This window comes from Pleurodeles waltl, chromosome 7 (assembly GCF_031143425.1).
Source record: "Pleurodeles waltl isolate 20211129_DDA chromosome 7, aPleWal1.hap1.20221129, whole genome shotgun sequence".
Lineage (NCBI taxonomy): Eukaryota > Metazoa > Chordata > Amphibia > Caudata > Salamandridae > Pleurodeles > Pleurodeles waltl.
The window spans coordinates 1,491,979,589-1,492,051,677 of NC_090446.1; the positions used below are offsets into that span (position 1 = coordinate 1,491,979,589).

General features: G+C 45.5%; 1 pseudogene; it reads right to left on the bottom strand.

The window, feature by feature from the left end:
- Positions 1-22,849: 22,849 nt before the first annotated feature.
- LOC138247445 (chemerin-like receptor 1) lies at positions 22,850-50,954 on the bottom strand (annotated as a pseudogene).
- Positions 50,955-72,089: the final 21,135 nt, after the last annotated feature.

The following is a 72,089-nucleotide window of genomic DNA, read 5'->3' on the forward strand; positions in this document are numbered from 1 at the left end:
AGTTATTGCAATTCATGCCATATTATCTAAGATGCAGTTAATTAAATAAACTTATTGAACCATTATTTGCCTCTGTTTGTCTGTGCGTATGTGAGACCAATGTAACTGAGAGATAAGAATAAGATCTGATCGACCACGATTTCCCTGAGGAGTCATTTCTGTCATGCACCCGGTTGCCACAATCATCCCTGCACTTGGGATGAGATGAGGAGCTGCTAGCTAGCCGGAAAACCTGGATTAGGCTGAATGTTGTCACATGGTGTGGTATTGGACCCAGTTCCCCTCAATTTAGGTAATTCTGATGCCCAGTAGCCTCATTAGGATAAGGAGAGCCTATGCGACATGGCGCTGCCAACGCCTGGTCAGGCACTAATTTTCTGATCCTTCTGAGTATCTCTGTCCCGCTATGTGCTAAAGGCACCTCAATACTATACATGGAGATGTTTGTGGTATTGAGGATTTCCTCCTCAACCAGGTAGGCAGTGCCTATCCAATGCTGTAGGCTGTTAAAAGGATCAATCCCCATTTGGTGTCCTTATTTCTGAACAAATATCTTTACCATTACCATGGCAAAACTCACAACATGTAGCAATTGCAGTAAACATGCGACAAGCACTCACCGCTCATTTATTAGCAAATGGCCTCACAGGCCAGAGGGTCCAGTAACATTTGTAGTCGAGGCTCATCCAGCCTACAGAACAGAAATATTTTATTCTTGGGTCACTTTTCCAGTAGTTGATGGGAACACTAATACATTTCATCACTACACACCTGCTACAGAGTTTATGCATACCTAGAGATACTCAATCTTATCAAGACCTTAATATCTTGCTTGATGACGTCCTACTTCATGCAATATTACATGTTAGGTTAGGTCCTTTGAGCAATGATGCTCCTACCTGGCCTTTATTGGCCACATATAAAATGCATCCTGATGCAGCAACCTTGGCAGTAGCTGAGGTTTGCGTCTTATAAGCAGCTTATGGCAATATACAGACTGTCAGTACAGATTGCAATGAAGACATTAAGTACTAACCCAGCAGGTGCTGCCGCAGTGCAACCACATGCAGTCACACCAGGCATTAACCCTGCAATTGTACATTCGATCATGGGTAAGGTACCCGCCAAACGGGAGGAGATGCTGTTTTGATTAGCTCAAAATATAAGGGACAGATTTAATGGAAATTGACGGTGCACTACGCTGTGCCAAATTTGGCAGTGTTGTGCACTGTCATTTTCAAAACGCAGGGATGTGCCGTATTTACTTGAATAGGACACACCCCTGTGTTTTCCCCTGCGCTATATTTGCTGCTGTGCGCCAATGCCACCACCATTGCACCATAGTGCAAGGATGGCTGCATTGAGGGGGAATTGTTTTTGTGCAGGAAAGAACACTTTTCTGTGCAAAAACAATCTTAAATGGCAATTTGCTCTTTCAATGTGTGTTTCAAAATGCAGCACACGTACACAAAGCAAAAAACAAGGAGAAATGAAAGCATTTCTCCTTGTTGTGCCGCTCTAACGTCACACCTGGGATGGCATTAGATTTTGTCGCTTCCTCATGTGTACGAAAACTCGTAAATCTGAGGCAGCGTCAAAATGCAATGGGTGTTGCTGTGGCATGCCCACAGCAACACCCATTGCACACTCCTTCCATACAAAGTGTTGCATGTGAAGTGCCCGTATTTACAAGGTGGCTCTAAGCCACAAAATGTTGCTTAACGCCACCTTGTAAATACGAAGCAGGGCATAATGCCACCGGAGTGTCACAAAAAGTCACATTCCAGTAATGCGAGGGGCTCTTAAATATGCCCCTAAATGCGCTGGAAGCAGTTTTTCCCACATGGGACCTCAGGGTAAACATAGAATTCTCACTATGTGCTTGCAATTTGGGATGCTTCCCACAGTAGATAACTTCAATACTTGGGGCATGGTATTTGCCACATTCTATACTACCACACACGGTACACTGACACTTGCCAATCTTCCAAAAGTGTTAAAACAAATTCAAGATGAATACTGGGATGCCCCGACCCTGGACTTGGGGATGAAATTAATAGGCAATTTTGCCACTGTATCATCAATTATCTTAAACGGGAAGCAGGTGCACTAGCAGTGCGTATGTGGCTCGGAGACGTTCCTGTACAGGATCACGAACGCAAGCTGCCAAAGTTTATCGCTGATATCTACTTTAGTATTGGTTGAGATGTGTGGGGGCTAAACCTATTAATCCACAATTACAGGGTAAATTGAATAAAGATTCTACCAAGCAAGTACCTGAAAGCTCTAAAAAACGCTAGGATAAACAAAAACAAAAATCTAGAAAAGAAAGTGGAGAATCTCTTCATTTGGAGACCTCTCGAAATCGCTAAAATCTTTGAAATATAGATAGTATAAAAATGACTGATATCAATATACTGATACACGTCAATCTCGTTCCTTTCAGGACTCATCGAATAAATGCAGTGAGAGAGGTGCGCGGTCAGAGCAGTGAACTGAGTATGTGAAATCAAGAAAGGACTCATAACGCTCGTCAGAAGTTTCTGTTAAGAAAGGAGAGACACTTCCTCAACAAAAACCACAATTGAAAAAGTAAAAAGTGGCAGCAATTGCTATACGACAATCCACTCAGGTAGTGATCTTTACTGAAGAACAGGAAGTGGGCAGTGACACTGCTAGACAGCATGGCAGAGGTCACAATAGTTCACCGGAATCTTCAAGAGCATCTGGAGGTGAAAGCAACTGATGACTTCTTACAAGTTGAGACTGTGGACACGTGCATTTCCACATCCGGCAGGGTGTATAAAGTAACTATCCAATTAAAAGGAGACATTGAAAACGTATTAGACTCCATCATTGGGATCACGTTGTTACCATTTATGATATTTTGGTGGCTGAAAAGGATTGGCCACCAGAATTTGTCTGTAATCTCTCTTATGTAGAAGAGGTAATTGAAATCTCTTTCTCACCCCTTGTTCCCAGACAGCATAGGGAGGCTTACATCATTGATAGGGCATTGACACAGGCACCCACATTATATCAGAACCACATAGGGTGGGATAAAGATTCCCCCTATCATGTAATACCAATTAGATCCCAAACCCAACCTCAACCCTAATATCCAATAAAGCATAAAGCTAAAGCACTTGTGAGGGAAATGCTCACACAGCTAGAGTACCAGGGCGTAATTAAACCCTGTGTATCACCAATGAACAATCCATTGTTCCCCGTAGCTAAACTGGACCAGTCATATAGAATAGCCTTAGACTACAGACATTTAAACAGTCATACACGCACATTTGCCATACAAAATGCACACAGCACAGCACTTATAAACAATTAAGGGCCAGATGTAGGAAGGCGTATGCGAGTCGCACACGGTGAAAAACGCCGTTTACGAGGCGCAAAAGCCTCACCGGAATGCAGAAATGCATTTTGCGAGTCGGATCCGACTCGCAAAATGCATTTCCGACTCGCAAATAGGAAGGGGTGTTCCCTTCCTATTTGCGACTCGCAATGCAATTCAATCCCATTTGCGACCGCGAAAGCGGTTGCAAATGGAATCGCAGTTACCATCCACTTGAAGTGGATGGTAACCCAGTCGCAAACGGGAAGGGGTCCCCATGGGACCCCTTCCCCTTTGTGACTGGAAAAAAATATATTTTTTCAGAGCAGGCAGTGGTCCAATGGACCACTACCTGCCCTGAAAAAATCAGAAACTAAAGGTTTCGTTTTTTTTTCTTCAAAGTGCAGCTCTTTTTCCTTTAAGGAAAACGGGCTGTACTTAGAAAAAAAAAAACTGCTTTATTAAAAAGCAGTCACGGACATGGTGGTCTGCTGTCTCCAGCAGGCCACCATCCCCGTGAGTGCCCATACTCACAATGGGGTTGCAAACTGCGACCCACCTCATTAATCTTAATGAGGTGGGTCTTTGCGACCCCATTGCGAGTTGCAGAAGGTGTCTGAGACACCTTTCTGCATACCAAATTGCGACTTGCCATTTGCGAGTCGCAGGGACTTGCAAATTGCAAGTCGCAGTTTGGATTTTTGCTACATCTGGCCCATAGTGCACAAAAAATACAAAACAACCTTAGATATTTCCCCTAAAAACTTTCGGCCAAAATATAGCGCCTGAAAGTAGGGAGCATTTTAGGCTCTCAAAAAAAAATTGTTGTTTCCCACAAGGGTACAAGAACAGTCTAGGACTGTTTTCAGTTCGTATTACTTCTATTTTACACTACATTGACCCTGAGGCGTTGTCCTACATAGAAGACATCTACCTTACGGATGATAACCTCATACAACTTATGAGATAGGTTGCCCGCATTGCTGTGGGATTTGCCAAATTAGGCTACAAATTCAATTTAAAAAAAGAAAAATAGCCTTCCTCAGTGTCCTGTTTTTGGGATACGAATTATCAGATGAAGGCAAGAGCCTAACCCCCAATTTTTGGAAAAGTGCACACCACTGCAACATCTAAACACTATCAAAAAGCTCCAGTCTTCGTTGGGCTTTTTAAACTTTGGCATAACATAAATTCCAGATTATGCAAAACGCAAGAAACCATTATATGACTTAATACGTCTATACGTTTCAAGCAAATATTGGACAGTCAAACACACACACATTCTCAATCTTTGCAACAAGAGATGCTTGCAGCTAAACATTTACACACACAGGACAACAAAACACACTTGGTCATCAGAGTAATTGCCGGTGCCATTGGCTTCACCTGTGTAGCATTAAATGAGGGTGAGACCCACCAGACTGCATACAAATTGCATTTATATACCACAGCAGAACAACCCTTTGCTCACACACAGAAAATTCTCATTGCTGTTCAGATGGCTTTCATTAAAGATAGACCTCTGGCCCAGGGGAAATGCATCATTGTCGTATTTGCAATCCAAGCCCCTGAGGCTGTCAACAAAGCCAGCATTCCTAATGCTAAAGCACTACATTAATGCTGGATTCAATGGGCAACGTCTTTGACGGCCACTGATGTTGACTATGCTATAGTATATGACAAGACTCTTGCCAGCACTATTGAGAACATTGGTTGTGACATTCCTGCTGCCAAGCCCACTGTCACTTGGAAAGAACCAGTTGCCAGTTGCCAGGAGATGGAGCACTAAACTTGCACAAGAGGGGGAATCCCAGTCGGATGACGGATAGCTGATATCAGGTCAGGCTCCAACTGGGCACACAGCTCTGTGATTGTGGCCCTGTCCAGTCAATAGGTGAGAATTATGTGCCTGTCCTCCAGTGTAGCTAAGTCCACCAGGAGTCTGTACACGGGGGTATGTCTCCATCTCCTATTCATCCGAAGCGGTTGGTATCTAAGGGACACAAGAGTGAGTAATCTGTCAAAGTTCGAACAACTATACCACAACAGCAGTCCACATCATGCAATCATGTTTTGGGACAGTGGAATTTAAAAGTATGTGCTTTTTATCCTGTGATGCAGCAATTATCGATAGGCCTGTTCCTCCCACCCTGAAATGGCGACCGCCTGTCCTGTGTAAAGGGACAGGTAGAGGGGAGGTAATTCCGCCAATGTTGTGCGCCGTGGCGGTAGGCGGTCGTGAACTGCTGTGCAATTCTTCATTGGATAATATTGGGCACTATGGGGTACAGTGGTTAATGGGGATGTACGCCGGCTGTGACGATATACACTGCTGTGACTGTGACCGCCATTTTATTTCACATTCCTCACTTGTTTCCTTACCTTCCACAGGAGAAGACCTACACTGCATGTGCTGCTGTGACTTGCGTCTGGAACATGCCATGGCCAGTGTGACGGAGGAAAGAGCCCCAGCCTTAACTTCGGAGGAGTTGGAGCAACTGGTGGTTAGGGTCATACCCCAGTACAGACAGCTGTATGGGCCTCTAGACCGACAGGTGAGTACACTGTGGGCACGATGCATGTGGCAGGAATGCATGGAGTTGTGTGTGAAGGCATTGTGTAAGGGTGTGTGGGGGGGGTGGGTGTATTTACTCTTAATGGTGTACATGTTGTGAGCTGGCCTATGTGTTTTGCCATGTTGATGTGATTGGGTATGGAGGGCCATGTGTGTAACAGGCTGGACTGTTCGTTTAATGGAGTTCTTCTGTATGTATTACCTCTGCAGGTCAGTGCCCATCAAAAGAAGACATTATGGCGTGCCATCGCCAAGGAGGCGCGGACCCTGTGGGTCTATGACAGGCGGACTACCCACTGCCGCAACCGGTGGGAGGACCTGAGACGCTGGGCACGGAAGACCGCGGAGGCCCAGCTGGGGATGGCCTCTCAACGAGGAAGGGGTGCCGGTCAGACCCTGACACCCCTGATGGACCGTATACTGGCAGTGGCCTACCCTGAGCTGGATGGACACTTGAGGGCCTCAGAGCAGTCACAAGGGGGTGAGTACGGTGGGTATCATTAAAACTTTTGCCTGGTGGGGTGGTATCCGGGTGGTGGTTGTGTGTTAGTGGGTGCCCTCAAGGCCAGGACAGACATGGCAGCATAGGTCATCTGAAGGGTAAGGGTTGCATGGCTAATAGAGGTATCCTAGCTTGTTAGTATTCACTTCTAGGCAGGGCTGCATGGGTCCCAGGTGTGCTGCAGTTGGCGGTGTGTGCCCCTCCTCATGCCTTGGTGACTAGCCATATCACTGGTAGTGCACTGCATATTGCGTAGGCCTGTTCTCTGTGTGTGAGGGGGCTGTGTACGCCACCGGTGGTGTTGGTGCAGTCATTGACCCAGTGTAACCTTTGTCTCTCTCCCCCCTTTCTTGTTTTGTCACCCTTTCCTTATGTGCATTAGCATCATCTGGCGGAGGAGCAGAGGCACCGGCGACAGAGGGAGCTGCATCCCACAGGTCCCTGGAGTCCTCCGACGCCATGGGAACCAGTGGGATGGAGGGCAAGGGGAGCACCACGGCAGATACTGGAGGGTACAACACAGACTCTGATACCTCCTTCGATGGGAGCTCCCTGGTGGTGTCGGACATCTCTGTGACCACCCCAGCTGCAGGTACAGCCCCCAACTCCCATACCAGCACCACCCTCCCAGTGGCCCCTCAGTGAGTTGCCCGTGCCCACTCACCCAGGAGGGTGGGCATCTCCTTTGCCCCAGGCACCTCAGGCCCTGCCCCAGTGAGCCCTGCTGCCCTGAGTGAGGAGGCTATTGACCTCCTGAAATCCATCTCTGTAGGGCCGTCAACCATTGTGAATGCCATCCAGGGTCTGGCATCCCAGATGCAGCCATGCAATGCATTCCTGGAGGGCATTCATAGTGGATTGGCGGCCCAACAGAGATCGATTCAGGCTCTGGCCTCCTCTCTGATGGAAGCCATTGTCCCTGTTTCTATCGTACCCCCTCCAACTTCCACTTCCCAGTCCCATTCTCCTCAACCCTAACCCATCGCAAGCACACAGACAGACGAGCATGCACACAAGACAACACCCAAGAGTGTCACAGGCAAACACAAGCACCACACTTCATCCCACAGGCACTCACACAAACACCATACAGTAGCAGACATGACAACATCCACTGCCACCACTGTCTCCCCCTCCTCCTCCACCTCCCTCCCAGTTACGTCCACACCCTCACCTGCATGCACTACATCAAAATCCATTACCAGCATCATCACCACACCAAGCAGAACACACACCTCACTGGCAGACACCTCCACAACATCCATGCACGTGTCCCCTGTGTCCTCTCCCACCGTGTCTGTCCCCCCCTCCTAAAGGACACAAACTCAAGCACTCAGACACCCAACAGCCATCCACCTCACAACAGCATACAGCCCATGCACCTGCACCCAAATCCAGCAGACATACACCTCCAATAACCACTCCCTCATCCTCCACTCCCATTACTCTTCCCTCCTCCCACCCCAACGTCCCTAAAAAGCTTTTCCTTTCCCAACTTGACCTCTTCCATACCCCTCGCCCCCTCCCGCACGTATGGGCAGGGTACCAAGGACACAGCCCAGCACCTCAGCCAAACAGTCCACAGGGACAGTGGTAGCACCACCTACTCGTAGTGATAAGGACACAAGACCTACATCACTGAATGGGAAGGATCCAGCACCACCTGGGATGAAAGGGAAGAGTCCTGCACCAGCTGTAAGGAAGGGGAGGGAGCCTGCACCAGCTGTGAAGAATGGGAAGGAGCCTGCACCAGCTGTGAGGAAGATGAAGGAGCCTGCACCAGCTGTGAGGAAGGGGAAGGAGCCTGCACCAGATGTGAGGAAGGGGAAGAAGACTGCACCACCAGGCAGATAGGGGAGAAGAGCCCATCCACCCCTGCCAGGAAGGGTAAGGATCCCCGACCCTTGAACAGGAGGACAAGAGGCACTCTACACCAGTAGCTGTCAGGCTAACACCGCCACCACCACCAGCTGTCACGGGCCCCTACTGCCAGCTGTGGATGTACAGCCATGGAGCCTCCCCCAACCACCACTACCATGCAGCCATCAGTGAGTGCAGGGGCTGCCCAGGAGCCTCCCCCAACCACCAACACCATGCAGCCATCAGTGAGTGCAGGGGTTGCCCAGGAGCCTCTCGCAACCACCACCACAATGCAGTCATCACCGTCGGCAGATGCCATGTAGTCCACACTCCAGGGGCTACTGTGTGGGCTGCCCCCTCCAGAACCAGTGGTCAAGACACCCCTCGAGAGACTGTGCCTTGCACTCCCCAGGACAAAGCAATGGGCATTTTTCCCCCTCCAGAACCAGTGGGCAAGACACCCACTAGAGAGACTGCTGCCTTGCACTCCCCAGGACAAAGCAATAGGCATCTTGCCCCCTCCAGAACCAGTGGGGAAGACACCCACTCGAGAGACTGTGGCCTTGCACTCCCCAGGACAAAGCAATGGGCATGTTGGCCCCTCTAGAATCAGTGGGCTTGTTCCTGCATCCGGCTGAGGTGGTCCCTCTCCCCCTGAGGTGCCTGCCTATTTGCAAACTGATGCCCCTCCAGTGTTCTATCCGGATGTGCTCAGGATTCGAGTTGGGCCTTAGACTATGCCCCTTGGCCATGTGGGCCCTTTGAACTTTGGACTGGGCAATGTCCCTTTTTTCTACATGTGTACATAACTGTTTTGTTGCCAAATCAACTTAATAATGTTGATGTTGATCTGATTATCACCTTCAAACTCCTCACCCATGCTCACAAAGCACTGCACAACACCGGACCAGAATACCTCAACACACGGCTCTCCTTCTACACCCGACCCTTCATTTCCGCTCTGACCTCAACCTTGCAACCGTCCCACGCATTCGCAGAACTACAACCGGCAGTAGATCATTTTCGCACCTCACCACGAAAACGTGGAAAACTCTTCCCACCCACCTGCGCCAGACCAAAGCCCTCCTTACCTTCAGGAAACTTCTCAAAACCTGGCTGTTCGAGCAGTAGCAGCAGCTCCCCCTCTTCTCCCCCAACTCCTCAGTGCCTTGAGACCCTCACAGTAGTGCACTTTACAAATTCCTGATTGATTGATTACAATCACTTTCATCAATTCCTGTTCTCCCTGCATTATTCTGCCGATTTTCGGGGACAAATTATTTTTGTAGTGCAGCTGCTTGTGTGTATGGTGTGTGTGTGTCGTATGTGCATGTATGTGTCACTCTCTTTTTCCTCCCACCCTCCCTTGTGTGCTAGGTGGCTGTACTCACCGTCATTGTCTTTGTCGGCGTTGGTGTTCCAGGTGGAGCATCACATAGAAGGTCATCTGGAAAACTTGCACTTCGGGTTCCATGGCGGCGTGGTTCTTCCCTGTGTTTCCAATGGTGAGTCCTTCCACTTCTAAGCTCTGTTTCCGCCAGGCTTTTGTTGGCATTGGTACCGCCCTGGAAAAGGTGGCTGTTTCCTGTGTCAAAATATGATGGGCAGAACTTTGTCTTCCACCCTGGCGGTTGGTGTGGTACATTGGTTGTCTATGGGAGATATCACCGCCATGGTCATAATTTGGCAGTACTTACTGCCAGCCTGTTGGAGGTATTACCGACACTTTATCACCCACCGCCAGGGTCGTAATGAGGGCCTACGTCCTCTGAAAACAGTGAGAATGCTGGTGTTACACAAAGCACCTGGTTTGCATTAAAAATAAAGCTGCCCTGTTGAGCGTGCGTCGGAACAGTCAGCGATGCGTCGATTCCTTACGCGGAAGTGAGTTCGTGCGTTGTTTCCTTCTCCAGTCGGGTCAGCGATGCATCATTTTTTTCCCTTGCAAGAGAACGATACGTCGATTTCCGGATGGGACACCTCGGATCAGCGCATAGTCGGGTTCACTTTGACTCCTAGGGACGATGCATGGAAAATCCGGTTGCACGGTGTTAGAAAACTGTGCTGCGTGGTTTTGCGTCATTATCAGCTTCCGTAAGCGGCTGTTGCGCATCGTTTCTCCAGCTGCGATGTGTTGATCTCCTAGCCGTGATGCGGGTGGAGTGTCGATTTCAGCTGTAAAGCCGGCGGCGCGTTGTTTATCAGCTGCGTTTCAGAAGGTGTGTCGAAAATGTCCCAACACGGCATTCTGTGCGTGGATTTTCAGCTCTTGTTTGCCAACTTTACCTTTCAAGGGCCCAGGGACTGGATAGGACACCACTTGGCAGGGCAGGAGTCTCAGCAGAGAGTCCAGGTGCTGGCATGGGAAGTCTTTGATGGCCCTGAGACTTCAACAACAAAAGTCAAGCTCAGTTCAAGCCCTTGGAGATTCTTCTCAAGCAGGAATGCACAACCGGCATTTGTCTTTGTGCCCTTTCACAGGCAGAAGCAGCAACTGCAGGATAGTCCAACAAAGCAGAGTTACAGGCAGGGGCAGAAGTTCTCCTCAGCACTTCAAATCTTCTCCTTGGCAGAGGTTCCTCTTGAATCCAGAAGTGATCTAATTTTCAGGGGTTTTGGGTCCACTACTTATACCCCTTTCTGCCTTTGAAGTAGGTAAACTTCAAAGGAAAGTATCTCTTGTTTGTAAGATCCTGCTTTGTCCAGGCCAGGCCCAAGATACACACCAGGGGGCTGGAGACTGCATTGTGAGAGGGCAGGCACAGCCCATTCAGGTGTAAGTGACCCCTCCACTCTAGCACAGAAGGCTCAACAGGATGTGCAGGCTACACCCCAGATTCCTTTGTGTCACTGTCTAGAGGAGAGGTGCAAATAGCCCAACTGTCAAACTGACCCAGACAGTTAATCCACGAACAGGCAGACTCACAGAATGGTTTAAGCAAGAAAATGCCTACTTTCTAAAAGTGGCATTTTCACACATAGGCGGTCAATCTGACCGCGGCGGGTGGCGGCAGCCACCCGCCATGCGGTCACCGCCATTTGGCTGCTCCGCGGTCAAAAGACCGCGGAGGCCATTCTGGCTTTCCCGCTGGGCCGGCGGGCGCCCGCCAAGGGAACACCCGCCGGCCCAGCGGGAAAGGCCCTGCAACATAGAAGCCGGCTCCGAATGGCAGTTGCACCCGCCGCGATTTAAATCATGCAGGGGCCCTGTTAGGGGGCCCCTGCACTGCCCATGCCAGTGGCATGGGCAGTGCAGGGGCCCCCAGGGGCCCCACGACACCCGTTCCCGCCATCCTGTTCCTGGCGGTAAAAACCGCCAGAAACAGGGTGGCGGGAAGGTGGTCGGAATCTCCATGGCGGCGCTGCTTGCAGAGCCGCCTTGGAGATTCAGCCCAGACAGGGGAAATCCGTCGGGAAACCGCCGGATCCCCTTTTCTGACCGCGGCTTTACCGCCGTGGTCAGAATGGGCAGGGAAGCACCGCCAGCCTGTTGGCGGTGCTTCTGTGGTCATTCACCCTGGCGGTCGATGACCGCCAGGGTTGGAATGACCCCCATAGTCTAAAAACAACCGTTCCCAAAAGATGTATTTTTAAATTGTGAGTTCAGAGACCCTAAACTCCACATTTCTATCTGCTTCCAAAGGGAAACTGCACTTTAAGAATATTTAAAGGCAGCCCCATGTTAACCTATAAGAGAGATAGGCCTTGCAACAGTGAAAAACGATTTTGGCAGTAGTTCACTGTCAGGACATATCAAATACACTAGTATATGTCATACCTTACACATACACTGCACCCTGCCCATGGGGCTACCTAGGGCCTACCTTAGGGGTGCCTTACATGTAGAAAAAGGGAAGATTTAGGCATGGCAAGAGGGCACACTTGCCAAGTCGAATTGGCAGTTTAAAACTGCACACACAGACATTGCAGTGGCAGGTCTGAGCCATGTTTACAGGACTACTCGTGGGTGGCACAACCAGTGCTGCAAGCACACTAGTAGCATTTTATTTACAGGCCCTTGGTACCTCTAGTGCACTGTATCAGGGACTTACTAGTACATCAAACATGCCAATTATGGAAAGCCAATTACACATACATTTTACATAGGAACCCTTGCTCTTTAGCACTGGTTAGCAGTGGTAAAGTGCCCAGAGTATCAAAAACAGCAAAAGCATAGATCAGCACACATCAACAACCTGGGAAACAGAGGCAAAAGGCTAGGGGAGACTCTGCCAAGGATGCTACGTCTAACAGCCTGGAACTAGGATTCATAGTAATTGGTAATTTGACTGATAAGGCGTCTTTATTATATCACTTATGCCTGGAAAGTTCTTGCTGCTGCATGATGCTTGGATGGTTGTGAGATGAATGTAGCAGAGATAAAAGGCCTAACCAGGAGTTTGGCTTTCAGACGAGCTGACTGCCAAACTCAGGGGGAGGATGCCACCACCATGGCAGTGGCGTCTCCCCCAAGTGTATTACCATGTTCCTTCAAGTGCCCTGGGCATAGGCAGAGCAGGGTCCGCCCTGGGGCCCCCAGCACTGGCTTTCTGCCAGCCATTCCATGGCAGGGTGACTGCCGTGGAAAGGCTGGCAGAATGCTGAGTTGTACTCAGCATGACGGTACTGAGTTCAGCACCAACGTGGCTGAGTAAAACTCAGACCACTGGCAGCCCTTTGGGAATGATGTTCCTGACAGTGACTGTGAGAAAAGCCCTTTTTTTTACATGGTTAGCCCCCACTTTTTGCCTGGTATGTGATGTAGCTTAGAAGCTGTTAGTATATTACAAAACCGCAGAGGGTAACCCAAACATTAACCCAAGAGACTGGGTAAGAATTATGTTACATAAACTACAACGTCCCCATAGGAGACCACATTATTAACACAAGGGTTTACTCACAATGAAGAACAGAATGGGTATAAATCCATTGGATTAATATGTACAGAATAAAAACTTTCTTACATATCAAAAGGAGTCCCTAACACAACACCCAAACAGTAGAAGGACAGAAAAAGTGCAAAGATCAAGTGCTCGTGTTTGAAGAAAGAAAACAGAGAAGATAAATCTCATCACCATGTAATTTAACAATTACTGAAAAACTATACACAGCCTGTTGGTTAATTTTTATCTGCATTCAACCAGTCCTTAATTTGACAAGGCCTTAAATTGCAATTTTAGTCCTCCTCATAAAAAACTCCAACAGGCTAGAGCATCATCGCTGACGTTTTGACCCCCTTTACGCTCTTACTACCATAATAAGAAAAACACTCTGGTTACAAATGCATGTTTTTGGTTCACTGATATTGACTTACCATCACCACTCATGCACAGTTTGAAGACCAAGCTATAAATTGCTGTAATCCATATTTTTCATCCACAGAATGTCTCTTCAGATACCTTCTCCTACCCTCAGGCCTGCTTGAAAAATAATTGCATATACCTTGATTACAGAAAGTTGGATATTGTTGCTGGGTACTCTCAGTTTCTCTTGCATCTTTGACAAACTGTGTAGCAAGGTATCATGTTATACAGAGTCCACACCAAAAATTTTACATTCACCATCTCTCTGAGATGTATCTTCAATAAACGGTTAACTTTAGCAGTGCAGGTGGGGGGCATGGCCAAGATGGACGCTTGAAAATAGGTTCCGCTCCAAGCCCTAAGACCATCCTGATTGTATTGCCCCACTTGGACCTCTAAAACACCTGAAATGGGACCCTCCAATACCAGGTGCCACCCGATTGCCTCTAACGCGGGTGGAATACAATAGGCCAGCATTAAAAGCGGAGGAGTGCCGCTGCAACCTACGGTTGGAGCGCAGCTGTGGCATCAGATCGAATGGAACTCCTGTTTCGGATCTGGGGACGGGAGCTCCCAGCCTGCCTGTGCCGCAGACGTAGACACTAGCTGGCAGTTGGGATGGTGCCCCGTCCTGGGGGCAGCTGCCTCCGGGGAATGTGACGTGGAGCTGCAATGAGGTGGCGGATCTGCCGGGACCCAGAGGAGGGTGCACCAAGAGTACAGGAGAACTGCAACAGCCTGCAGCAGACGAAACAACATGGCGCCGGACCGGGGGCGCACCGGAGACCCCCATCACCAGTCCTCCTGCTGGGGACCTGGCCACAGGAGCGCCTGGCCTGCCGACTGTGGGCCGAGGCATGGGCTGACAACAGTCAGCGGCCCCAGAGGTACAAGTGCAGAGACAACCAGGGGGGAAAAGGCACCAGCGTTTGATGCGCTCCATGAGTGTGGCACTAATGCATTCCCTCCCCACTGCCCTGAAAAGCAGTGTGAGAGATAGTGTCACAGGGTACGGAGCAAGGAGCGGTGCACAGACAGCACATTGCAGGCTGGAGAGGACTAGGCGAGGCGGAGTGCGATGACAACAAGCAGCAACCAAAAGTAAGGAGGACACAAGGGGAGGGTGGGCACCCAACGATAGCGGCACGAGGGCGCAGGGACTACACTGACATAGAGCTGAAAGCCTGGGAGGATATCCACTAATAACCTGGAACCCCCCTATCAGCTGCCCAGTTGGCCCCCCCTTCATCCCTTGTGCAATGTGCAGAGCACAACAGGAGCGCCCCAGTGGGAGGATGCGGGCTGAAAGCTCCATGACATACACACACCAAGAAGAAATACCTGTCAGTACACCCTCCCACCCTGGGAGTGGGGGGACAACATGAACCACTGAGGCATCATTGACTCAGTACGATTTCAGTACACAAGACTAACCAGGCCTAATGTGTGGCGCTGAGCAGTCAATTATTCTACTGCTAGCATTAACGGCAGAACAGGGATGGGACGCACTAAGCATTACAGACCGACGATGGGTGCACCCGGATGCAGAGCTGCGGCGTGATTGGAGAAAATATGCGCTCCCCACCAGAACCCCCGGCGGCGACTTTAGCGGAGGTTTGATGAGATCCTAAATGCTGTACTAGATATTAAAGTGACATTGAAACCTAAGATCGATGCACGACGAATAGATATGGGCCAGGAAGCAAAGCAAAACACAAATGATGGACAGAATGCGGAACCAATCAAACATTCACCCCCAGTCACAGATCTGGGTTTAATCCATCGTTCTTTTGCTCACCATGCCACCCCAGTTTAGACTCATCCATATGCAAATCAGTCTTGACCCTGTTCCTCATGGGAACAGTCAAGCCCGAACTGCCAGGCCAGGTCCTCCCTGGACCGGAAACAAGCATCCTAGGAACGCAGGAAGATCAGAAGAAACTGAAGAAACATGTCGAGGCTACAGAATCTACAGCGGCCTCCCTTAGACCTACGATCTCAGACGCCACCACCCACATCAGGGCCTTACAGAGGAAGGTGGCTCAACTACAACAACGAGCAGAGGATCAAGAAGGCAGATCCCACTGCAATAATATACACATAGTGGGTCTCCCGGAACGAGTGGAGGGCCCCAGCATGGACACATACATTGAAGAATGTCTTTCAGAAACAGTACTTCAGGGTAAACATTCAACATTCTTCTCAGTGGAGAGAGCTCACAGGGTCCAAGGCAGACCTCCCCCCTCTGGGGGTCCCGTGGCACCCTGTGGTGGCCCGCCTATTCAAGAGATCATAAATCACAGGTATCCCGTGCAAAGAGTCCGTGGATGGTACAGCACTCACAGATGCACATCTACCCAGATTACATCTTGGAGGTGAAGCGCAAGCGATCCTCTTTCCTATTAGTCAAACACACCCTAAGAGAACACAATATTAAGTATGCATTGCAGTTCACTGCAACGCTTCGAATCCTGGATGATGGAGTTACCACATTCTGCAACACACCAGAGGAGGCATGGGCATGGATGGAAAACATAGGCATATCTAACGGGACAGCAGAGGCATCAGCTCGGTGCCAGGGGGCATGAGACATGGGAATTGGGGTGCCGGCGGAGGGTGCCAACGGGCCCGACTAGGAAGCAGGCAGCCAGGGAGAGGACGCAGGCGGTGGCAGAGGAGGAGCAGTGGGCTTCATCGCCATCCCCGCCCACCAGGCGCACTCAGACAATGAAGATCTAGGGACTGACTGGGTCCTGGTGGACACACTTCTGGGCGGCCCTGTAGTGACCCTGCAGACAGCGGACGAGATGATTTAAAAAATGACTGAATTAGCAGATGAGTTGGTGTAAGTACTGCCTGAAATAGAGACAAATAGGACTCAGTCAGGGGAGCTCCACCTAAATATGCACATAATACGAGGTGGGGCATGTGTCGGCATTATAAGGGTTGGATCCTGTAAAGCAAGAGATTTGAGGATACTCATATAGCCTTCTGACTGTGTTCCCCCCAAATACATGAAAGGTGTATCCAACGTTGATCAGTTGTTAACTGTATTACTTGTGTGCATCATAGTGCTACTAGCTGATTGCCCATTGGCGCAGCAGCCTGGGACTGGAGAGTTTGCTGCCACACTTGGCTGTTCTAATGGTTTAATGTATTTACAGTTGTTTGCACATATATGGGTGTGTGATTGAAGGGGAACGGACTGGAGATGAGCGAGAAGCTGGTGGGTAGCACCATGGGTAACGCTTGAAGTGCTACACACTCGGATTGACCCTGAAGGAAGATACGCAATCCTGGAAGGGAGTTTAAACGATGCACCAATCTCAACAGTCTCCCTCTATGCACCCAGCTCCAGCCAAACCACGTTTTTACAAACAATTACTACAGCACTCTTACGTAATATATTGGTGCCATGCTACTGGGGAGGGGACTATAACTGCATCCTGGAAATAGATCTAGGCCGGTCACGCCCACCAGTATCCGGGGCCCAGTCCACGACTATCACACAACACTTACAACGATGGGCGACACATAACAAGCTTACAGATGCATGGAGGGGTCTATATTCCACTGCCTGTGAACATTCCTATTGCTGTGGCTTGCACAACTTACACACTAGAATAGACCTCTTTTTACTGTAACTCAGAGGCACTAATGAAGATTGGTAATGCACAATACCTCGGGCGCACACTATCAGACCACTCTCCCCTGCCGTTATGGTTGACGTGTTACTGAAAGCCCCAGTGCATTGCTAAGTGGAGACTTCCTACGCCATCCCTACAAGATGGTCATTCAGGGACTCCATTAGGGACCACATTGTGGCTTACTTTGAAACAAACACAGGCTCAGCTACGGACGCAGGGTTTGATTGGGATGCGTTCAAGGTAGTACTTAGAGGACACATGATAAAAACAGCGTATGGCCTCAGGCTAACATTACGCAGGGAACTTCGAGAGTTAGAATCGGAACTGCCGAACTACAAAAAACCCTTACCAACAAACGGGTTGGCGGCAGCTCCCCTAGCGAGAGCCCACATTGCATATAAGGAGGCCTTCATGGGCTTAGTAATGTAGACTACAAGGAATACCAAGCACAGGAACACTTGGAGGGTGATAAAGCTAGCAAACTGTTAGCTTGGCTCCTGAGATCTGATGCTGTCCGTGTCCCAATCACTGCCATTCAAGATGGGGGTGGACAGCTACTTAACACACAGGTGTCTGTTAGCTCAGCCTTCTGCTTATATTATTCCAAACTATATTCCGTCCTGGAGGAAGCCGAGGGTGCCCACATTGGATCATTCTTGAACAGTATTAACATACCACGCATAGCATCAGAAGCCCTAGAGACCCTGGAAACTACTTTGCAGATCTCAGAAATAGAAGAGGCAATCAAACACATGGCACAAGGTAACACCTTGAACCAACTGGTGGCCGATCAAATTCTATGCCACATACCAAACGTTATTGTGCCCCCAATTATTGGCAACATACAACACTACATATACCAAGGGAATCGTGCCTGTATCCATGCACGAGGCGACATTGGTAGTGATACCCAAGCTGAGTAGTGACCCATTACTGATGGGGTCCTACCGCCCTCTATCCTTGCTCAATACAGATTATAAAATACTTGGCCGAGTACTGCCAAATAGATTGACACCCATAATTAGAGGAATGATTCACCCTGATCAGAATGGATTTATTCCAGGAAAGAACACGCTTATGAATCTTCGTCAACTGAGTACACTGCGCTGGGAATATCTGAAGATGGTATTAAGAAAAATGGGCATTGGACCCTGCTTCCTTAAATGGATCGCCCTCCTGCACACACTCCACTGGGGAGAGTGAAGACAGATAACCTGATATCAGAACCGTTCAACATCGAACACGGGATCCGTCAGGGATGCCCCCTGTTGCCAGTGCTCTTCGTATTGGCGATGGAACCCCTGGCTAACGCTCTCCGGGTGCATGCATCTGATTGGGGCCTACAGGTGGGAGATAGTTGGCCTATCATATCATTATACGCTGACAACATACCAGTATATCTACACAACGAGGTCAGGGCATGAGACCAATTGATGGCTCTCCTACAACAGTTTGGCAGGGCGTCCGATTTATGGGTAAACTGAGAGAAATCTTGCTTATTTCCCCTAGCACCACTATCTGAATAGCAACGGGAAAGACTTCCGTCCACTGCCTTGACGTGGGCCTGTGATACCATTAAGTACTTGGGGGTTAGAATATATCACTCGGAAAGGGACCTTATAGATGCATACATGGGCAAGGCTTTAATGGATGTGAGGTCTTCACTGCAGTTTTGGATGTCCCTACCCCTCTCCCCAATGGGCAGAATCGCCATTTCCAAAATGCTAGTGCTTCCTAGGCTACTATATTTTTTCTCAGCCATTCCAGCCTTGCTACCACACAAAATGTTCAGTAAAAAGCCCTCTATGCTGATAACGTTGATATGGCGTAAGGGCAGGAGAAGGGTGGCAATAGACAAACTATATATACCATTGTCAAGGGGGGGACTAGGTGCACCAAACTACGAGCACTACTACGCAGCTGCCCAACTTCAATGGCTTATGCACTGACTGGTATCGCATAACCAGAATGAATTAGGAGATAGCTCTTGAGACTACCCCATCCACTAAGATATTGAGGTGGATCATGAAAACTTACTCAGACACCTCAGGGAAGGACACCAGCGTCTTAATGGGAACTGCCAAGAAATGTTGGAATACATATACTCGCACCAAACACCACAGATTCCCTTATGCACCGGGGCTGCCGCTATGGGTACTACCAGGATGCACAGACATGTACTCTGGGCCGGACGCAGTTGCCTGGGAGGGAGTGGGCATAACAGAATGGGGAGACTTCTTTGTGGATTGGATTTTGGCAATGTTTGATAGTTTGATGGAGGACAACGGCATATCACCAGGCACCTTCCCAACATATGGCGCAATTATGCGATACCTCAAGCACTACTGGCACAAAACACAAGGGGAACCAACTCCATCTGCACTACTCCAGACATTGTTAACTCAGGGGGGCCACAACGAGCTGTCACCAACATATATAGTGCTATACGTATGGACAAGGAACAATCCCTTCAGGCGCTCAGTTTACTGGGATTCAGCCTTCCATATACCGCTTACAGACAAACAATGGTCGCAAGGCCTCTCAGTACCGAAGATCATATCTACAAACACCAGGCTTGAATATACACCATTCAATTACCTGCATCACACTTACCTCGCCCTCAAAAGACTGGCTAGTATGTACCTGTGAGCAGAGGATACATGGCCAAGGTATCAATCAAACAAAGCCGATTTTTTGAGCATTGTATGGACATGTGCCCCTGTGATCACCTGCTGGGAGTCCATAACCGGGATTTTCAATACAATAACAGGGAGCAAATACATAGGGATGGGGTGCATTACATAATAGGCATCATGACCTGCATAGCACAACACAAATCTATTAACAAATTAATGGATCTGGCACTGATCCTGGCAAAATGCAGACTTGCAATCTGCTGGAAACCAAGTACAGCACCACATATCACACTGTGGCTATCAGACCTGTGGACAGAGATACTCGTGGAACAGCAAGTGGCACTCACAGCTAGCCCGCACAGCAACCCCCCAACCAGGCTACCAAACTGACAGCAACATTGAGAGGAGTTTGAAAGACAATTGATCATGCAGGGGTCCCGGGCGAGTACATCACACCAAAAACCGAACACAACATGAGGCTACTCCCTGTACACCACCCCTGCGCCACCACAATGTACATAAAATACTGTTCAATCATAATTTCTGATACACCCCCCAGAGTTTAAGGTTGTAAGCAATTGTTGTACAGGTTGCTAGTGGTACTGCACATACATAGGTATGACTGTAGGAATCAGCACAACAGCAAGCGCAAATAGGAGAGGAGGTCACATCATATGTATCACAAGTAAAATGTATATAGTTAATGGACCAATTACCAACAATGTGACTGTAAATCTCTTGACGTATGCTTCTGTGACAACTGTAACAGGTATTTCTTACTATACTGTGCACCCTTTTTGTTTCTTAAATAAATAAAGATTTATTTAAAAAAAAACTTTAGCAGTGCTGGTCTTTGACTTAAGTCATGTGGAAAATGGAGATATGACCACTGCAATTGAATTTTTTTAAGTTATTGTTCATATTCTAATCAATGTTGTCCCAGATCAAACACTATCCAGTCAAATATTCCTGGAGAAAGGAATGGTCTAGTACTGTGGTTTTTTACCTTTTGTCATCTGTGGACCAGTGGTGTAACAAAGGTCCGCGCAGTCCCCACACTCCAGGGGGCCTGCTCAGCACAGTACACTGTACACAAGCGGTAGGCTCCTGACTGGGTCAAGGGGGGAGGTGGCCCCATACAGACACTTTGAAGAGGAGCCCTCTTAAATTATGTTACGCCACTGCTGAGGAGCCCCACTTTCTCTTTACTGGATTCCAAGCAATCCCACTGAATCACTGGAATCCGTATACTCACTCATAGTTGCAGACACAAGCATTCATCAAACAAATACACAAATGATGAAATGATGAAGATCTGGTGGTCGAACCTTCACCAACATAGCTCCTGAAGCATGGACCGACCTTCTACTGAAATAAGAGCTTCCCCCTCACCTCTTCCATTCTGCCAAAGGATGAAGACCTGGCTCTTCGAGTAGTCCCACTAGGCACTAGGTGTGCTAGACTCACACCTGCCCAGTGCCAGGAGTTCTCCTCCCACCTTGATAGTGCACTCTACAAATCTGCATGCCGTAACATAAAATTAAGGGACATATTTAAGAAAAGTGGTGCTGCACACAGTGCAGCACCACTTTTTGTACGCCCCTTTGCGCCCCCTAACGCCACCATATGTGAGCTGTATTTAACATATGGCGCACCATGGCGGTAGTTAGGGGACTGGCATCATAATTGAAGCAATGGTCTGCCTCCTTTTAACGCCTGCTCTTAGCAGGCATTAAAAGTGCTGAAAAAATGATGCAAAAAAATCTCTTAGATTACTTTGTTCCGTTTTTTCAGCCCCCCTAACAGGGGAACGCTCCCTTTCCATACATTATGCCTAGTGCAGGCATAATGTAGTGCAAAGGGTTACAAAGAGGTGTGATGCATGTAATGTGCCACTTTGTAAATATGGCATGGGTATTTTGGCCTTGTTGGGCCACGCTAGCGTAAAAAAACGAAGCTAATGTGGCACAAGGAGGCGCTAGGAGCTCTTAAATATGCCCCTAAATAGTTCATATGATTCTCAAACAGATATTAAAAAATATAACTTTTAACTTTAATGGAAAGGTTGGAGCTCTTATAAATTCATTTGAATCGTCTATATTATAGTTTGATGCATTTACACTAATCCTCCAAATCAATCTGACGATATCAACTTAATTTTTAGCCTCCAATTTCTAATTCCAGAACATTTTAAATGTTTTAATTTTATATATTGCTCTTTATTTTTATACACTTAGTTAATTTGTTAATATTATTTCATTTTCTAAGCAGTCACAGTCCACCAGAGTAGGCGTTGTGGACAAACAGTTGTCCCTAGATCACAGGTTAAGAATCACTGGTCTAGTGGAGAACTTCATAGGCCATATTATCTACATGCATTTAGGAACCTAAGAAAATAAAAGAGACAATATATTCTCATGGGCATCATTCATGGGCAACCAGAGGTGGCATCTGCTAGCCGTAGCTTGCCCTTTTTGCACCCATGGCACTATCCTTGCTACTCTTAATCCCAACGATCATGAAGGCCGGAGCAGGGTTAACATGCAAACCGGACTCTTACTAATACAATTAATATTTATATTTCCCCTATTTTGTCTAGCCCTTACCACGATGAGCATTTAGGAACCTGTTGTGTTGCTTCAACATTTTCAGCGGCTGAGCATGTGTACTGTGCTATTCAGGCTTGATATTTACAAATATTAGTAAGTAATTTTATCCCTCAGCACATCAGATCCTCCTCCTCACATCTTGAGTTCTGCAATAAACTGAAGACCTGGCTCTTTGTATAAGTACCTTGGGGAACACACACTTATACAGCTGCCTAAGCACCTGGATGCCCTCTTGGATGATTAGTACACTATACAATTCAACTTAACATAACATTACATAACATAACATAAAAGCAATGATCATAGTTTGCTCTTTATATCATCCCAGATGGATCTCAGAACTAATTCAGTGATCATACTTTTAACTTTTCCAAACTTTTTATTGACACCATACAAATTTCCGTTAGTAAGTTTAAAAGACGCAGAATATTCACCTTCAATAGAGTTTAAGTGGTTTTGACAGATTAATGATTTATCTGACTTCACCTGACAACTCAACAGGTGGCTAAGCCAACTAGGATATGGGCAACAGAAACATTGCCTCACACAGCTGTTTTGTTTCACATGTTGGGAAATGTTTGTAGAACACCAGAACTAGCTTCACTCTTGTATACCAGCTTTCTACAATAATATATTTAGAGAAGGGTGCTTACCACCTAACTGCAGCCATGACAAATAACTAAAATGCTTGTTTGATGACTAGGCCTTAGAACACACTCCTTGTAAAGCTCTGGAAGCTAGTCAACAAGTACGGCAACCCTATTTCTGCATAAGGAAATCATCATCAAGGTGCATCACAGTCCATGAAAGAGATCTTTGGTTTTCAAGCAACAATCTGTACAGGCATCTGTTGGATTTCAGGCTCAGTTGAGTTACTGGTGTCATCGGCAAAGACTTGACTGAGAATTGAAAGCAGCGACTGCTTATGGTGATGACTCTTCAGGTAGCCCATGAAAAAGTAGAGGAATGGGTTGACGCAGGCAGTGAAAAAAGCTACAAAGTTAGCAAACTTAAATCCTGCTTTCCAAGCTGTTGTTGATCCATAGATCACCTTCAGCAAGAGCAACACGTGGTGAGGGAGCCAGCTGACAAAAAAGACAACGACCACTAAAGTAAGAAGCTTTAGGGCACCTTTGGAGGTCTTCACCTTATTCTGCTTTAAATGGGTCGCCAGAATTAGGTTACACACACTGATGATGACGACGGGGATAACAAAACTAATGATGAATCTAACAACATGCAAAACATGCTCTTTTTGTTTACCTAGTTCTCCTGTGTATTCACAGTCAGTCCATGACCCATATTTATAGGCTGTGAAGTAAAGTGCATAAGGCATACTCATAGCTGTTGCCAGTAACCACACCACAAAACAGATGATGACACTAAGCTTGATATTTCAGTGGATCCGGCACCAGATTGGTTTGGTCACCATGATGCCGCGATCAATGCTGATGACCATCAGTAGAAGGACACTGGCAAAGAGATTGAAGAACTTTATGAAGCAGTCTTTCCAAAAGGCCAGTCAAATAACATGCCTTCTCTGATGGCACTGAAGATACGCGTGGCACAGAAGAAGAAGTCGGCCACAGCCAGATTCAGGTACCAGATTGTGCAGACGGTCTTCTCCATCTTGAAGCCACCCAACCAGATCACGATCCCATTGCCGGCAATTCCCGCAAAGAAGATGATCATGTTACCAATGCTTGCTGCTATATGTATTCCTTTTGTCAGTTCACTGTCATTATTGGCAGGTATTGTTAGCATATTGTAGGGTGTAGAGTTGTCAGCAGCCATTCCTTCCTGTCAGAATGAAAAGTTGGCATGACATCAGTCAACGAATAGGAACACAACATCACAATAACATTGCAACCAAAGAATCATCAAGACTCAGACTTACTCTGCCACTGGAATAATGTGTCAAACTAAGCAGCAGGATAAATAATTATAGAGGAAAGAATAGGCACAGACTCTAGGCACCTGGCCCCCGCATTAGCATTGTATGTAGCCATCTTAACACACAATGATGCACAGAGTGTAGCACTGCTACAACAAAGTAGATGTCTTAAGGATGGAACGTGTGGACATTCAGAAGATTCTATCACAAAATGTAATTCAACTGATTCGTTATTGCATGGAAGCACATGAAAGCTACTTTATCCACATTGTATTTTGTAATTTTGGAGTAAAACTGTTTCTGTAAATACATTATAGCATTCAGAATAAAGGAAGCTTCCATGTGCTCACTTCTTGCAATAAAAGGTAGCCCTCTTTCGCTCTGTGCGTCCTACTAGCATATTAGAGGGTTTTAAGGCTTCTGAAAACAATTGATTTCAGAAAGAAACAGCTGGGTGACCAGTATTGCACCTTACATAATAAGCACATGCATCACTAAAAAGGACTATTGTTACCAAGACATCTGGTGTTCAAACAAGGTTTGGCAAAGCCAGTAGGTTTCACCTATACAAATCATGTTGACTTCGTCATTTTGTTTTCATATTACAGAACAGATGAGCTGCTGTGCAATATAACTTAAAGTACAAAAAAAAAAGAAAACACCATGACACGGACAATAAGTGAAACTTATTGGTTTTGCCAATGCTCCTTTAAGCAAGGTGTAATTTCAGCGCAGGAAGCGATGAAGCCAGGCTAAAGGAGGATTGAACAAGCCCTTTTCACTTGTGTCTCATCCGTGGGAAACAATGCGCTGACGGGAGAGCCGGGCTCCCCAAGCCCAAGTCAGCTCATCCTCAAACCGAACCAGGCTCTACTTCTGTGATGGAAAACGTGGAACATTTTGGAAAGTCACACCTCGACAACAGAATGAGATACCATACCAATGGGACACTGTGCGCTGCTCTGATGAAAACAACGCTCACACACGTAAAATAATATGACAGTGGTCGCATAGTGTGGCAAATAAGATAAAGGATGATGTCTAGATCCCTTTCAGATAGCATATGCCACTCATTATTCTAGCAGATAGACTGTTCCGCTCGTGCAAATTATATTTAAAAACAAGCATTTGCAATGCAACGGTCTCGCACTTGCTCATGTTAGAGCTATTAGCGTTGTAAACTCTTAACCGCCTTTTCTTAAGTAAAACCCATTGCGATTGCGCTGAAATTGAAAACCAAAAAACTGAGCGCGATCGCACTATGTAAAACCCAGCGTCATCACGCTGTGTGGAAAAAAAAAAAGATAAAGTATTCCGGAAACCAGGCTGAAAACATAGATTTTCAGTAGTTGCGCTCGAGGAGGGCTAGGCACCGGAAAAGGCATGACGTATGCATGCCTTTCACTAATGAAATCAAGCAGATTTTAAAAGGCAAGCCCACGAACCAATAAAAGTGACAGGTGTGACATTGCTGTGGTTAAAAGCCCAAAGAGAGATTACAACAGGGACGGAGCGATTGTGCGCTCGACCCTTATCAAGCCAAGGATGTCCAACAGCACATGGTTTCGTTCATTTACTCCAATCATTTGCACTTGTGAACATGCTCCTGTAACTCTCCAATAAGTCTATTACCACGGTGCACAAATGAGATGTAATTGTTAACACAGTTTTGCATACAATGAAAAGAGTTTAATGTGTTCACTGCTTGCAAAAGGGCCAGCCATGCGAGAGAGACTCATCCATTAGCCTCCCTGGTCAAACAAGAAGACTTCTTCAAAGGCAGGATATGCAGGAATGCACGGATGAGATCAGGTGATGAAGGTAAACTTGTTAGCGGCATCACAGAGCGCAGAGGACCCTTGGTGCAGGAAGGTGGGGAGAGGGGTCAAGACAGTGCTGGACATAGAGAAGGGGTGGCTGGAACACAGAACTGCCACATATTTCACACATATTATACCCAGTTTGCTGATAATGTTGCTAAGCTTTTAATGAAAAAGGACATGCTTATCTATTACACTTTAATAGGGAGAGTGCAGTCAAAAGTTGGAAGGGTTCTTATGCATTTCATTGAAAAATTCCTGCTCTTACCAATGCGACAGGTTTACATGGGTAATTCAAATTGATTCACCGGTACCGCAATGAGATGGTGGGGACATTTTAAACAGGTCAATTATGTCTTTTATTGAACAGCACAGATAACGCTAATATTTTTAAACAAGATGCGATAATCCTAATATTTTGAAACAGGGTGCTGCACAATTTCCACGTTTGGAGCACTGCACTTCACACAAAACTAAGAGCCATGAGAATACAGGGTGTGCATAGTAACACCTTGGTGTGGGAAGGAAGAGGCAACTGCCTGGTGAGAAAAATGTGAATACAATATCAATTCCTTCTTAAATGGGTTGTGTTTGTGACCATTTTGTGAGGGGCATAAGACCTTTAATAATGCCTTGAACAAAAGCAGATTCCAATGCAAGGAAACATTACACAGTACAGCGGATACACAGACAGCAGTAACTTGCAAACTGAGAGGAGGCGCAGGCTTTGAGTGCTGGGACAAAAGTAAACAAGCAGGAATAGGCCATGCAGAACTGATGCAAGGGAAGTCGGGAAATATAGTAAAGTCCGGCACGATATTGAAAGAGTGCCGGGATGCATGCATCAAATCTTTCTTCAACATTGTGGGGGGTCATTATGACCCTGGCAGCCAGCGTAAATATGGAGGAAAGTACTGCCAGCAGGCTGGCGGTAATTTTCTCCATATTATGACATTGGCGGTTTGGTTAAGCCAAACTGCCAATGTACCACACCAACCGCGACGGCGGTAATGACCGCCAGGCTGGAGACTTCACTCTCCAGCCCGGTGGCCGTCACTTGCCTTCCTGTGGGATTATGACCCCGCCTACCTCCATGGTTTTCGTGGCATCCTTACCGCCACGAAAACCATGGCGGTAGGCACTATCAGTGACAGACCAGCTCCACCCCCTACACGCCCCTCCCAACGCACACACACACGCACACACCCATACCAACATACATTCATGCATGCATACATCCATTCACACACACACCCGCATACACTTACATACATACACTCACACAATCATTCACACAATTCACATACACGCACTCACACATCCATACATGCACACACACACAACATGAAACACACACCTGCATACACGCACACACAGACATACACACACCCTCCCCCCCACACACACACACACAACACCCCCCAGCCCCCTCCCCTGTCGGAGCACCAACTTACCTGTCGTCAGGGGGTCCTCCAGCAGGAGACGGGACAGGGCGCTGCTGCCAGCAGAACACCTCCAGACAATATTAATGTCATATTGCGGCTTACGGCAGTCTACTGGTGGCAGCCCCACCTTACCGCCATCCGCCGGTATGGCCACAGCTGGATTTCCGACATCCCTCTGGCGGAAATCTGGCTGTGGTCATAATATGGTGGATGGCTGGTGGCCGCAGCGATGGACGAATGGACGGACGGCTGCAGTCTGAGGGAGTGTGCAGGCTCCAAGAGGCTCAATTTCAAATACCTTGCAGCCTGATATTTAAAACCCTTTTAGAATTGCAAATGCAATTTGCAGCAACGGGGTTTGCAACAGCAAATGTACTCTTTGCAATACACAAACGCCAATTGATTACCTAGAAAAGTTTTACAACACCTGAAATGACTTTTCAAAACCTTTCTAAATTACAAATAAGTGGGTATGTAAGAAATGTCCTCCTACTAATGAGTTGCAAAGTTAAGTATCAATGGTCTGTAACTGCAATTACCATTGCAAAGCCTTGATCTTTTAATGACCTCCAACTTGAGGTTGTAACTGATTCTTAAAAGGGAACCTTCTATTTGGGAATTGTATTGGTTATCTTGGGCGGAGTAGGCAGTGGTCCATGGGACACCTGCCTGCTTCCCGATTATTTTTTAAACAGGAGACATTTAAAAAAAAACAGAACAGTCACAGGGGTGCGAATTGTGACCTACCTAGTTAAAATTCATTAAGCACGCTGTTTTTGTAAACCTCCTGTGCCTAGACAATTTGATCTATTGGTACATGATTTGCATCACAAATTGCACACACATTTGCAAACCAGTCACTGTAGAACTTTAACATCCAAGTCTGCAAATGAGTTTTCATTTATCAGGCCCTTATATACCTCTAAAGAGCAAAAGAGTATACAAGTAGGATCTATTGCACAATTTATCTTCTCAGATCCATCATCCCTTCAACACTGTACAGCTGTGTATCCCATGGCTCTGGTATAGGTCTACAAGGTTTGGCTTTCCCACCCACGGGTGCACATACTGACTTCAGTAGACCATTGCTTGAATGGGGAAGTCCAGTTTACTATAGCCCCACACAACCCTGCAGAGCATACCTGCTAGGTGGTGTTCATGATTACTAACAGTCCCTTAAAGGGACCAGGGACACAGTGGTAATTTAAAGACAATTTTGTTCTTTAGAATAGCACACTATGGGGGTCATTCACCGCCAACAGGCTGGCGGTGCTTCCGGGGGCATTCTGACCGCGGCGGTAAAGCCGCGGTCAGAAAAGGGAAGCCGGCGGCTTCCCGCCGGCTTCCCGCTGCCCCAGGGAATCCTCCACGGCGGCGCTGCAAGCAGCGCTGCCATGGGGATTCCGACCCCCTTCCCGCCAACCTGGTTCTGGCGGTGACCTGGCTGGCGGGAACGGGTGTCGTGGGGCCCCTGTGGGCCCCTGCAGTGCCCATGTCACTGGCATGGGCACTGCAGGGGTCCCCTAACAGGGCCCCACATAGATTTTCAGTGTCTGCGTGGCAGACACTGAAAATCGCGACGGGTGCAAATGCACCCCTCGCACCCCTTCCACTCCGCCGGCTCCATTCGGAGCCGTCATCCTCGTGGAAGGGGGTTTCCCGCTGGGCGGGCGGGCAGCCTTCTGGCGGTCGCCCGCCAGCCCAGCGGGAAACTCAGAATGACCGCCGCAGTCTTTTGACCGCGGTACGGTCTTCTGGCGGTTAAATGACCCCCTATGTGCATTTAAAAGTATTTATTTCAACAGTCTCATCCTGTTGCTTAGTACATGAGTAATGACCACACTAAATCTAATTGAAACACGCTTATACATGTTACTAGCAAAGAGAATAATATGAAGAGTTCTAACATGATTAGAAAAGTCCCAGCAGCCTAACACCTTAATGACTACTTCTGTGTGCTAGACTATGAAAGTATGAAGTAGCTCACTTGCCTCTTGAGGTTCTTCGTACTCAGAGAACTGCATACCTGTTCACAGTGGATCAGCTATGGTTATCACACTTCAGCTGGGAGATAGTGTTCCCTCGGAAGGAAAACACACATCAGCAGGGAGCAGCTTCTCACCTCTCTGTATCAGTTCTCAGCAAAAGAATGGCTGCTGTGGCAATCTGACAGGAGCTCGCATGATAACCTAGAGAAAAGCATCTTCCATTTACTGGTACATTCACGGGGTTTATAAAGGTTTGACCACTGATTTACCCTACATCGAGGGACATTCCATAAATCTGAGACATAACTGGTATGAACCAGCTTGACGAAAATACTTCAACTCGGACTACATGCTTATTTTACACATACACTGTCATACCTTGAATTGTAAATATCATGTAGCTTTTAGCAGACCTGTGTCACCTTCTCTGTTTGCAAAGTAATTGTTTCGATTAATTTACATTTTCACAAGTTCTGGGAAAGATAATGACATGCTGAATGTAGACCAAAGGCAGACAGGCTAACTTAACTTGCTCAAAATGGAGCCTGACTTTGGGAGTGTGGGACTGTACAATCTAATTGAAATAGGGGCAGAAGAGATAGTTGTGCATGTAAAATTATAGAGAACACAATAAATGCAAAATAGAATATATTGATCCAAGTAAGATTGTAAAAGGTGACCTGGAGAGACTTTAAACTCTTCTGTATAATTCTGGACTTTTTGCAACATCTCTAAAGTTTCAAAAAGTCAGCAAATATTGTAATGGCAAGATATGAGCTATGATAAGGACATACCAGCTAAGAAGGGTAATTGTCAAGATAAGAGTTTACAGCTGCTGTTTCCATCGACATAGAAAAGCAACACACTGGACTGAGAATACTTTTTTCAATGTTGGAGGTTATTAGGTCCTAAAGTAAGCTTATGTACACTCAAAACACAACCAAGGTAAATACAGTGGCAATAATATCAGAGGAATGACAGGTTTATAAGGGCACGAGGCAAGGTTGTCCCATGTCTCCACTCATTTCTACTCTGCCAATTGATCCATTTGCCAAACAAATGAGGGCCGACAAAGACAGCTTAGGCCTAGCGATTCTGGACCATAAACATATAATCTCATTGTACGCAGATGATGTGCTGGTGTATGTGGAAAACGTGGAGACTGCACTACCTTGGCTATTAAACAAATTAGAGTATAATAGGACAGTGTCCATCCTAATCATGAATAGATCTAAACCATGCATTTCCCCCATAGTTTGGCAAGAAGAAGAGACAGATAATTGGCCAGGCAATGAGGCCTCACACTGGCGCAACATATGTTTAAGTCCCACGGCATAATTATTTATAGATGTGACAACAATATTTTTGCAGGTAATTTTGATAAATAGCTAACATCTCCTAGGGTTCCGTCAGCTTTTGCTCAAAACTCCTTTTGACAGTGATGGGTACAGTGACACTGGCCAAAATGGTGCTCCTGCATGCCTGTTATATCTGTTTACCAACATGCGGGTGGTACTAGGGAGGATGCTCTTTACTGACCTCAAAACAATACTATCAGAACTAATGTCAGTCAGAGACCGGGTGGTTTGGTGAAACTCTACTTACCCTTAGCTGTAGGAGGTCTGGAAGTGTCTGTTATACCTGACATCCTTGGCGTGGTATTCCTCCAAACTCTTTGCCTTCACCCCTCCTGTTTGCTGAATTAATTTTTCTTGACTTTAGGACTCTGTGAACATTATTACTGCTAGCCAGTGCTAATGTGCTTGTGCCCTCTCCTTCAAACATGGAAAAATTGGACTAGACATAATCAGCACATTTCATTTACTTGTAAGTCTATACTAAATGGTACTACATGTACCCAGGGCCTATTAATCAATTGCTTCTAGTTGATCTGCCGCACTCATTGTGCCACCCACGATGTAGCTTTTTAAAAAATGTTTCAAGTCTGCCACTGCAGCCTGTAGTGCCGTCTTAAATTACCATTTTGACTGGGCCAGACCTAAACCTTCCTTTTTAATACATTTAAATCACCACTGAAATAGGCCCTAAAGGCTCATAGGACAGGGTACATTGTATTTTTTGTAGGACATGTGAACTTATGTTTTACATGTCCTGGCCATGAAAAACTCCTAAAGTAAATTTTCATTCTTGCAAGACATATCTTCCCCATTGACCAACGCTTAATAAATGTTAACTTTGGATTGGGAGCAGATAGAGATATGCTGTTTACACTCAAATTAATTAAAATTTAAATCCTCTTTAATGGTAAAGTCAGATTTCAATTTAGAATTCTCAAAATGCCACTTTAAAAAAGTTGGCATTTTCTTATTCCAACCACCTGTCCTTTTTGGTAGTCTCCTGGGTCACATGACTGTGAATGCCATGTCGGTAGAGTTTGTGTATTGCTTCCAGATAGTAACATACAGGGGACTAAGGTGAGTACAGGATAGGAACAGGATGAGCTATCCTGGCAGGATAACTGGGGTGGGACTGTACCCCTCCCCACGTACACTTCAAAAGGCTTTGCCTCCTGCACACACAAAGGAACCTGACACCAGGCCTGCTCTGCCTTTAGTCACGTCCTTACCGATAGATCCTTGACAGGGCCAGGGGAACAACTTTCCAGAGCCAGATATGGGGGTAGGACAGAGAGTGGCCCCACAAAAAGGCTGGCACCAGGTATAAATATTAGACTTCCAGAGCCACTTATCAGAACACTCCTGGTCTTGTGGAAGTTACAGAATAAGGCTTGTCTTGCTGCCCTGCTGTTTGAAGGACTGCATTGCTCTCTGTGGAGGAAAATGGGACCTGCTTGCTACCCAGAGTGAATCAAAGGGTTTGTTGGCTGACCTCCTGTGTGAGCTACAGGGACACAACAAGCATAAGAGACCTCCCTGCAACTACCCAGTTTACTTGCTGCAACTGTACCTGCCTGGGTCTGCAACTGGACCTGCCTGAGCCCTGCTGCTGGCCTCTGCCTGGGTAAGTCCTGATCCCCAAGTGCCTCCCAGGTCCTGGACCTTTTGCTGGCATCAGAGAGAACACCTCCTTGTCTAACTGAAGGTTCCAGCAAATCCAGAGCAAAGCAGCACAGATCCCTACAAACCCTCACCACGTAGCTGAAAGCTTCAACAGTAATTGCACAGTGCAACGAAGAGCCTCACTGCACAGCTGAAAGCTTCATCAGAACCAACACCCAGCAAAGCAAAGTCTTGTCACAAAGCTGAGAGCTTCATTAGAACTGACACCGAACAATGCAAAGCCTTGCAAAGCTTCATCCTACAGCTGAGAGCTTCATCAGAACCAACATAGAGTGATGCGAAGCCCTGCCAAGCCTCACCACTCAGCTGAAAGTTCCATCGCAACTGACCCTGAGCTATCAAAAGCCACTCAATGCCTCACTGCATAGCTGAGAACTTTATCTGCACAAACACAGAGTGACGCAAAGATTGCAAAACAGCGCCATTCAGACCTCTCATCAAGAATATAAGGTACAACTCCAGCAGACCAAAATCAGTCCTCTGCCAGGCCTGTGCTCCTTTGTGGTCAGCTTGAACATGTGATTTTGTCACGTTCCAGTGTGACTAGTTACGCATAGTTGGTGATTTCTGCTTCTTGGCACTATTTTGAGGTAAACCTTTAAAAGTCAATATCTCCAGTTTTACTGATTCCATTTTTGGATGTTCTTTTTTTTCTAAATTAGTTTGGGATTTTTCTTGTGTTTTCACTTCTTTACTGTTTGTGTGTTGCATGAATATTTTATACATTGCCTCTAAGTTAAGCTGAACTGCTTTCTTCCAAGCTGCCGGAGGGTTTAGCACAGATTACTTTAGTGACTTTTATGGTTCTCCCTGACAAGTATTATGGTTGTTGCCTGAGTGGGCCTCCATCCCTCTCAAGCAATCTCCCAATTTCTCACAGTGTCTAATTTCAAATCCTATTACCTGGCTATGCAGGTTCTGACTATGTGACTGCAGGGTTGGGAAGCACACCAATAAAGGAATACATATAAGGGCAGCAACATCGGAAATAGTCACAACTTAGATGATCAAGGGTGGCTAAATACTTTTGGGGCCGATATGGACAAAAAGTAGCAGATGCCAGGTCCCCTCTCTGAAACTCCTGATATGGTATATTCCCAAACTGGGTGAGCAAAAACACATATAATAGACATACTGAAGTGGAAGCCGAAGTTAAAGCAGAAGGCTAGCTATTGGACACTACCAAAATAGTACATTTGCTTACCTTCAGGAGCGGTATGGGATCCTCGCCAAGCAGTTCCTAACACATGCAGCACAGAGATGGAGGAGATTGAGATGGATCAGGTACTGCACCAGATATGGTCACAACGAAGGAATCAGAACATAGTTTCAGCTTTGTACATGGAGGTCAGAGCTCTACAAGCAAAGAGGATGAGGGACTGAAACAGAGATGGAAAGGTGACCTTGGAACAGAGATCACTCATAGGGAATGGCAAATGGAACATCTGAGTTATTGTAATTTAATTACATACATCATACATACGTCACCTGGCATGCCAGAATAGAATGTATCCTCACATCTCACACATACCCTAGGTGCCAAGAGGTGGAAGTCTTCTTTTAACAGATGACTTAGTCATGCCAGATGTTATACCCATTCAAGATAACAGTTACCAACCAGGTTGTGTAATAATAACAAAATATAATAAATTTAATTCTAGGATTTGTATAGCATGGCTAATCAACTTGAGGGTATCCATGAGCTGTCCATAGGCATGGGGCGATTAAGTGATTTGCCCAGAATCACAGGACGTTGAGTCAATGCTGAGACTTGAACCTGGTTCCCTTGCTTCAAAGTCGTCAGCTCAGGCCATTATAGCACATCCTCTCCCTACAGGGAAGGCTTACACAACCTCAAAACATGGATGAGGCTGGAGGATAGGACTGATGAATTTCCTTAATGGTTGTAAAAAGTATGGTCACAATTTGAGGTCAATCTGTCTCATCTAAATATTTTAGTTAGTCCTTGTTTCTATTAAAAATATTGATGAACTGGGCAGAAGGCATGTTCATAAAATTCCTAGTAAAGCCTGAATCAATAAGCATTGCATAGGACTGAGAACCAAGAGCGCAGTTATCTGTATGTGTTTATGCATAGGAAGGAAAGTGTTTGCCAGAATGTGAGAGGCCACAAAACCGAACTCAAATTCATGCTCTCACTGTCTGCCAAGCTCAGTCTTTTATCAGCCTCTCTGATGTGGCTCTCAAACTTTTAGGTGTGAACTTGGATTTAGGTGAGTATTCCTTCAGAAAATGCCTTGTTTATTATTCTGAAGACAAAGATTCGATGAACATGGTTGTTCACTTTCTTCTTCAGAGAGTGCCCAGTGTAGCTCTTCAGTTTTCATAAATTGCTCCCTATCTGCCCCTTTCTTATCCTTGATTGCCATGATGTTATGCTCTCTTTTATCTACTTTCTTGCTTCCATAATCAGTGAGCCAATGATACAATTTGACCATCAAATCTGTAAGTTCAGCTCAGGTGTCCCAAGGATCCATTACATGAGAAACTCATCCCTGAGCCATTGGTAAAAATGTGTTCTCATCTTTCCTAGCCCTCAGAGCAGTTGACAGATGTGAAGTTTGTCATCAGATCAAGTCTTTCTTGCTTCATATTTAACAATTCACCATCCAGTTATTCCTCAAAGATATGTTTAACTGTAATATTTTTCATCTCCTCTTTACATCATATAATGGTAAATCATCTCACTCTTATAAAAGTATGGAACAAGAGGTCACCATCCCAGCAAGACAGGAAAGGACAAAATCAACTTTAAATTTGCCATTTGGGAGTGATGTTGATTTGCATATGACATCTAGTGCACACTGTTTCATGAAACCCACTGTATACATTTTAGCACCAGCAAAAAACATTCAGGAGGAGCTATCTTTACTGCTGCTGGGGTACCACCTTGATGAGGAGTAACATCATAGCCATTTGTGGAGATGATACCTGATAAGACAGCAAAGCTAAAAGCAGTCCTCTCCCTACCCAGAGTTATAAGATTGCCCGGCGAAGTTGGGTGTGTTGCCATGGACGATGGGAATAAGGAAGGAACTGGCATTGTGAGCATGGCTAAAGCTTGTAACCCATCAAGAAACGAGGCAAGAGCAGCTGTAGTAGCTTGTGCTCGCACATCTTCCTGTCATACCTTCTTGTGGTCTTCATGCATAACTACCACCATAGTTGCTGGGTTAATAAGGATGATAGCCTGGGGCACATCAAACAGATATTTTCCTCATGCATAGCTATGAAGCTAGTCCCTAGACCAAACAGGGTGATGGTTTAGGGGTTCCATCAGTCAAGCAACAGCGTTTTGTGTGCTTGTTTTCAAGTTAAGCTCCAAATCAAAAACCTATTTTCTGCATCAATGATGAATCCCACCGCCCTCTTCTGTCTCCACTGTCCCTGTGAATGAAAAGAGTTAGCGGACAATGCAGGCAGGGATAAGGGGAATGGGATGAGACAGAAAGAAAGGGCACATTCATTATTTTGAAAACCTAAGGGCCTAATTTAGAGTTTGACAGAGGGGGATACTCCATCCTAAATGTGATGGATATCCTGCCCGCCATATTGCAATCCCACTATATCCTATGGGAATCGTAATATGTCGGACTGGATATCCGTTACGTTGGATAACCTGTCCGCCAAACTCTAAATCAGGCCCTGTGCCTCAAAGTTATCATGGCATCAGTACTGATGCCATTTAACATCTTTTTATATGCCACAATACATTGTAGCTTTAGGGTTGATGAGATGTGGAATGGAGCAGAGAGAAATGAGACATATAACCACTCCTTATGCTCACCACTACTAATTTGCGCTTCTTTCTTCAGACAGTCTATTAATATGGGATATGACTGGAGTCTGTAGGTCATTAACCAATGTGATAAATGAGAAAGAATCATATTTTTGATACATTCAAATCAACCAGCAGCTAGATGCCAAGCACCGAGTACATCTGAAATGGATGGACCTGACAGCTATTTGAAACATGCACAGAAGCAAAACAATTATGTTGGGGTAAGTATCAGCAGACAGTGAAGAACTGAATATCGGTATTTATGCCATATTCTAGGATATATACATATATTTCTGCGAGATAGCTACAGGATCATTGGGAGCAGAGGTTTGAGTATCTGATGGATCACCATAGTTTCATGTTGAAAGTGACACATGGCCTCTGTGTATGTAAATCAGTTCTATAAAACGGTAATTGAAATTTGCTGAATGTGGGTTTTACTAATCCATATGACTTTTTGGCAGGGAGAATATTAGTAGAGACCAGAGCAGGGGCGCAGTAAAAGTGAAACAAATGATGTGTGTTAAATACTGGTTAACAAGTAACAGTTTTATCCTGTTTTTGAAAGTGGGTAGAGAAGTTGTGTTACCAATGGCAGAAGGAAGGGTGTTCAAAACCTTGAGTGCACAGCCAAAGAAAGATTGGTTTTGTTAGAAATGGTTTATTCATTGGCGTTGACGTTAGAACGCCAGAAGTAATAAAGTGTCTAACTTTAGAAAATCAAATGCATATCAGAACAAAAATCACACTCAAATTTATGAAAATACAGTAAAATGCAATGAAAAATTTACATCAAATCATAAAAAATCCAAGGGAAGGCCGGAGAGATCATATATTTTTCAAAGACTTAAGAAAAAATACCACCAAGAACTGAGAAGCAGAAATTCATAGTCCGTAGTTGTACTAGACATGATAGTCAGGTACATCAAGCAGATTGGCCCCCGCTAGAGCCTTGATGTAGGGATGTTTTTAAGTCCACATATTTTCCTGAAAAAAGAACTCTCCCTCTGTGCTTAAAAAAACTGAAATTCAGTGTGACGCTGTGGAAACTGCAAGTTGGATACTTTTCATGGTCTGTCCTTGAAGTTCTGGAGAAAACGTTTTGAATATGTTCTCAAATTCTTTTGGTGACCAAACAACCTCTGGAAAACACTTCTAAGGCCCCAGGATATCAGGGGAAGTACTTAAAACTCTCAGGGTGTCGGGCATATGGCTACAGCAAAGTCTGGTCCAGTTCATAGAGGTGTCCTCTTCATTTATGTATGTTCCTGGAGCCAGTATTATGATTCTCTGAGATCTTTCTGACCTTTTTTTCAAGTGGAAGGGTTCAACCTACTCAGGTTCTTCCCACCGGTCACTGATGCCAAGCAAAACAGGTTCATTCTACCTGAAATCCTTTCGCAAGCCAAGCAGTGTTCTGATGGTGGTGCTTGGGATACCACATTTATGTTTGGCAATAGCTAGTAGATGGGGGCTGACTCCTCGGCACTCCCTAACCAATGGTATAAAACTTCCCAGGGGCAAAAATACCCACTTTTTCGGCATGTACTGTTTACTTCACTACAAACAGGTCCATTATTCCGTGTACAAGGGCATTTTCAGGATGGCAAATGTGTTCGCATCTAGCAATAAAATCAAGTTTGAAGCAGGCACTGTACCAAAAATAAACCTGGGGAGAGACATTTGGTAGGACAAATGCAGGATTCTTCAGAAAGTAGACAGGGATACTGTCTTGGAATTCTGTTCTCTTCCTTTCATGTGCGCCTCAAGTGTTACAAGTGGCTCATCAGACCTGTCAAGCAGTATTTGATAATGTGTTGCCACAGGATGCCCAAAGCCCCCACCATGTATATTCTGTAGAGTTCAGAGAAGTCATGTTTGCCCATTGAGGTCAGCCTATTGTTTGATTCTGGGAGTAATTATTACACAACTCTTGCTGGGCTGAACAAGGGCTGAGAGAAGATGGAGAGTTAATGCAAATTTACCTCCAGTAACTTTGGGCGAGGAAAAAGTAAATCTCTATAAAAGTTAGTCTTCCTTATTATTTGTTAAAAATCAGATATCATAATTGAATTGGAATTGTATTAAGGGTGAGAAATAGTGGTTTGATAATTTTTCTATCTGTCCCATTCCAGAGTTGCATTATTAGCATCTTAAGCTGCACTCTGGTTTTCTTTGTTATACAGCTAGATCTCCACAGTGAAAATAACTTTTAGGGCCTTGTCACTGAATGTTCCATGTAAATGTAATGTTGCACATGCCCCACTTTAAAATATCTCGCATCCTACATTGTGGACTGCAAGTCCTACTAAGGATGACTTACTAATATTTGAAAGGGCGGGTATTACCTGTCAAAAAGAGTTATTTTAAAAGGCAGCTCTGCAGGTTCTACACTGCAGCAGACAATCTACAATGGTAGCCCTAAAGCAATGTTTTCATTTGTCACACTAGTGAATGTCACAATAAGTGCTACAGTCCACAGGTGACTGTCAACTTCTCCTTCCACCAGGGCCAGACTGGGGAACCAAAAGCACCCTTTTAAAAAATGATCAAACCAGTCTTGTTGACTTTGTCTCCTCATACTATCTCTTTCCAGCCTCCCAGTCTCACTCTCCTTTTAGCTTCTCTCTCTCTCTCTGATCATGTTCACTATGTTTTCCTCCCCCCTCCCTCTCTTTCTCTCTTTATCAAAATCTCACTGTGCCTGCTGAAATTAACCCCAGGGAGATGACAAGGGCAACAGGAGTGGCCCAGGCCTTTCAAAACTGGCCACTGGGAACATGACTGGTGAAATAAAAGATGTGTCTACCCCTGCTTTCCACTGTATCTTCTTTATCTTGACAAATAACAATGGAAGAATTAATTCCCCACACGGCAAGGAAGATTTGTTGAAACACATTCTCATAAGAACCAGGTCCATACAAACTATTGCGTCAGCAATCTCAACCCTGGACATTTGACCTACAGTTTTCTACTATGCATCATAGCATAGTGGTGGGAACAGATTTACATGAAGAGCATTTTAACCAGCTCTACTTGAGATTATTAGTTTCAAACATCTTATGGGAACTGTTATAAGGAAGCCCCTCCAAGATAGTAATTGTTGGGGACAATGGAAGGGGTGTAGAATGCAGTGTTTGAAAAGATATATTGTGGGAAGAAGGGGGAGCCAGCATGCTGTGAGTAAGGGGTAGACTCCACATCTCCACAAGAGCAGACTGGAAAGAGAGATTTGAGGGATGCAACCAATGTAGGTCATTCAGATTACTTAGTAGATTGTTGGGACATCGTTAAATGCAGAATTTCCAAGATTATCATATGAAGATTCCATCATGATGTTCCCATTTCTGACGATGGGGACTGGGAGATGAGCTACGATTCATTCAACATGAACAGTTTCTGTCTCTAAAGAATCTTAGATATGCCAGTGCCTGAGATTAATTTACGCATTTTAACCATCATCTTGTTGTTGTTGCAGCTGACATCCATTGTTGGCAGGCAAATTGAGCTGATCCACGTTCATCACTGTGGCATAACATGAAATGATGTGGCCCTGTGGGAAAATGGCCTCTGAGTATCCTGCATTTCTCAAATATTCATTATCGTAGCTTCATTAAACATAGAAACAGATGGATATGATTGCCAAGAGAGGAAGAAGCGATGGTGCAACCCACATTCCCACAGTGACATCAGTATGAAAAAAAATACCAAACCTTTTTCACTTATTTTCCAGACAAAAAGGCATAAGTGTTCACATTATACTTGAGAATTGAATTAAAATATCAAAAATGTTACTAAGTATATCACCTCAAAATACAAGTATATAGTGATCAATGCTATATTATGGTTATGGCACTTATTTAGCTTGCTAAGATCATCTAACAAATGTGTGCTACCACCAGAGTAGGCTACAGAAGGAGGAATCTGTTACAATATTGCTACCTCAAGTTATCCATTATGTGTTGTACTGAAGCACATAGAAATGTTTAATACAACACTGTAGCATTAAATTCAGTTGGAATTAGCACAGACCCCAATGAGTGTCTATGAGCCCTAATAAAAAAAGCATAAACTTAAGAAGCAGGATTGACATCACTTTGTGGTATACCTGGAAAGCTGCTCCAGGTAGAGATTTCTAGTCATAATAATGGGAATGTCATATGACATGTCCCACGGGTCCTAGTGCCCTAATGCAGAATTGTATATAGCTTACATTTTCGCATGGGGCAATGGAGTTTAATGAGTTTTATTTCCATGTATTTGGTAATTTCCTTCCCCACACCCCAAGCAAATCTGGCAGTATACAGTTCCCCAACCTGGAAGGAGAGTTATTTGAGCTGTTGGACTAAGAACATATCTATTCACTTACAGAGTGGGAAAAAATAAGATCAAAGTTTGGTAATGCCCTCAAACGTATGTGTTTTTGAAACAGTCATTTCCCACCTGTTCAGTGGTATATACTACTACAGATACTTTGCACTTTGGAGGAGAAACACACTGCAGTATAGGAATCACATATCCCTTTTTGAAAACCTGGCAGAAGTAAAGGAGATATTTTTTACATAAAGTTATGTTTTCAAACTTAAATACCTTTGTGAATAAGCTCCTATATATGTATATATAAGGTAAGTTTGTCAGTAAAAACGTATGACAGATAATGTTCTCCAGGTGCTTCACTGAAAGTACATTGTCCTTCCAATGGCACCTTCAAATTACCTGCATGGCCCCCAGTTTCATCCTCAGTCCTACACTTCTGACAACTGGCTCATTTCCTGCCATATACATTAGTGATATTGCCAGTTAGTAATACTATACCACATACAAGTTAGTATGTTCCACAATGTGTAATACATTGTCCAGAAGCATAAAACCATTGGAGGACAATGGCCTGATTTTAAGTTAAGTAGAGTGGAACTCCCAGGTGGAATGCTGCTCTGTCCAATTAAAACCAACCCAGTGTTCCGACACTCTATTTTCTCAGATGTGGCTATACTGTATCCAATTTTCCTGTCCAAAAAAGGCTAGTGAATTCACAGGATTTAGGCTGTAAGAGTAGTTCAGGATCTGCCTGCTCCCTTGCACATCATGGGGAAGTAGAGAACACTCCTCCCTGCCAACATACAGCCTGTGCTGGCCCTTCATACACTAATCCTCCCCCTGCCTCTCATCCCACGATGGCCCCTGTGTTCCCACTTCCCACCTGCATAAATCCTGTTGGCGGTGATTGGGTGATAGTCTCTAGTTCTTTTTGCAAAACATTCAGGAGACGTTTTTATGTTTCTAATTGTCCAGAATTGCAATTGTGGAGGGGATAAGAGTACACTCTAACACCAGCTAAATGTATAGGACATTTTGAGCACCACTTAGGGGTCAGGCCTCAATCTCCCAGAAGCCACCAGCAGGGTCCAGGGCAAATCTTGTTGGAACTGGTCATCTGCGCTCAGCAGCAATTCCAGTTTCTTGACGCTTTTGGGTTCCTGGAGCTGAACAAGAGGTGAGTCCACTAGTCCTCGGTGTTGACTCTTCTGTCCTGGGTACAAGTTGGGAGTTTCTCTGTACAAATTAAACAGGAGATGCAGCCCTTCTTGTGTCTTCTGCAGGTCATGAGGTACCCTGCAGAGGGTACTGAAGGGCACTGAAGGTGCCACTTTTATTCTAAGGGCCAGCCTGTGGGTGGGAGAAACACCTGGCTCCTCCCTAGCCAATGGAGTAACCGTTTCCAGGAGTACCACTACCCTATTTTGCAGCAATTCCTGTGTAAACTATCCTAAAGTGCTCCTCTACCTAAAATCAATATGGCAGAACCTTTCTTCCCTTGTGTAAACCACTTGGCACACCACTGAGGTGTGCCTAGGGAAACAAGAAAACTCCCAGACCAGTTCGGAAAAAGGTTCCTCTCTATTGTGATTTGTGCCACACCAGCTATTTGGACAATGAGAGGGTCAGGCCTAGGTGTGAGATACATCTGCATATAACATGAAATGCCCCTTTGAAGCTTGCGCAATTGGAGGGCACATCCTCCCAGGCCAACCTGTGAGGCGCATGTCACATTTCCCCCAGACAAGGCTCATTTTTCTCTTTCCTGGGAGCCATTCACACCTCCTTGGAAGGGGTCAGCAGACAATTGGGGATTAATTGTGAAAAGGCTATTAGAGACTTCAGGCAGGAAAATGCCACCTTTGTCAAAATGGCATCTTGAAAATAGTAATTTAAAATCTGGCTTGACTATTAGATTGGGTTTTAGATTACTATTAATTTGAGTCCTTAAATCGTGGTTCTAGCAGTTCTCAGACTGAAGTTATGCACAATAAGGTGTTCTAATGTAGCCAAGTGATGTCCAATGACAGTGCCTGCCTTGCCACATTGAAAAAACAACTCTGGATATTTTTCACTACCATGACTTGTAAAATGTAAGTGCACATGCTCTAATTTTTAAATACAATACACCCTGCCATATTGACATTTAGAGCCTGTCTTTGGGGTAACTCATACTCATGAAAAAGGAAGGTTTAGGCATGGCAAAAGGATTATTTACCAGGTCGAATTTGCAGCTCAAAACTTCATACTCAGGCTGCAGGGCAGGCCTAAAGAAATGCTTTGCCTTTTCACTTTAGTTGTGTCACAATAGGTGCTGTAACTTACAGGACCTGTGTGCACCAGTTACCATATACTACAAACGTATAGGTAAGTTAAATGTGCCAAATAGGATTTTGACTCAATTCATCAAGTTTTAAACGGGAAGAGCGCATGTGATGGGACCTGGTGAGCAGGGTCTCAGAGTGCAGAATCCAAAAACCAACATCATCAGTCTACAAACAAAATGGGGGTGAAAATGGGAATGGAAATATTGTCTTACAGCAAGGTTAAGGGAGTAGTAATGTAACCCCTCTTTTTAGGTATGGTAAAGGGCAAAAGAGCAATAGTATAAAGGTTCCCTTTTCATTAATAGTCATATAGTCAACATTGTTACGATTTTATTGTTGTGTTAAATAACCAGTACTTTCCATCCGTCTCTACGAATCCCTGATCAAGTTAATATCAGCATATTGATGGTATGGTTGCACCTGGAAGATAAAGAGTTTGCATATTAGGATTGTTGTGTTAATCACCCTCTATGTATTAGTTTCATTTGGGAACCCTTTCTCTACTAAATTGATGGAACATTTCCTTGAACACACACACACTTCAAAGGACTTTCAGATCTCTTGGGTTCTGCATACAACCCACTGCAGCCACTGGTGTTGACTTTATGGTAATGTAATAAACTGGAAACTGCGAAAAGTGGCAAATATGTAGTAGTGGCTTTTATCACCTATCTCTACTAATAATTATTGTCCCATTGCCACCAAAAATACCATAGATATGAGCTCTTTATTAGACATCACTTTCATACTATACTGATGTAAGTGCAACCAACTACACTCTTTTAACTTTAATACTTGACTCCTTCAAGCATACTCAACATGAATATATTTTTAATACAACTGTGTGATTAAAGGAGTTGTCATTCTCCTGCCAGGCCGATATTAGGGTAAGGAATTTTAGCAAATGAGTATACTTTTCCATTCAGTTGTGTGCTGTGCTGTGCTGGTTTGCTGTTTTAATACACTGTCTTGAGTGTCTTTTGTTAGCTTTCCGCTATTGTGAATTAAAAGCATGTGTTATTATTTGAGTATAAACCACACTGGTTTATTCTATTTAATATTCCCCTGGTTACCAATGTGAAGACCAGTGGAGGTAGTAATTGCCTATTTCCACACATGAGAGAACACACCAGTGTGTAGTAAGGGATCCTCATAAAATCCTGATGGATACTTGTGACCTGTTTTGAGGCATGAGCAGAAACATGTTGACGCTGTAATGGATGAAAGGGGGATTGTACCCATCATAATCCAATCTATTGTTTTAACAATACCTGAGATACCTACTAATGAAGGCATTGCCTTTAGGTCTACCCCAAGCTATTTTTAGAATTATATGGATACCATCATTATCCATTTATAAGCTTTATTAAAACCTCTCTCTCAAGTGAGGTTGAGTTCGCCCTGGTAGTGTCAGCTTACCAGGGTACGCTGATGAGGTGGCATGCCACAACATATGGGTGAGGCTTCCTCATTTAATAAGACTGGTCTACTAGCAGATCCTAGGGTTTAGATGGAGTGATCAACAAGATCATATCCCCAATTTCCATCGTACCATTTGTATTTTTTTGGCTTGATTAGGAGAATGTGTAATGGATTTGCCTCTGTATCTCTTTTGGTGTTAGACTTACAATCACTTACCATGTGCAGATTGTACACTAATGACCCAGCTGCCAGCATGGGCCCACTCATATCAGCGGGCCACTCCTGTCTCTCTGGGTGTCATGGTTCGAACACTTTGGGGGTCATTCTGACTCCCGCCGGCCGCGGTAACTGCGGTGCCGGCGGGAGCCGCCAGAATACCGCTGCGCGGTCAGAAGACCGCTGCGGTAATTCTGTGTTTCCCGCTGGGCTGGCGGGCGACCGCCAGAAGGCCGCCCGCCAGCCCAGCGGGAAACCCCTTCCTACGAGGAAGCCGGCTCCGAATGGAGCCGGCGGAGTGGGAAGGGTGCGACGGGTGCAGTAGCACCCGTCGCGATTTTCAGTGTCTGCATGGCAGACACTGAAAATCTTTGTGGGGCCCTCTTACGGGGGCCCCTGCAGTGCCCATGCCATTGGCATGGGCATTGCAGGGGCCCCCAGGGGCCCCACGACACCCCTCACCGCCATCCTGTTCCTGGCAGTCAAAACCGCCAGGAACAGGATGGCGGTGAGGGGGTCGGAATCCCAATGGCGGCGCAGCAAGCTGCGCCGCCATGGAGGATTCCACAGGGCAGCGGAAAACCGGCGGGAGACCGCCGGTTTTCCGTCTCTGACCGCGGCCATACCGCCGCGGTCAGAATGCCCTTGGGAGCACCGCCAGCCTGTTGGCGGTGCTCCCACGGTCCCCGGCCCTGGCGGTCCATGACCGGCAGGGTCAGAATGACCGCCTTTGTCTCCTTTCGGTTTTTGTGCCATCTGCGTCACAGCCATCTGAGAGGACCATTTTGAGGAGATCTCTGAGGTAAAACATAATGGAAACTTATTTCCTTCTCCGCATCTCACATCTATCAGTGAATTTTGATGGTGAAGAGCAGTAATGTTCTGTGTTGGATTCCATGTCTGGAGCTAAGAGGAGATGTGTTTTAACAGGCCATTCCCAGGCCATGACCAGTGTAAGTTTTTAAACTTATATTTAAAAACGTTTTAGGTGTCATCTGTTGAGGATTTTGCACTTATCTTTTCACTTGTTTTCCCAGGAAGAATAAAAAGGATTCTGATCTAAGCACATATTTTGATAAATATTCTTAAGAGAACCTGTGATATCTAATGTGTACAGTTTATGAACCGGTCACGTTCAAATGATCTCAGACCTCAGAAAACATTGCAACAATAGTGAAGGTAGTTATTCATATTGGAATTGGCAAATAGATTAGGATACTCCTGGCATATAGTACTAAGTTTAAATTGTAGTTTCTGATTATCAGAACCTACAGCACTAACCTGGTGTTTTTCCTTGGGGGTGACACAGATCCATGACAGCTGCTCTTTCCCAATACCATTTCCAATCTAACACCACCCCGTAAGGCCAATGCGAGGGTATGCACCACCCACGCAGGGAGAAGGGGAGTGGGATCAGAGGCATCTAAAGGATTTTGGGGGCCTCAGGCAAACATAATTTTGGGCCTCCTGCTCAGAACAACTCTGAATTTATTATCCATTTTCAGCTTAATCATAACATCAGCAACTATGGTCTGATCATTGACAACCCTCTTACTTTGAATATTTAGGAGACATTGGAGAACTAGGAGATCTTTTTCATATTGTGGGCCCCCCCATCATTTCTATGTTAAACCACTGTCTTGAACTGTCCTGAAAACTTAATGATGGGGTCCCTAGAGAGGTGGTGGCCCTGGGTCACAGCCCACTTTGTCCATACCTTAAAACATCTCTGAGTGGAATGAGAGAAGAGAGATGTGTGGGTCACATTACAAGGTAATGTCCTCTAGTGCAGTCTCCAGTCATCTTCCAGCTACTATATTGTTATGTGTTCCCAATGAGTGGTTATCAAGATGGATTGAAAAAACCACTGCAGAACAATTTAAATTGTAAAATACCCAAAAATGTTTGCCATCAGGGGAACACCGTTCAGAGACGCCAATTTTAAAGACACGGGCACAGAGTATGATAAGAGTTTACCAAACCAGCATACACGTTTTCAAGTATGTGCTTTCTGTGATTAAAAAAAATAGCAATCAGTTTATAATTAGGTAATGTCCTTTCATGTAAAAACTAAATTTAGTTCTGAGTAAGGACTGAGAAAAGAAACAAAAGATGCTAGAACTAATTGGTTCACAGGGATATGAGTCCTTACCGATGATACTCTCTAACCTGCTGGTCACTTGAACAGCAGCTGTTTTATCATTTTGCCTTATTAGTTAGATCCCATAATTGCACTACTCTATGCATGTTCTCAGTGCTGAGATCTGTGGGCCACAGAAGTACACTCTGGTATGCCGAACATAGCCATTCATCCTGAACAGAGTAGTGAAATGAAGAGGAGAGCTAAAGATGTGGGCACAAGTACAACATATGTATGAGAGATTGTGTGTAAATTTTTAGGGTCCTTGCCGTAGTCCACAGTGGAGACATATTTTCTATTTGAAAATATTTGAAAATAATGCAAACAATTAAAGGATCCAAAGTGACCATGGAATACTGAAATTCCTAAACACAGTTTTGAACAAACTATCCTTCAGATATGTAATTCTAGCAGTGTAAACAGAGATATACCTCTGTCTCTAAGGTCTCATATTGTCTTGTCTCTTAGTTCTGGCAGTGTGAGCTGTGAGACAGTGCTACCCTCGGAGGCCTGAATTTGCAACCTCAATGTGGAGAGTAGTTCTGTTGCCTCTGAAACGCCTGGCATATCCTATGTAGATTGAGAGACCATATGAGACAAGACCTTGTAAGCTGTGTGTGGCGGCTGTATGTGATTTCATAGAATAATTATTTAATGGAACGCCATTACTGAGAAGCCATTTTTCTGTTTAATGGAAATTTGAAGGAGGAAATTTTAAACTAATACGTGGAATTCCTTTTTTTAAATTAGCTTTAGCATGCTTATTTTTAAGGTAAGAATGTCATTGTAGTTGGTGTGAAAAGTTATTTGCTGTTGCAGGAAATAAATGCAATACAGTTTCATAGCAACAAGAATGATTCAGCGATAGAGAAAAAACATTTTTTTACGTAGAGCTTTTTTGTGAGTACTTTACATAAAATATTTTGTATACAAGTAGTGCAAGGATGTCTAAAGTACTACTCTTAATTCACCTGCATTAATTAGTGTGTGTAGCTCCAGAGTTAACACTTCTACATGAGCCTATAGGGCCTGATTCACAAAGGTAAACTTAGACGTGAAGTCTAAAGCTGGACTTTAAGTCTATCTTTAGACCTAACTTTAGACCTGGAGTCAAACTGAGACTTAAGGTCTAAACTTAGACTTTAGATCTAAACTTGGTCTTAGGTTTACCTTTGTAAATTAGGTCTATGTCATTTAAGGGCTGAGGGACCCCTTGCTGTCTAACCAATGATGTACGTTCAGTGTTACCTGAAGTATAGATCTGGTTTGTGAGGCTAGAGCCAGTATGCTTTATGTAAATCAGTTGTACTCTTTTCATGTAATCTGCAAGAGAAGTTTGACTCAAGACAAAGCGCTACTGAGTAACACACGCCTTTTAGATTTGTGTAATATAAGTGGCTGTGATGTGTGAGACCTGTGGGTTTTGAATCCACCAATGGACACTTCTGCTGTCCAAAGCTTGTTGGTCTGAAGAATCTGAGGCACAGACCTCCTGCCAGGCCTGTCTATCCTGAGGGATGGACCTGTTGCTCAGGGCTGAGCCTGGGAGATACCCCTTCTGCCCGAGGCCTGAGCTTGTGTATGATGTATGGTCAGATAGATGGCTCAGGCCTATCTTTGTAAATTATTTGATACCTGAGACATAGATCTGATGTATGTGACAAGTTTGTTGGCACAGGAGCTATGCATCTACAGTTGTTTAAAGCAGATAGCACTAAGTTCAATGTAATGTGAGAAATAGCACTGCCATCTGAACCTGAAACTTAAAGTTCTCTGTCAGCTGAAGGTAAATCTCCTGTGTGACGCACGAGCTTCTAAGGTTTGAGATATCGATCTGCTGTTTTAAAGGTGAAATTGGTAAAATGTGTGTAGCATAAAGTAAAGATCTTTGCTGGGTAGGTTATACCTTTCATTCTTTTAACCTTTTGTTGGATGGATGAAGAAAATATGGGCTCTCAACATTATCATTTTCCGTCGGAAACCTCATTTAAACCTCCTCTGTGTTTTTCCATGTCTGAGGGCATATCACTCAGCCTGAGAACTGATAGCTCTGTTGGAGAATTTTCCAATTTCAGGCCTGTGAATGGCAGATCCTCTATTGTCTGTTTCAGCGGCACATATTTTATCTGCCTGATTTCTCTAATCAGAGGCTTCAGCCTCTAGGCCGCCCTATGTGTCAATGCAGTCACATCCCATTCAAAGGTTCAAGAATATGATCGTCTTGGAGAAGAGGTATGTTGTTTACGCTGTTGACGAGGGATCTCTGTTAGAATCCTATACAAGCGCGACTAAAAATGGTGAGAATCTGGGTAGTTTTTTACCTTTTCTACTGTACAATTGTAAATATCTGAAATGTAATTTATTAGTGCATTTAAAAGCTGTAAGTTCCCACATCATGCACAAGATTTCTTAGCGTCTCTCAACACCCCTATAAGGTACACCACTCCATGACTCTTCAGGTGTGCCCTATATTGTTGCCAATTCATCCATACTTGCAGATAATAACTTGTACTCACAGAGATACAAACGGTTCATTTCTGTGCCTCCTGTGCCCTCTGTGCCGACTTTGCCGGCATCACCCAGAAACCTTCTGGGACCCCATGATCTCCTGCCTGAACCCCATGATCTTCCTTATGTACCTGCCCACCACAATTTTTCCTTGATCATGCCACCCCTGGGCCCATTGCTCCTCATGTGCCAGGTTGCATGTGTGCTCCTACTGTACCCCAAAGGTGGTGTCTACCTCGCCCCACTGTCCTTCCACGGGCATGATCCCCTTTGCCTGCACCGCATCACAGGTTTGGACATCACAAACTCTGCCTCCCTTCCCCCGCCTCCCTGTAACTTCCACATCCGGCCATCTCACATTGTCACTGGCTTCATTGGCGCTGCTGCAGCTCTTCTCCCAGGGTCAGGATGCAGAGGTGACGTAGCCGGGGACTGATTGGCTGAAAGTTGCTGCTGCTGTGTGGGCGAGTTTACCCGGCTGCCCCTGCTATGGTACCTGCACTGGAAGCCTTATTAAAGCTTCTCTGTGTGTGGTAGTTACTGCTGACATACATATGGGCCTGTCAGTCAGTCAGACAGCTTGACAAGGAGCAGTTTAAGGGCATATGTTGTGTGGGGATGGATAAAGAGTTTATATTGCAATAACGAGGGCTTATACAAGGTGGGAAATACAAACTGGCAAATAGGTGGGAGGGGCTGTCTTGGATGAGTGTGTGGTCCAGATGTGGACACAGGAGGCAGCTCCTATTGTCAAAGTCAAGGAGGCGAAGAACTGCACAGAGTACAACAGATTCATAGGTTTATTCTGTGTGGTGAGATAAAGTGCGACCCACTCTAATAAAAAATATTTTGGAGGTCAGGATCAATATTAATTAATAATTATCAACTGCTAGCATAACCACCTCAACCACTATTCTTAGCATCTGCAGAGACTGCAACCCTTTACACCTGTAGAAATTCTGAAACATGGAGATTAAAAAAAAGTACTTTACAAAAGTCACAAATTTAGATTAAAATTGGCAGAGATGAAATGTGTCAAAGATAGATTTCTGTAAAATAAATTTCTCACAAAACATACATTTCATAGAGGTTTTTGAAAAAGACTGTTTACCAGATATTGTGAAACCAAACAAATCTCCCGATGTACACGAGCGTTTTAGTATCACACAGTGCAGAATTTACGCAGCGCTATCCATCTGTGCCGGAAGAATTAACAATTTGCACAAACATAAATTAAAGGTGTTGTTTTGGCTATAAAAACGCTTTAAAACGCAAATCTGCATTTAATAAGCCTCTGGAATAGGGGATATGCTTACTTTAAAACGTTATCGTCGAAGTAAGCAACGGGGAGGGACGTCCTTTTGATTCTGAAGAAATGTGACTTTATAACAGACCACAGTTGGGCTCAACTGTACAAGTAATACATTTTGGTGACTTACCTGTCACGGTGGAAGCAGGCGAATGAGTACAGGCGGTGCCGTGTCCTCTACAGACCACCTAAACCTCCTCTCTTAGAAGGCTCGTGCGCTCTGCCAATCTTAGGAAGAACTCATCTGAGAAGAAAAATGAAGGTCTCACGAGAGTGCGGAAGTCTTGCAAGAAAGAGTCTGTGGTTTTCCAGGGAAGTACGAAATCTCCCCGAATCTCACGGTCCCTCGCGCTCTCCACTGGCTGCAGAGAACTCTGGCACAATACAGGCCACACGCAAACTGCAGAGTAGCAGGGTAGCGCCCCGACACCATCTGGTTTGTATTGTGGGAGTTACAAATCTCTAAATGAAAATAAATACACCTAGTGAACAACATGCAGCCTGACAGACGTGTTGACCTAATTTTGGTAGAGTCATGCCAGTGACAGGTGATGGCACATGATGCTACTTGGTAACATGATGGGCCGTGACTTCACTGACTCGCTGCCCCCTGGCAGACCAATGTCTGCCAATACTTTATCAATATAAACGTATTGGAAAGATGACTGTGTAGCAGGTTAGTAAATAGTAATTTAAGTCAGTCGTAGACAAAATGCTACTAATGAAGCCTTACTGTTTGCTCTGTGTGTTTACAGTGTTAAGCCCTCTGCCCAGGAAGTATCTGCTGTTAATTGCCTGCCACTGTGGCAGGCACACCTGCCAATTGCAGCTTCCTGCTCTTTTTTTATACCCATATCTATCTGCATCTATGCCACCCACATGCCCATTCTCAAGAAAGCATCCACTGACCCAGCCACGCTTTCCAACTACAGGCTCATCTCCCTCCTACCATACCGAGCAAAGGTCTTAGAGAAACTAATCAATCAACACCTTCAGACTCAAACACAGTACAGAAACAGCACTCATTGTCGCCACAGAAGACATCTGCAGGACAGAGGAGACACTCCAGCCTTCAATCTCTTGGTCTTCTCTTCAGCATTTGACATAATCTCATATCCCATGAGGTGTGTGCACCAGATTGGCATTTAAGAACCCGCTCCCTTCTGGATCAGATCCTTTTTAACTGATAGAACAAAAGCTGTCCGCCTGGCACCTAATTCCTTGGAAGCCGTAAATTCATCTGTGCAGTGCCTCAAGGTTTATCACTCAGCCCACCATCTTCAACACATACATGATCCCTCTTGCCAAAGTCATCTGCACACACAACATCAACACCCTCTCTTTCCTGATGACAAGCATACTGATTCTCTCAGATAAGACCCCCAAAACAAGACAGAAGTTCACCATCAGCAAGATCGAAGGTGCTAACTGGATAAGAGGCAAGTGTTTTAAGCTCAATACTGACAAGACAGAAGTAATGATCTTCAGCAAGAACACCTATCCATGAGACTCCAACTCAAACCTCAGACCTACACCCAGCGTCCGCTCCAGGAACTTCAGGATATTCATCAACAGCAAACTGAACATGACGTTACAAGTCAATGCCATCACTACATATTACTACTACACACTGAAGACGTTGAGGAAAATCTTCAAATTGCTCCCAACCAACACTAGAAAAACTGCCCTCCTGCCCTAGTCACCAGCAAGTTGGATTACAGGAACACCCTCTCTGCATGGCTCACAAAGTAACTCACTAGAAGGCTACAAATGTGCCAGAACTCAGCAGCCAGACTCATCCTCAACCTCTCAGACAGAACTCACATCACACCACAGCTTAGGGAGTTCCACTGGCTCGCAATACGCAAACACACTCATTTCAACTCCTCACACATGCACACTCAAGGCACCACAGAGCTTAGGCCCTAGCTACCTAAAGAATCACATCTCCTTCCACCAACCACCCATACACCTCTGCTCTGCAGGACTCCTCCATCACCCATCCCACCGATACACAGAACCACATCAGGAGGACGGTTGTTCTCTTCCATCGCTTCTAAACTGAGGAACAGCCTCCCACTCCACATTAGAGTCTCCTCCACTCTTCTTGAAGCTCTGGTGCTTCAATTAACCAACCTACCATAGGCAGGACTAGGCACACACACCTGCTCAGCACCAGGATGCCCTCATGAGTGATAGAGAAGTTTATAGATACACATAAAATAACATATCTATAAATATATTTATATCTATATATATTCACCAAAAATAACCAAGGGTTGAAGTGTTAAAATCACAAGAAGTAATTTAAGGTCCACCATGGGCTGCAACTGTCATACCTGCCTTGTCCCCTTGTGACCCTGGCACTACCTTTGCAACCCCTAGCCTCATAGGTGGCAAACTCAGTGACAGGAACTCATAGGCATCTTGTCCTTATGGTTGTAGGTTCGGCCTCAGCATTCCTTGTTTTCCGTCAATTTTCTATTACACTATTGAGTGTGATAAAAATGGAGTACAATTCGCTGGAATATGACCCACCCTGGCATCTGAGGTAAGTAAAAAGTGCTCTCAAATGTATGTAGTGTGTGTACTTGACGGTGAGAGTGTGTTTATGTGAGAGAGAGAGTGCGTGTATGTGTGAAGGTGTATGTATATATAAGCATGTTTGTACAAGTAAAAGTAAAGGTCAAATGGTGCATGATGTCACTTCCACTAACCCTGGCATTTATGTGAATTGATATTCATGGGTAAAATGATGTGAAAGTGATGTTTTAGTTCGGTCAATGATGTAATGTGAGATGTCATTAATTGTGTCATCAATGAGGTCTTTTAACATGCAATTAGTGATGTAATACGTGAGGTCATAAGCAGGGCATGGCTTTTGTGCAAGTTATAGTTATTTCAGTAAACTGTAACTCGTATATGTCAGTGTTTTTTCATTTGTATCTAATTTCAGCACCTAATTATAATGTCACTTTAACCTTTGTAATGTCAGTGATATTTCTAGGGAGTTTTAACATAAACTAATAATTTAGGCTTAAATTTAAGAAAAGTGACGCAGCATTTTATGCAGTACCACTTTTCTTGTGCTGCTTAGAGCACCACTAACGCCACCATGTGTGCGCCATTTTAAATATTCAGTGCACCATGCCACAGGTTAGGCACAATAGCCTCAACATTTTTTACACTATTGTTGTACTTTGCAGGATTAGCGCCACAAACGTTGGTGCTTATCTTGTAAAGTACATGGAGGCCCATTATAAATAATGGTGTGCCTCCTTTAATGCTGCTCTGTGCCGGTCATAACAAATGCATCAAAAAACGGCGCAGGGGAATCTCATAGATTCCCCTGTGCAATATTTGCCATCCCCCTTACTGGGAACACCCCTCCTTGCATACATTATGCCTGGCACAAGCATAATGTGGCACAAGGGGTTACAAAGTGGAGCAATACATGCATTCCACCACATTGTAAATCTGGCGCAGCAAATTTGTCCTCGTTGAGCCACATTAGCGTCATAAAAAATGTCACTAATGTGGCACAAAAGGCTCCAGGCTGTCTTAAATGTGGGCCTTAGAACCCTAGGTAACAATAATGTCACTTTAGCCTTTATTTTTTTCAGTGAATTTCTGAGTTTTTTTTCAAGGTCAGTAAAGTTCTTATCACCATAACTAAGTATCACTTCACTTTAACTTTTGTGTTTTTTCTATTGTATCTCTAGTTTTTTTAATCATATTCAAATTCTCCCACTGCGCAGAGCTTTTGGCCGGGTGCAGATGGTATTTGGCTGCAGGGCTTGGCCTGCAACCAAGCCCTGTGCCCGACCCTCTGGCTATGGCCAACAGGGGGTTTGGCCTCAGGACCTGGCCTGCTGCCACGCACTGCACCCAACCCTATGTTTAGAAGAGAATGTATATGGTTTAATTGTGTACATTTGTGATTTTTTTTCACATTTGCCAACTGCTGCTAATGTCATTTTTCCGATCTAATTTACATTTTTGTTTTTCTTGTTTTTTTTAACTGTTTTTAGCTACTGATTCTGTGAATTTTTTAATATCATTTAAAACATTTTTTAACATATTTTATTACTTTTTGAAGTTTTACATGCCTTACTCATCTTCAGATGCTGTTTCATGTCCTTACTATATATTCTTTTAGTCTCCTCAGCACGGGCCACAACTTTATGGCAGGCCCTGCATGATATACCGAAATGATGCATGCTGTCATTATTTTCTTCCACTTCCTGTTTCAGCAGTTCCTATGGAGCAGTTGGTTCTCTTTTTACTGTATGCTTCTTTTGCATCTTTGCATGTAGCGTTGTTTGGGTGCATATCCCTCAGGTGTTTCCACATTCCAGTGGTTCATATTCAATATTGTCCACTCTTTGCTCTATGCAGCACATTCTGGCAGAAAGTTGAACGTATCCATTGCACACTTAGGGGCATATTCAGCAAGCTTTTGCATCACCCCTGAGACACGCAAGGGGACACAAGGGTGAGTCAAAACCTAAATGAGATTTATTAAGCTACGCAAGGCCACCTCGCATGGCCCTCAGTGTCTTGATAAATATAGAGTAACCCTAGGCAGCTCAAATCGCATACATCCATCTATGGATTCTGAAACATTTTCAGGTTTTCCAGCATTGGCCTGGGAAGAATCATACGCCTCCCCACCAGAGGCGTAACAAGGAGAAATATCTTTATTTCTTCTTGTTGTTTCCTCTTTCTAAGTGTGAAGTAGAATGTCTATGAAGATTGGTTTTTTGAAGGAAAGATTCCCTTCCTGCCCAAAAACAATTCTGACGGGTATTGCAGGCACCCTTGCAACATAATGTCATGGTGTCTGTGTTGGCTCAAGGCAGTCAAGAGTGTGGCAGCATTAGAAAAGGACAGGAATGCACTGTATAATTCCTTGTGCTCCAACGCAGGCACCCTTGTGTCATGTTGCAAGGGTGCCTGTATTGTAAGCAGGATTTTTTTTGTGCAAGAAGGGACACCTTCCTGCACTGAAACAATTCTCAGAGGCATTTTCCTATTCCCCTGTGGTGCAGAATGCAGTAAACATAAAGAAAGGAAAAAACGAGGCGAAATAAAGTTAGTTATCCTCCCTGGGAAGGAGTAGCATTTTGACGCATTCACCGGTCTACCACTAATAATAAATATGTGCCAAGATTGTATGGTGAATGCGTGGGAACACCCTTGCTCCATCGATGGAACACGCAATGAAGCTTTGCGCTGCCTTTTGTTACTCCAGATTTGTCAAGTCATACAGGGCCATTCCTGTAACTAACAGTAAAGCAGCAGCCTATTGACTAATGTCAAAAGTTTGATGTATTCCCATGAAGTCACAACCCTCATGCTGTTATCAGGGAGCGGCACTTGAAAACATTCACACTCTCTATAGTTTCTCCTGGCTTTTTTGTTTTTCAATTTCCAGATTTTTTCTCGATTGAACTATAAAAATGGCATCTCAGAAAAGGATAAGGAAGATCCGTGCCAGGAACTGCAGGACAAATCATGGACTCCACAATGATTCCAGAGGTACAAAAGAAAGTGTCTGCACAGAGCACCACATCGAAGATCTGCCGTTGAGAATTTTCCAGGGGAACAGGGAAGAAATCGTTTTTGAAAGCTCTGGAAAGTTCAAACACATGAAGCCTTATCCAGGAAGGAAACTAAATCCTGCAAATCAAAAATATCAGGAGGATGAAGGATCCTCTACATCCCCAGCATATCTATATTGCTTCTCTGAAGATGCTGCAGCCTTGACCTCCGTCCATCATCTTTTTGTGTTACTAATGTTGCCCTAAGTGGGAAGGGTATGCCCAGACGTGGGTCCCTTGCTCACTGTGCCACTGGAATCTAGCTAGCCTGGCTGAAGAAGGGTGATACCCTGAAACCGGTCCCAGGATGCTTGTTTCCGGTCCACGGAGGACCTGGCCTTGCAGTTCGGGCTGGACTGTTCCCATGAGGAACAGGGTCAAGACTGATTTGCATATGGCTGGGTCCGAACTGGGGTGGCATGGTGAGCAAAAGAACGATGGATTAAACCCAGATCTGTTACTGGGGGTGAGTGTTTGCATTGTCAGCACTCCGTCCATCATCTTTTTGTGTTACTAATGTTGCCCTAAATGGGAAGGGTATGCCCAGACGTGGGTCCCTTGCTCACTGTGCCACTGGAATCTAGCTAGCCTGGCTGAAGAAGGGTGATACCCTGAAACCGGTCCCAGGATGCTTGTTTCCTGTCCAGGGAGGACCTGGCCATGCAGTTCGGGCTGGACTGTTCCCATGAGGAACAGGGTCAAGACTGATTTGCATATGGCTGGGTCCGAACTGGGGTGGCATGGTGAGCAAAAGAACGATGGATTAAACCCAGATCTGTGACTGGGGGTGAGTGTTTGCATTGTCAGCACTCCGTCCATCATCTTTTTGTGTTACTAATGTTGCCCTAAGTTGGAAGGGTATGCCCAGACGTGGGTCCCTTGCTCACTGTGCCACTGGAATCTAGCTAGCCTGGCTGAAGAAGGGTGATACCCTGAAACCGGTCCCAGGATGCTTGTTTCCGGTCCAGGGAGGACCTGGCCTTGCAGTTCGGGCTGGACTGTTCCCATGAGGAACAGGGTCAAGACTGATTTGCATATGGCTGGGTCCGAACTGGGGTGGCATGGTGAGCAAAAGAACGATGGATTAAACCCAGATCTGTGACTGGGGGTGAGTGTTTGCATTGTCAGCACTCCGTCCATCATCTTTTTGTGTTACTAATGTTGACCTGTGAATAGAGCTCCCTGTACTAGTGCATTGTGCTTTATTGCATGAACTGTGAGAAATTTGTATTTTCTGGAAATCATGGTACCTAAACAAGGAACCAGTTGCTAATGAAGAAGTTTGTAAATTGTTTTTTTTAAATAAATATTTCAAACCCAGTTTTGTTGCACTTTTTATCTTCCTCTTTACTGTAATCCAACAAACGTTTTTCAAAAACAATGGACCAGATTTATCAAGGGATTGCGTTCTCCTTGTGTTACAAGGAAAACATACTCCCCAAGTCAGATTTACCAAGCAATGCAAGACCACCTTGCATGGCCCTGCGTTGCTTGGTAAGTCTGGAGTAAAGCAAGGCTGCCGAAGTTGCTGCCTTGAGTTTCTCTGCCCGAGAAGGCATTCAATGGACAGAGCTTGGATGTTTCCATGCATCCGCCCATGGATTTTGTCAAATTCCCAGATTTACCAACATTGGCAAACCTGGGAATAAGTCCAAATTCAACACCTTCCCAGGGGAGGTACAACTAGAAGAAATATCTTTATTTCTTCTCCTTGTTTTCCCTTTCTAAGTGTACTGCAAAAAGAGAAAAATGCCTCTGATGATTACTTTTGTGCAGGAAGGTGCCCTGTCCTGCACAAAATCAATCCTGCCTACAATACAGACACCATTGCACCAATGTGCAAGGGTGCCTTGCACAAGGCAGCTCATCTCCATCACAAGGAAAGAACAGTAATGTGTCATATAATGTTAGTGCAGCAAGGTGTCTTGGTGCATTGCTTGAAAGTATGAAAAATCTGGCCCACTCAAGCATCACCCCCACAGTGAAGCTAGACCATGCAAACTTCAAGAGGCTGTGTTGGTTCTTGTGGAGTAACTTTGATACCTGTGACAGTTACATTTTTCTTTATTTTTGGCCAATGGGAGGGTCCCTCTGGGTCTTCCCCAGAGGTGCCTGGGGTCAGCTTACCCCCTACCCTGCCCCCTTGCATGTTTTTACAGTTTCACTTTTTTTAGAAGAGTGAGGTGACCGAGTACACATGCCCTGTAATGACAGCCGTAACATTTTTCTTCATGTTGCTACCAACCAATCAAATCGCTTGGTTCTGGGGGACTGAAAGGACCGACATGGGGAAAAGGTCTATCGACACATCACATTGATGTTTTTACAGTCACCCTAAAAGCTTTAATCATTCTAAGAAAAATACCACAGTCCCAAATAATACCCATAGTCCCCCCAGGTCATTGCTCTATTTTTCAATAGAATGGGTTCCTGAGTCCTGCTTCCGGCTTGCAAGTGGTAGTGGTTATTCCTTATTTAGTATAGGTGACATTCAGATTAAGCCCCACTAGTAGTCTGAGTCTCAAGGAGTCCCACTCCCAATCCAATTAAACTCTACAGTGTTACAGTGCCAAAGTGCTATAGGGCAGGCAAGTTCCCCAGGCGCCTTCAGTCCATCTTACCTGTACCAGCAGGACTTGTATGTCCGAAGTCTCTGAATGCGGAGGTTGTCCGGTGTCCTTGAGTCCTCACACTCGTCACGGTGTCCTCCACTCTTTTCTGATGCTGACAACCTTCTTTGGAATCTCCTCACAAGAGGAAGAGAGGAACTTGACTCTCGTGGTGCAGATCCACAGTCAGGGCTTGGCCCACATGGGTCACCACAGTAGCCGCTTCCTCTCAATGACAATCTCGACCAGACCACAATCCTTGCCTTTTTCCCTCTGGCAAAAACTTTTCTGTAGGGGTCCCTGCACCTGCTGATCACTCAGGCAATGGCCGGTTGGTACAGCTGCATGTTCCTCTTCCCAGAAGCCCTCTCTAGTACAAAGGGTGGCTGACTCACACTGCACATGAGTGACACTCGATTGTCACAGCAATCTTCACAGACCTCTGGCCTACAGGTTCGTAGACTCACACCTGCACACAGGCACTGACAATCTGTGCAGCAGCCATCTCCTTACACCTCACAAGAGGGATTCGCTCTCCAGGATTTCCCACTGGACCTCACTCCATCCAGCTCTGTTCTTTTTGACAGGGCTCACTGGTCTTGGTAAGCAGGCAGCCAGTAGTGGTCCAGGGGCAGCTTGTCTTGGATGTCCCTGGTTAATGTTCCCTCACCCAGTAGAGAGACTGGCAGTCCATTGTCTTCATCCCTGATCACATGGAGAAGACTTGCAAAACTTCTCCATCTTGCACGGCTTGACTAGCTGCTAGACAGGTGATAATTTAAAGGGCCTCAAGCTCCCTTTCATATATTGAATTTCAAGACACCAGATGTGATTTAGGTTCTGCTTTCTTTATAACTGACCTCTCTTCTTTCCTGCCCTCCCGCCAGACAGCAATCTCTCACCACAGTAGTGACTCCAAATCTGATAGCCCCATAACAGAGGCCATGGAAGTTAGTAGACGTTCACACTTGGATGTCAGCCACAGTGATATGTGCGTTAAAAAGTTACCCCACTTATTTTTGAGTAAAAGCCTTTCTAATACTTTGCACCTGGTTTGCATCACAAAAGTGACGCAAACCTGAAAAAAAGTGTTAGTAAACTGTGGTTGTGTTTCAGTGAGCATGACTGTGTGTGAGATTAAGGGTGAATTGTAAGCAAGAATGAAGAAGAATGGGTGTAAGGGGGTGTAAGAGAGTGTGGGTGAGAATGAACAAGTGAGAGTGAGAAGATCAGTGTGAGTGAGAACAAGTGAGAGTGAGAAGATCAGTGTGAGTGAGTGAATGTGAGTTTGAGAGCGAACATGATGGTTGCGAGTTTGTCATTGTCGTTGGCCCTGGCATACTAAATGTAATTATTCTCTTATAGTGATGCCTAGAACAAAATACATGAACTGGTTACTTGCAGTAATTCATAGCATGACAGACACCTGTGGCAAAATACTGGCGTTGGCACACTAGTGGTAATTCTTGGCATAAAGGGCACCAACGGTGAAGTACTGGTAGCGGTATACTAGAGATAATTCATGGAATATAGAACACACATGGAAAAATACTGGCATACTTGAGGAAATTATTGGTAAGTGGATACCAGTGGCAGAATGCTGGTACTAGCAAAATGAGTGTAATTCTTGTAAAACAAATGTGGTCAATACTTCATATGGGAGGGTGGTTATCATGACAAAATTCTGATCCTGGTATACTGATGTAAGGTTTTACATAAAGGTCACCTATGGTATAGAGATTACATAAATTGCAAAATTCTGGCACTGGCATATTTTATGTCATTTTTATGTAAGAGGCATCCTTAGATTTTAGGGGCAACTTAGAATCCAAGACAAAGGCCCTCATTATGAACATGGCGGTCCCTACCTTGCTGCCGGTGGTAAAAACTGCCAACAGAGGAGCGGTCCGGACTGCCAAATAATGAACCAATCGAAACACAGGCATCCGGAAAACCACCCACCACCAGTAGAGGAGTACCAACGATGACGGCAAGTCTAGGTGGAAATGAACGAAATCTAATGAAACACTCACCAGAGGCCCACACAACGCGCCGAAGCAGACATGGATAGAGAGCTGCAGATCATGCAAGCCCTGCTCCTTGCCATATACCTCCACGACCGAGACCGCTGCGGAAGACAATGACGGTAAGTAACGCAACCTACGAAACAAGGGAGGAAAAGACACAGTTACATACCCACCCACTCCACCCACCCAGCAATGCACAACCAACCCTTCACAGAAGCACAACCCATACACCCCACAGCAAGAGGTACTTACCCAACACAAGGCAAATCCAACTTGACCATAGTACATACAAATGCCCCACACCCACAAACGATGAAACGAAAGACCGGGGTTCAACAGTGTGCCACCAAAACACAGGCCACACATAAATATTTATTACAGCTCACAGAGCCAACTATTTTCAACAAGGCCAATGGCCAGTCCGTATCGCAAGAAGTCCCATGGGCCACAAAGGCCCCAACCTAACTCCCAGAAGTGCACGGTACTCCACCTAATGGGGCAACAATGGGGCATCCAGGCACCTCACGGAACGGGGACAGGGGGTGGTAGGGGGTAGGGATTTGCGACAGGGGTGGGGCTTGGACTTGCGCTTGGAAGGTGGAGGGGGTGTGGGTTTGGCTTTGGAAGGTGGGGGGGGGGGTTTCGAGCGGGTGGAGCCAGATGGACTTTGCTATGAGGGGGGCTTCTTCTTCTCTGGGGAAGGGGCACGGTAATGTGAATGGCGGACAGGTGTGGGCTGTGAAGTGGAAGGAGTGGAAAGGGCAAGGAGGTGTACACGGTTAGGGACAAGACGGGGTGTGCCAGTGGGTTGGAAGAGGTCAGCACGGGAGAGGAAAAGTTTTTTGGATCCTTGATGAGGGCGTGGGAGTGGAGGCAGAGGGTGTGGGCGTATGTGTTGTAGGGGTGCGTGTAGTGGGTGCAGGTGACTGGACAGTATAATGAGGTGTGGTGGATGTGTGATGGGTGGGTGCGTTTGGGGGGTGGACACAGTGGGAGAAGACAGGCTGCCAATGTGGATGTATGTTGTGTGGGTGTTTGCAAGTCTGGTGAGTGTGCTGCATGTGTCAACTACAGTAGTTGTGGTGAGTGCAGGTGTGGGGTCTGGGGTGCATGCATGGATGTCTGCTATTGTGGTGACAGCAGTAAGAGGGGCAGCAGCAGTGAATGAAGGTGCAGTGCATGAGGGTGTGCATGTAGAGGGGACAGACAGGGAGCGGAAGAGGTGGGCACACTGGGAAAAGTGGATGTATCTGTGTGTGCATGTGTATGTTGGCTGTGTGAATGCTTGTAGTGGGAGGTGTGGTGCCTGTGTTTAGAAGTGTGTTTCTTGTGTGTTGAGGTGCTTGACTGCATGTCAGATTGTGTGCTTTGGATGGGTGAAGGGTGTGGGGTGCTGGAAGGGGTAGAGGAGGTTGGAGGGGGGACGGAATGACCAGGGAAACTGGCTGCCGTCCAAGAGGCGGCCAGAGCTTTAAAAGATCTCTGTAGGCCAGACACAGCACCATGAATGCCATCCAGCTAGGCATTGGTCTGCTGCATCTCTGATGCTAGCCCCTGGATGGCATTGACAATGGTTGTCTGCCCTACAGAGATGGTTCTCAGGAGGTCAATAGCCTCCTCTGTGAGGGCAGCAGGGCTGACTGGGGCAGGGGAGGAGGTGCCTGGGGCGAAGGAGATGCCCACTTTTCTGGGTGAGCGGGCACGGGCAACTCTGTGGGGAGCAAAAGGGAGGGCGGTGATGGAATGGGAGTGGCGGAAGATGTCACTGTAGTGGTGTGACCACTAGGGTCTGCCACCGCCAGGGAGCCCCCATTGGAGGAGGTATCAGAGTCACTACCTTCAGTGGTAGTTGCCTCCCCCGTAGTACTCTCCTTGCCATCCAGCCCACTGGTCCCCTTGGCATCGGATGACTCTGCCTCTGAGGATCCATGGGCCGCTGCTTCCCCACTTGCCGTGCCTCAGCTTCCTCGCTAGATGTTGCTGATGTACAAAAACAACACAAGGGAACAGGGATGGGGAGACAAAACAGGAGAGACACTTGTAAATAGCTGAATGGAGGTATGTAGTGGCGAGACATACACCCTCCCAGAAGACACCCCAACAGGCTGCACTCTTCACTATGGCCATGGCCATGCCGCTGACTACTGACCAGAACCCTGCTCTACACCCATCCTCTGAACTACCTAAGGACCTGACGTGTAGGAGACCTGACCAAGACACCCCTAAACCCTACGGGGGCCATCATGTAGATGGACAACAGTCAGAGTCCCTGCCTCTAAACAGCATGAACCCTAATGCACACACAGACATCCATCAAGACTTAAAATTGTGACATGAGTACTCACCCCCTTGTGACTGCTGTGCAGCCTTCAAGCGCCCATCCAGGTCTGGGTATGCCACCGCCAGGATGCATATCATGAGGGGGGTTAGTGCCCAACGGGCACACCTTCCACCTTGGGAGGACTTCCCCAGCTGGGCCTCACAGATTTTTCAGGCCCAGCGCTGCAGGTCCTCCCACGTCTTCCTGCAGTGGGTGCTTCACCGGTTGTAGACCCTCAGGGTCTGCACGTCCTTCGCGATGGCATGCCAAAGTGCCCTCTTCTGGTGGGCGCTGACCTAAAAGGGTGACACAGAAATGGAACACAGAGGTCAGGCACTTGCAAAATAGGTACAGCTGGCTATTCGTCCACTATGGGATGGACAGTACTGTCAGACTTAAAGGACATACGCACGCAGCATGCCATGAACCATGGCTCATGCAGGCTCAGAGGTGCACACATATGTCCTTACAACACCATCCATTACACCCAAACAGTGCACCCCAAACCCCGACTCACCTGTACCTCTGGCTCTCCGTAGAGCTTGGCGTACAGGGGCAGGACCCCGTCCACTAGCCTCTCCAGTTCCTCGTGGGTGAAGGCCAGGGCCCTTTCTCCTGCAACACGAGACACTTATATGACCAGAGGCAGGACACAGAAGTACACACAATGGAGTACCTGTTCGCACAAGATCAGGGAGTCAAGTGAAATATAGATGACGAATTCGCAAACATACTGCGGTGGCATGCACCGTCACCGCCTGCAGCGATTATGATATGTCAGGATTCCCCATTGGCATCCATGTTAACCAATGACAGTGCGAACGGCAGTAAACACCGCCTTACGCTGTTATGTCAACCGTTAGAGGTATGAGGTCACTTCCACAACGACAGTCCTGGATTACAGGGGGCAAACATTTTGGCATTAACTATGCATCTATAAAAAATAATTGTGCACAAAGCAGGCCCTATTTTCCACATAAAGCGCCTATGCATGTGACCATTTAAAAACAACACACATGACAAACACTGTTCCCTCATTGAGGTTTAGATGAAGATCTGCCAAGAACAGGTTACTGTTGAGTCCCTACAATCAAGTATGCAGTGCACAATTAATGACAATGTGTGCCTATATATGTGTGTTCCTCACACATGTTTGAAATCCCTCGTAGGTACCAACCCTTGTGGCGAGGAAGGGCACCATTGGTGTATAGACCCCTTGTGGAAATGCGGACCGTGGTGGAGCATCAGATCATAATCAATTACAGACTCCCACATGCAACAATTCTTGAACTTTGTGCATTACTGGATCCTGTACTAACTCTGGGAAATCATAATCAGCATGCCATCCCTACTGAAGTGCAGGTGCTCTCCTCACTCCATTTCCTGGCCACGGGCTCATTTCAAGTGACAGTGGGCATGGGTGCTGGAGTTTTACAGACAATGTTCAGCATGGTACTGACAAGATTTCTAAATGCATTTGTATGACACCTGCAGTCCTATGTGAGGTTTCCCCAAAGTACTGACCTCCCTGCCATCAAGTCGGACTTATATGCATTTGCAAACATTCCCATGTGATTGGTGACATAGATGGTACCCACATACCGATCATGCCCCCAAGAGTCAGTGAACAGGTGTACAGAAACAGAAAGAACTTTCATGCCATGAACATCCAATTGTTATGTACTGCAGACCAGTACATCTCACATGTGAATGCCATGTTCCCAGGTTCAGTCCATGATCCTTTGTAATGAGGAACAGTATTGTGCCACAGAAGATGGAACAACTACAAGAGGACAGAGGGTGGATCATAGGTAAGTGTTTCTGTCACTAACTGACACCTAGCAGACTGCCAGGCTGTCTGACTCAGAGACTTGACAATAACTACTCTGTATTGCACCTTTTTCTAGGTGATTCTGGCTATCCAAACTTGCATTGGCTCCTGACACCAGTGAGGAATCCTGGGACAGATGTAGAGAGGAATTACAATGAGGCCCATGGACGTACTAGGAGGGTGATAGAGCGAACAATAGGTCTCCTGAAGGCTAGATTTCATTGCCTACATATCTCTGGGGGTTCCCTGGCCTATGGGCCTGAAAAGGTGTGTAGAATAGTGGTGGCCTGTTGTATGCTGCACAACGTGGCAGTGAGAAATTCTATCCCCCTCTTGGAGGTGGAGGGTGCTATATGTCCTGACCAGCTACCTCAGAGAGGTGAGGAGAGTGATGTTGATGATGAGGAAAGGGAAGATGTCAATTCCAGGACCCAACTGATACAACTCTACTTCCAGTAACTATGTGGGACTAAGGGCTGACACTGGGGTTTGTGACACATACTGTCAGTGTGGTTTGTCATCTAGGGGGGGGGGTTGAATCTTCTATGTGAAACTGGGTCCAGGTCTGCATGGTACAGAATACAATTTAGTGCATTTAGTTTGGGGCCACATTTAGGCACACAGGAGTCCTTTCATGCAACGCATTGCCAATTAAGTGGTTATCAGCCAGTTGCATCCATACTTCCCTTTGTTCACATTTTCTGACAGGGGACAGTGTTACAGGTGTGATATGTGTTTTATTGGTGGCAGGGAGTGAATAGTGCAATTTACAGTAATGGCAAGTGGTCATGGGTGGTTGTCCTCAATGCCAACATGGTGGCAGCCTTGTTGGTAGTATTGATGGGTCCATCAACGCTTACATTAGTTCATATTGCTTCTTCGCACTGTGTGGTGGTTGATTGAGTGGGATGGTCGCTGTGCAGACTCTTGCAGAGTTACTTCTTGAAGGGGGCCTTGTTTTTTGAAGGGGTTCCAGTGCCATATCTTGGCCTGAGGGTCTGTTTGGGTGCCTTCTGTTGACCTTGAGGGGATGACATGGTTGGCCCTTGGGTTTCCTCCGAGGTAGTTCCTGGTATGTTGCTGATGTTGATGTAATTGTCTGGTATGTGTCCGGTACTGTAGTGGGTGCCTCCTATCCTGTGTGGGTCTCAGACTGTGTTTGTACCAGCTGCAGCAGTGCTACTGCTTTGCTGGCCATTGTGGCGTTGTGCTGTTTCCACTGTTCCATGGCCTGTTGATGGAGTTACTGCTGCATCCTCTGACTGTGCTCCAGGGTGGATACTATATGTGCCAACCTGTCATGGGTATGCTGGTAGGCCCCCAATACCTCAGATATTATGTCCTGGGCTGTTGCATCCATCCTGTGGCCTCCCCCCGGGCCACTGAGGCCCTAGCACTAGTCCCCTGTGCCTGTGTCACTTGCACAGGTCTGGCGGTACCACTTGTACGGGGGCCCTCGCCTTCTTGCATGTTGGGAGGGGGAGACTGTGGCCTCTGTACCTGTGTTCCACCAGTCTGTGGCCTGGATACACTGGTGTGGGGACGCTTGCCCTGCGCTGCTGTTCTTGACTGGGTGGTAGGGGTGTCAGTGGTATCCTGGGTGGGGCTGCTGCATGGTGATAGTCTAGTTTAGAAGAAAGCCGCTAGGAAGAAGGACATAGGTAACGGGCGCTCACAGTAAGTCCATACAGTCGAGTTCACAGAATATTATTTGTCATGGTGCTCATGACAGGAGGATCTTCCTGACTCCTCCAATGTTTCAAAGGAAACTGACAGTAACAACAAACAGCTGTCAGAGCACTCACAAAAGTACTAGCATATTTGATTAAGGTGAGCGTTGCTGAGGGGTGTTGTGTACTCAACTACTCGAGCTTAACGCTGAGTAGTTTCTCTATTGAGTTGTTTTCTACTATATTCGAAATGATGGCATTCGTTTCCTCCATTCCGTTTCCAGTTTACATATCAGGATTCCTGCAGTACTATACTGGGATGTGATAATTAACTGCGTTCATCACACGAGGTCAGTGATAGACCGTATTGGTTATTATTAGATGTGGTGGCACGAACAATTCTACTAGACATCATATTATTAATAGTCATCCCAATAGTCACTCGCACTTCTTGCCTTTATAGATTTCTTAGACCACGATAAGAGTACCGTTGAACACAGGCAGTACCTGATTTTAAGGTATGTCTCAACTCTGATGGGGTTCACAGTTCCGATACTATCATAGGTTTAGACACATTTTCGCGCAATGTCAGATCGGGTTATCTATTATTATAGGACTGGTACTTTATAACTTTATATCTCTATCTACTTATGTTTATTTGTTGATCTTCCTGATACTTTGATAATATATATCTGTGGGATAATAGGTCTTTCTCTTTCTTTTCTTTTTTCTCTCACTCTATATATACATATTCTTTGTTCTATATTCCTTACATCCCTTATTCTGGTGACGTTTATACTTATTTATAACTCTTCTAACACATCATCACTTGGTGATATAATTCCTATATGGTTGAATATTGACTACTTTTGAGAACTTTTGAGAACTTGACTCAAAATGTTTGACCCTTTACAAATGGATTGCGGCATTTTTTCTATTGTCTAATTTTGGGAGATTAAGTCACAGATAGCATGTTTTGATTTGCACAAAATTCATTATAATTTCTGCTCTTAACTTGTCTGTCTGAGATGACATGTACTTAGATACAAATGTGTTCTCAATTTTACAGCCCTGATGAAGTCCGTGAGAGGGATCTCTCATTGGACGAAACACGTGTTGGCTGTGGAGGCTAATTGTATATGATTTCAAGGACATTTTCCTATCATGATTGAACTACTTCAAGAAATAAATTTATCCTGAACCAGAGCCTGGCGTGATTGCCTTCCACACAGAGGATTTATTACATCACCATACTCTTATATTTTACTTTTGTGAGTGCTCTGACAGCTGTTTATGGTGATAGTCTAGGACTGTCTGAGGGGCCTGCCTGCTCATCAGTGTCCAGTGATCCTTTCCCAGTGTCCTGTGTGGTGCCTCTGTCTCCATGGGGGGCACTGGCACTCCTTGTCCCGTCCATAAGGGTGGCATGGGTGGTGGTGCCTGAACGGTTGGGGTGCACAGGACTGGGCTATTTTGTACTGGTGTAACTTTTTGTGGCCATCCAGGGTGCCTTTCTGAGGTTTTCACTGCATTTTGCTTAGGATGTGGAGTTGCATTGGGGGGTGGTGTAGTTCCATTGTGAATCCTTGCAGGGGTAGGTGGCTGTGCACAGGTGGAGGGATGTGGGCCTGTTAGTGGGTTTGTGGTCATGCCGGGGGGATGGATTCAGTGGCTGTTGCCTGGGTAAGGTATTGGTCCTGGTGGGTGTGGGTGTGGGTGTGGGTGGGGTGGTGCACGCATTACAGGTATGGTATACATGGGATAAATGTAGATGACCTACCCGAATCCATTCCTCCAGTTAGTCCAGTGAGTCCCTCTGGGTTTAAGATGGCCAGTACCTTTTTCTCCCAGTCGGTGTATTCGGGTGGTGTGGTGCCTGGATGCCATGGCCCTGACCTTCCTCCGCAGGTCGTCCATCTCTTGCAAATATCGTCCCTTGTGCGTAGATGGTGTCCCACTGCATTGACCCTGTTGACAATGGTCTGCCATAGCTCCATCTCCCTTGTAAGGGGTGTATGCTGCACCTGAGCCCCGAATATTTGTGGCTCCACCTTCAGGATCTCGTCCACCATGGTCCTTAGCTCCCTTTCTGTGAAGCGTGGATGATTGGGGGTGACATGGTGAGTGTGGTGAATGGTGTTGTGGCTGGAAACTCGGTGACGGTACTCTTCTGTGGATCGGTGTGCGTCTTGTGTATTGTGGTGTTCGGTGTCTGCTTCTGGTGCTCTCCGTCTTCTTTGGCCTGGTTTCATTGCAAAGGATTGCGTGGTGTGTCTATGAGTGATTTATGGGGTTATGGTTGTGTATCAGGTGTGTGGGTTTCAAGTTATTCCAATGTTTGCACTTCTTGCTGCTAAGTCCACTTGCCGCCCGTAGCAGTCGGCACCGCCAAAGGTCATCCAGCCTCCACTGTCCGCCAAGGTGATTTGAGCATCATTATATGGAGGGCCGGATGTGAGTGTGCTTGGCGGTGGAGGGTGGAAGGTGGAAGGTCCAGCATTTCCGCTGACAAGGTCATGGCAGAGACAAGTGATATTTGGCGGGGTTGGGATTTTGGTTCATTGTATGGCGGTTTCTATTCACTGCCAACAGCGGTCTGCTGTTCACCACTGCCACGGCGGTCAGCCGAGTTTACTGCCGTGCTCATAATGACCGCCAAAATGGTGGCTCTGGCACAATCAAAAATTGAGGTATTTTATGACATATGGGGACACCCATACTACATTTGGAAAAACTTGGGTCAAAATCTGAAGAACATAGCTGCTTGTTCCGCCATTAAAGTATTTGAACATTTAATGAGTACCGATTCCATACGAATAGCATATTAGCAAATTTATGTGAAAATTGTGTTTTAAAATGCATGATTTCACCCCATTCTTTTCAAGTTGCTTGCGTTGAGAGACACCGACTACAAGAGGGCTGGCTTACTTGCTTTGCTCGTTCACTACAATTCAGGGCAAGTATTATGTTCCGTAAGATCAAATCCATAAGAAAGGGAATATCTAAAATAGATATTTGTGTGTTGTAGTAATCATGTATTAATTATAGACATGTTATGCTATGTCAATTGTTCTGGTGATAGGGTCATGTGATATGGCATACTGAAAATAAAATCAGTGTAAATGGTCATATGATGTCACTTGTTGTGATGTCATTAAGGTCAAAAGACCACAGGGCTGATTAGCTACTTTTTGAACAGGCTAAAACAACTCAATCAACAAGTGGATAAGAGATGCTATCAAGCATTGAACCCTGCTAACCTTTCCACAAAATGCAGGGTCTGTAGTCAAACACTTGGACATTTAGGGCCTTAGGAGGGAATGGATTTACTAACTTGCCAAAGCATGAGTGGGCATGATTTCCAGAATAAGAGTGACCTCCATTTGCATATGTTTTAGTCAGCTGTAGGTCCCTTCCTAAACATAAGCTTGAAATATTTACATTTATGAAGGATAAGCAGCCAGAGGCTTTATTCGTCAAGGAAACTCGGTTAAAAGATGACTGTATACCTGACATCGCAATAGCACTCCCTAAAGAGTATTCTATCACCACCTGTAATTGGGTTGACAAAGTGGGCAGAGGGGTTGCCGTGATTTTTTAGAGCCACCTCAACGTGACTTTGACTTCTATGTCAATGTCAGGTGCTAAAGCCTCTCATGTGAGATCAAATTATCTCCGATCTTTTTGTTCTCTAGATTACTTGTATGTTGTTGCCCCCCACCCATGGGCTGACCACCAAATTCTTACATGTCATGCCTGACATTCTGGCCTTAAACACTTTTCAGTATGCAAACTCTACCCTGCTGGGTGACCTTAATGTGCACATAGAGGGCAATGAAGGAAAACAGATGGTAAACTTTTTGCAAGACCTTCTGGCTATACAGCTTTGTCAGTTAGATAAATCACCCCCTCATATTAAAAGACATCTACTTGACCCAATTGTCTAACATCTCCTGCAAGTTAGTAAGAGCCCTCTTTCTATCCCTTTTTCCTACCAATAATGAGAAATAAACCCCCGCAGTGGGTCAGCCGAGAGCTACTAGACAATGGCCTAAACTAGACACAATTAGCTTGGAGAAGCTCTACTTAATTCAATACTTAAGGTGAATGACAATGTCATTACATTGTATACAGTCTTCAATGACTGAGTAAAGGACACACTAAGTGAATGAATCCCCCTGAGATTGAGCAAAAAATCAAGGCCTCCAACAAAAGCTGTGAAGGAATGTAAAAGGACGGAAAGGAAGTGGAGGATAAATTACAAGGAAACATGTAAGCTGACATAAAAAACACTAAAATAGTATACTGAAAGTTCTTCTAACTCCTTGAAGGAACTTTATAAGATTGTCAAATCATTTTGAAGCCTCAGAGCCAGAGAATGGTCTCAGGCCCTCTCCCCTCAGAGTCTTGTTGCGTCTCATCAGCCAGCGACTTTCTCACAAAAGCAAATCTTATCTATTATCAGATTGCCAGGACCTCTGACTTTAGAGAAAAGATTATTGATAAAACCTCAGCTGTTATGACTATGGGAGAACTTGCAGCTGTTTCCTAAGGTTAGCGTGATGAAATTACTAACATACCCACAACCATAAAATCAGACCTCGTCCCTGTAGACATTGTTCTAAAAGAGGAGGATGCACTTGTTGCAGTTCTCACTGACATATATAACCCGTCCCTTGACAAGGGCATGGTGCCCGATGCTTGGAAGCATGCAATCATTAGGCATCTGGTAAAGAAACCATCATTGAACCCAGAGATAGCCCAGAGTAATAGGCCTAGGTCTCTTCTCTCTGGAGTCAGCAAAATCCTAAAACAATTAATTAACAATCATCTATCTTTTGACATTCTTGAAAGCTCATGACATTTTTACATCCTACTCAAACTAGATTCCGACCAGGATGTCGCATGGAAACTTCACTGATTGTGGTGACAGAGGAGCTAAAAATGTTCCTCGACCTTGTGGGCTCAGCTGCTGTCAGCCAACCCAATCTAAGTGCAGCCTTTGGCACTGTCTCATATCTAATCTTATTGCAGAGGTTGAAAAAGGCAGGGATCACAGGGCTGGCATTAAAATGGTTCTCCTCTTTGTCAAATAATCATAGCTTTCAAGCCAGCGAAAGGCCAATTTGTTCAGCCACATTTCACTCTTTAATCCAGCTGCTTTTTAATCTGAATGTTCATCCTTTGTCAGACATAATCAGCATCTTAAGTTTCTCGATGGTGCCCCATGCGGACAACATACATATCATTGTCTCCCCAACTCCAAATACAGCAATTGTCTCACAGCAACTTAATGTCTCCCTACAGCAAGTTGCTGACTAG